This window comes from Hyperolius riggenbachi, chromosome 3, assembly GCF_040937935.1.
Source record: "Hyperolius riggenbachi isolate aHypRig1 chromosome 3, aHypRig1.pri, whole genome shotgun sequence".
Classification (NCBI taxonomy): Eukaryota; Metazoa; Chordata; class Amphibia; order Anura; family Hyperoliidae; genus Hyperolius; species Hyperolius riggenbachi.
The window spans coordinates 75,157,956-75,230,044 of record NC_090648.1 but is presented as its reverse complement, the minus strand read 5'-3'; the positions used below and the strand labels follow the sequence as shown (position 1 = coordinate 75,230,044).

Below are 72,089 nucleotides of genomic sequence, written 5' to 3'. Positions count from 1 at the left end.
TACTTCTGGCCGCCGGAGGCGATCGGAAGAACGCCTCCGGAGCGCCCTCTAGTGGGCTTTCATGCAGCCAACTTTCAGTTGGCTGCATGAAATAGTTTTTTTTTTATTAAAAAAAAAACCCTCCCGCAGCCTCCCTGGCGATCTTAATAGAACGCCAGGCAGGTTAAGCTTTTTGTGAGTGATACTTGTTTTCAGTAATTACTTTATTTTACTTTCTATGCATTATATTGGCAAATACACAAAAAAAGAAAAAATACACTATTTCTCCAATGCCACTCCCTATAGTTGTAAAATAAACAATGCCACTATAAATAAAACCCACCCATTTTATTTGCCCATTAGTCCTGACTATCAAAACATTTAAATTATGTTCCCAGTACAATGTATGGCATCAATACAGTAAATTATGTGGAAATAAAGGTGTATTTTTTCTGTTTTTTTTTCCCCCTAATGTCCTACCATATTATAATTAGGTATTTATATAGCACTGACATCCTCTGCAGAACTTTACAGAGTACACAGTCATGTCACTGTTCTCAGAGGAGCACAAAAATCTTCTGCAGCACAGAGAACACTCTTGTATAGCAGTTATTATGGATTTGTATAGCAGTGACATATTCTGCAGCACTTTACAGAACGCACAGTCATACCTCCCAACTTTCTGATATGAGAAAGAGGGACATTCTAGGACACGCCGCTGCCACACCTCTAACCACGCCCCACTACACTCCTCTCCATGCACACTGTATCACATAAAATTCAGAAATAAAAGATATACGTAGTTTTATCATTCAGACCACATTGGTCCCTTCTATCATCATTTTTTTTTTTTCATTTTAACATTTGAAAATAAGAAATATATACATTTCATTCAGGAAAATAAAGTTTAGAGTCAGTTAAACACATTTTTTCAGTCGAAAAATACTATATTTACATACATGCGTATGCGTCGTGAAAAATGGGCATATAAGGAAGAGGGACAGAGGGACATGACCTCCAAAGAGGGACTGTCCCTGCTTCAAGATGCTGCTTCACAGCAAAACTGCTGCCATTAGCCGACTCTCGATCACGTGACCCTCATGGGGTTCGGGGACCAAGGGGGCCCCATGCTATCATTTTTGCAGGGGGGCCCTATTAAGTCTAGTTATGCCCCTGGTTGGGAGCTTTGCATAGTTATGTCACTGACTGTCCTCAGGAGCACAAAATCATTTGCCAAATGTATAATAATTAGGGCATTCTTTTTTATTTAAGAAGAGGGAGGTTCATTCACAGTTTGTGCTGGGGATGTACACTGAATTACACTACTGCCAAGTTAATGTGCATTTGGCCCTGCTCATGATTCATCATGACTACACACTTTCTGGTGCATGGACACGCCTATGTTCTTGACGCCCCTGTTGCCTGTGCTTCTTTGGTATGTGTAATCCAAACTTCTAAAAGCTATTCACGGGCAGCCAAACTTTAAAGGATAAAATAAAATTACTGTTTCTATATGCATGTAAGGCTTGGTGGTGTATTCTCCACAGTCAGCATGCAACGCATGAGCTGACGTGGAGGAGGTACACACACTAGCACAAGGAAACAGGCTATCCCTAGTATAGTGGAGGGGAGGACTGACTCCAATAGGAGATTGTGGCGCACAGAGCCGGTGCAGATCCGACAGCCACAAACAATACTTTCGCTATAACGTCTCAGCGCAAAGTAGCGCTGAGCGCATCAACTAGAACTGAGGAGATCAGGACAGGTAGACAGAATGAACGCTACTTAGTGCCAGCAAGCGTCCACAACAAGACAGACTGGAATGAGGCAGCCAATGCGTTGCAGCGATGGCGTGCCTCACAAAGACAGGACAGGATAGTCAGGAAATAGCAGGGTCAAGATAGATGAACGTAACACAGACAAATATACAATAAGTATGTTTTCCTAGCGTATTACAATTACAGCTATCAATGAAACTATTTGTAACGTCTGACTAACATATGTATATATCGGCAATGAACCGATATATGACATAAGCAGGAACACTGACTAAAACTGGAGTAATACAGGGAACAGGACTCAGAAGGATTCGCTATCTCTTCGCAGAGATGAACGCAATCCACAAACGGTAACAGAACAGGATTCAGAAGGATTCGTTATCTCTTCGCAGAGATGAACGCAGTCCACAAACAGTAACAGAACAGGATTCAGAAGGATTCGATATCTCTTTGCAGAGATGAACACAATCCACAAACAGAACCAGGAGCAGGGTAACTAACTCAGCACGGGTGATCACGATATGCGCAACCTACCAAAACGTGCTGGAAAGCTGACTAACTGCACACAGGATATAAACAGTTCGTGTACGTATACATCAGCGACACTGATGTATCAACGTAACACGAATACAAGGAAAATAATAAACGTGCTGGTATGCATATATATTGGCAATGAACCAATATATGATGCAAAGACCAGCAAAGTATCTTTAGAACAAGACACACGATCGGGGGCTGAAGCAACAGCAAGACAGGCTTAAACTGAAGCTATGATAACCCGAGCAGTCCTGCAGGAAGCAGATCTTTATACTGAGGTCATCCAATGGGAGCAGACATGCAGATTCCCACACAGGTGAATGATAATCAGTCAAAAGCTGACAGCAGGGAAAGGCAGACAAAGCTATGCAGCTTGCATGGAAAGAGATCAGAACTGCCTGAGCTGCAGCACTACTACTTCCAGCAATACCTGCTGCAGCAGCGATCATGACAATGCATAGTTTATTTACAATCAAGTGTTCTAGCTGATGGGGCCATGTGTGGCACTACACTGGGCTACGTTGGGGCACTGCCCCCCCCCCCCCCACACACACACACACACACACACACACTCTGTAACATAGAGTTAACTATTTCCAGGCTCCAGCAGCAAACAGTGGACAAGATAGGGTCTGTAAAAAACTCTCCACTTCAGCCTGGTAGGCGTTAAGTAAACCAAGGGTCTTATCTATTTGCCATAAAGACCTCACAATTCTTGCACGATCCCTTGTAATTAACCTCCTTGCGACCGCCTAACGCCAATTGGCTCATGCTGGGGGGCGTGTTTTGCTGGGGATCGCGCACATACCCGCTGGTGTGAAGGAGCTCTGCTCTGTCATCAGCCTCCCAGCTGTAAGCGCCACTCGGGGACTGTTAGACAGCGAAACCACCACCTATTTACATTGTACAGTGCTGTGATCTATGACAGCACTGTACTGAGGACAGCCGTGTCTCTCCGCTGTCCCCTAGAGAGGATCAAGAGAGATCATCTCTCAAAGGCTGATGCCTATGACAGCCGATCGCTTACATTAACTGGCAGGGGGAGGGAGGAAAAAAGGAAAAAAAAACAGACACATTTATTTAAAAAACCCCACAAATAAATAAACAAATAAATAAATAAACACTGCAGTAGCGATCAGAGTCCACCAACAGGAAACTCTGTTGGTGGGCAGAAAAAGGGGGGGGGGGGTTCATATGTGTGCTAAGTTGTACGGCCCTGCAGCGAGCTCTTAAAGCTGCAGAGCCCTAAGTTGTAAAAAATAGCCTGGTCACTAAGCCTATAGTCCTGAAGTGGTTAATGTATTGGGATGACACTTAAATTTGCAAAAAACCCTTCTGATTGTATGTTCTAACAGCAGCAATAGAGTCTGTAGAAGGCGTACAAGCTTGCATTTAACAGACAGGAAGTTTTAAATCAGGGTAATAATACAAGCTCTAGTCTCCAGCAATGCTTAGCTAGTAAGATAAGGAATTACACATTGTGTTTCTCTCCCTCCTGCCTCTTCTCCCTCGCCTTGCTTGTACAGTCATGTGACACAGACTGTGGGATGGAATGATTTGTCTGTGATCTGTCCACACAGGAGCAGCTTGCTGCCAAGTAAGGAGTAAAGCATGCCTGCAAGCTAGCCAAGTACATCTGTAAGTACAGTCACTTTTCTTCAATAATAGCACCATCAATTGGACAATCTGTTCTACTCAAAAGCCTCTGAGTTCTGTTTGTGATGTTTATATTATTGCTGAACTAGTTAGCCTTAATTTTATCACCTATGTTAGGCAAAAAAATATCTAAAGCTTGGCATACAAACATCGATTTTGATCATCCAAATGGGTCCCACCAGCCAGCCATTGAGCCCCCCAAAAATATGAAACTAAAGCCGCCACTGCATGGGGCCCCGAGAACTCTATTTATATGGAGCCTCAAAACCTTCCAAGGACAGCTACAGTGCCAGAGAGGTGTTTAAGGATTACTACTATTACTACTATTCATTGCAAATATTGAGATGTTCATTACCAGCAAAGGACCAATGCAAAGCTAATAAAATGGATGAAGGAGGGCCCCTGGTGAGCCACTCTGGTCCAGGGGCCCTGGTGCGGTCACAACCTCTGCAGTACCGTCTTCTGTTCTTTCTCCTCCTCGAGTGACTCGTGTGTGCTCTGAGCTCCTCCCCTGTACACTCAGAACAGGAGATATATCATTTATATAGGGCAAAAAAATGCATTAAAAATTATATAAGAGGCTAGCTGATAGCCCGACCATATGTATTAGGCCTCTTTCACAGTGGGACGTTGCATTTGATGCGACGTTACAGTCGCACAACGTGCCCCTAACGCAGCGCATGTAGATTATAAAATTGGACGTTATTTTGTGCTACGTTATGTGTCTCTTGGTGCGCCATTTTTGTTGCATACTGATGGAACGAAAACTGTGCATGCGTTACATTTAAAAAAAAACAAAAAACATTACTGAGCATGTGCAACACACATAATGCAGCAAATGTATTACTAAACGCACAGCATGCAGCACTTTCTAAATATTGCTACATGTTACACACAACGCAACGTGTGCACTGTGAATGTCGCACAGACTTTGTATTGCTGTGCGTTACTCTGCGTTATAAAATTTTCTAACATGCGACTTTAACGTCCCACTGTGAAAGAGGCCTTTGGCTGGTGTTGGCCCCGCCCATTTTTTATAACCGTAACACACAATTACTCAATGACCAAGTTAGTGAGCTTTGCAGTCTTTGGCATCAATAATTTGCATTGCAATGAAACAAATCTGATTGGCTTTTTGTGGCTCCACCCTTTTTCTGTATTGAACCCCAGTCACCCAATGACCAACTGTACCAGGTTTGAGTTTTGTGCCATTAACCGTGCAAGAATGGCAGCAATCATATATTCCCCTTAAAAATCAATAGGTGAATTTTGATTGGCTTTTGTAGCCTTCACCCACTTTTCTGAATATTAATCCCAGTCACCCAGCGACCAATTGTGCAAAGTTTGAGAACCCTACCATTAACAGTGTAAGAATGGCTGCAGTTTACATTTTCCCAGTGATATTTGTATGTCTCTGCCCACTTTTTGGTTATCCTCATAAAAAAGTATCCTATAGGTTATGCCAGGTTTTGTACTATGTGTGTGCCAAATTTCATTCAAATCTATTCAGCCGTTTTTGCATTACTGAGTAACAAACATTCAAACTTTCACATTTATAATATTAGTGAGATTTATAAAAATTATATATGCATAAGACAAAACAAATAACTAGCAAATTAAAATATAGCACACAGTAAATAAAAGGATGCAAACATGGAAAAAAATGACTTACCGTAAAGAGGAACTTTAACCCAAGAATTTACTTTGCCCCAATCAATAGCCGATATCCTCAATAGCCGATATTTTTTTTTTACAAGAAGGGCTCGATTCACAAAGCGGTGCTAACTCAGTTAGAGACTTTGGGCTCGATTCACAAAGCGGTGCTAACCCAGTTAGAGACTTTGGGCCTGATTCACAAAGCGGTGCTAACAGTTAGCACCCTGGTGAAAAGCCCTTTATCACGCCTAAACTCAGTTTAGGCATGATAAGTTTAGGTGTGATAAGTTTAGGTGTGATAAGTTTAGGCATGATAAGTTTAGGTGTGATAAGTTTAGGCATGATAAGTTTAAGCACCAACTGCGTTAGCATCGCAATGCACAGCTGATCAAAAGTTTTGCGCTAGCAAAGTCTGGTGCACTTCGCATAGAGCTTAATGGCGCTGCTTTGCGTGCAGGACTTTGAACGCTATCTACACTTATCTAAACTTAGCATGCCTAAACTTATCACACCTAAACTTATCACACCTAAACTTATCACGCCTAAACTGGCTTTTCACCAGCATGGTGCAATGGTTATCATGCCTAAAGTCTCTAACTGGGTTAGCACCGCTTTGTGAATCGAGCCCTTTTAGGCGTGATAACCATTGCACCACACTGGTGAAAAGCCAGTTTAGGCGTGATAAGTTTAGGCATGATAAGTTTAGGCATGATAAGTTTAGATAAGTTTAGATCGCGCGCAAAGTCCTGCACGCAAAGCAGCGCCATTAAACTCTATGCGAAATGCACCAGACTTTGCTAGCGCAAAACTTTTGATCAGCTGTGCACTGCGGTGCTAACCCAGTTGGTGCTTAAACTTATCACACCTAAACTTATCACACCTAAACTTATCACACCTAAACTTATCACGCCTAAACTTATCATGCCTAAACTTATCACACCTAAACTTATCACACCTAAACTTATCATGCCTAAACTAAGTTTAGGCGTGATAAAGAGCTTTTCACCAGCGTGCTAACTGTTAGCACCACTTTGTGAATCAGGCCCGAAATGTTTACCTTTCACTAATAGTGCATTAGGGATATCTGTGTGGCAGTTATTGTGGTGAAACCAATCCTCCAGTTTGATGACAGGGCCCCTGACAGTTTGCGGAACCTCCAACTGTCAAGCAAGCAATATCTCTCTTTGTGCACAGAACAATCAGTAAGGTTGTTTTTAATTTTTTAACGGCTGGCGATTTTTGAAATCATTGTAAAAGCGCCTATGCAAGGATTTCCTATGAGAGTGTTCATATCTGAGCGTACCGCTTTCTATTGAATAGCAATATCAATGTTCAATAGAAAGTATAGAGAAATCGCAAAGCGCTTAAAAAAGCTTTTGAATTGCAATTTCCTGAGCGCTTCCTGAACTGACGTCAGGAAGTGTAAAAATGAATCGCTGAGCAAAAGCACTTAGAGAAGCGCTTACAAAAGCACTTTTCTAAGCTAAAAGCGCATGGAAAAGTGCTTTGAAAAGCTCACCAAATCGCCAGGGCATGCGATATCTCCAAACCTGCACACTACTTGTATGTAGTAGGCATACATGGAATCTGTGTGAATTTTGTATCTATATTTTAATGGTGGACTAAACACTTTTTAAAACGATATTACGCTATGGAGAGTTAATTTGTTTTACGTGCAAATGGGAAAATGGTGAGGAGGAGAGTAGCTGAGCCCAGAACAGACCAGACGGGCTGGAAACATAACATATGCGCATACGATCATTTTATATGATCTAAGGAGCTGGTGAGTGTGGTGGTGGTGGTGAACGTTATGTGCTGATCTTACAGAAGTACATCTTGGAATATCTGATTGACAAGTGAAGCAGCAATCCAGATTGGCAGCAGGACTGTGTGGACTGTTTTTTCATTGCGCACAGAACTTTGGTTTTTTGAAGCAAGCAATATCTCCCGTTGTGCACAGAACTCTCAGTGAGGGTCCGTTTCCACTATTGAGAATCTGCATGCGTTTTCTGCACGCAGATTCGCACAACCAATACAACTTAATTAGCCTGTTTCCACTTGTCAGGAAAACTGAGCGTTTTTCTGTGCAGGAAAAATATGCACAGCAGAGCCATCAGAATTCGCATACCGCAAGGCGGTGTGCGATTCGCATACAATGTAATTAATAGGAAATTCACACGCGTTTTCGCTATGCGAATTTTCCATGCAAATTAACGTACGTTCTCGCCTAAAATCAATGTAAAAGCACAAAGGCACTGGCATGGTTAAATTCGCACACTTACAAAAAACGCGAAAACGTACGCGGATTTGCGGTAAAATTTGCAGTTTGCCACAACGAATTCGCACCGCACAAGTGGAAACGGGCCCTCAGTGAGCATTCTGCAGAGATGACCTGGCAGGACTAAAGATGTCACCACCAGTGAAACATTTCAGACTATAAATCAGGGAGAGGAAAGAATTTACAATGAGAAAACGCTGACTACATAATTTAGAAAGTAATATTGTAAAAAAAAAAAAAAAATAGGCAATTTTATTCTTTACGTTATTTTCACTACAGATCCTATTTAAGTTTCTGTCTGCTCCAGTCTTTAGGGTTTCTTACTGAGATACACAGTGGGCCTGATTCACAAAGCGGTGCAAAGTGTTTGCACGCCAGTGAAAAGCCCTTTATCACGCCTAAACTCAGTTTAGGCATGATAAGAAGAAACTCACGTGAATTTTCCGCGCGCAAAGTTTTGCGCGGCGCACGTTGCAGTGCACGCGATGCGCCCATTAAACCCTATGGGCGCTGCGCGAGGAGTTGCGCGATTGCGCGCGCAAAACTTTGTGCGCGGGACTTTGCACGCGATAAAGAGCACAAAGCGGTGCTAACTCATCGGTGCAAAGGTTATCACGCCTAAAGTCTTTTAGGCGTGATAACGGAGTTATCACCGCTTTGTGAATCAGGCCCAGTATGTAAACATTTGCACCATTTCCACTAAGTTGCATACATGAGCTTTATATATGAAGGACCAATCTCTCCTCATGTTCTTGTTCATCCTACATAATAATCCCTAACTGTCTCCAGAGCCGGGACAAGGTCCTCCAGCACCCAAGGCTGAGACACCAAAGTGCGCCCCTCCATCCCTCCCACCTCAGCTGTCACACACTGATTGCTATTAGACTAAGAGGGCCACAAGGCCCACAACCTCCCCAACACCTTAATATCTAGTTATCTGGCTTGCAGTCACTGCCATGTATCCCCTTTTCTTATTTCTTTCTGCTTCAAACACAATTAGGAATGACAGCTGAATGAATTGTGCGCCCCCTCCTACACTGCGCCCTGAGGCTGGAGCCTCTCCAGCCTATGCCTCGGCCCGGCCCTGAGTGTCTCTGCGTCATCATTTGTCCCTGTGAAAACTGAACTGTGCATGTGCACGCAGTTCAGTCGGCTCGCTCTGCACTGTCCCTGTGGTTGCTAGAGCAACAGGGACGCACAGCGCAGATCTGGGAGGATGACGCAGGGAAGGAGGAGGACAACGGGACCAGGGTGGCAGGCGTGTGTGCGCGCACGGTGGTTGCGCCTGTGTGGTGGAGACAGATCTAGAGCCCGTTTTTAAACGGGCTTAGGTCACTAGTGTAGAAATTAAAGACTATAATTTCTTTTTGGGTTCCTTAGAAGTTATTATTTCTTTTTCTTTTATTATTTCTTTTTTTCCTCCATTTGCCAGAATTAAATACTACAATAACCAGTACAGTAGTTTGATTAGACATTTTTTGGTATTTTGTGAAACATTTGCATCAGGCGCCGAGATTACAGGGGCCGGGCAGCATTTTTGTACTGTGCTTACACTAACAGCATGCAATCAGAGTAGGAGGAGAAGTGAGAGGAGAGTGAGGTAAAGAAGTTATCATTGGGGAAAAGCAGCTTGCTGTGCTGTGTGAGGAGTCTGACAGTGAGTGAGGAGAGGGGAAGGCAGGAGAGCAGCAATATTTCATTTGGCTTGCACAGCAGAAGGGAGGAGGTGGCACTGCTGCCTGAGGAATGGAGTGGATGAGGGTGAGCAGTTTGTTTGTCACAGACTCACAGCCAGCCAGTGTGCTATTGTGTTGAGCTTGTCATGTGAGAACATTAACCACTTGAGGACCTAGGGCTTTCTACCCCTTAAGGACCGGCCACTTTTTTTCCATTCAGACCACTGCAGCTTTCACGGTTTATTGCTCGCTCATACAACCTACCACCTAAATGAATTTTGGCTCCTTTTCTTGTCACTAATAAAGCTTTCTTTTAGTGCTATTTGATTGCTCCTGCGATTTTTACTTTTTATTATATTCAGCAAAAAAGACATGAATTTTGGCAAAAAAATGATTTTTTTAACTTTCTGTGCTGACAGTTTTCAAATAAAGTAAAATTTCTGTATACATGCAGCGCGAAAAATGTGGACAAACATGTTTTTGATAAAAAAAAACCCATTCAGTGTATATTTATTGGTTTGGGTAAAAGTTATAGCGTTTACAAACTATGGTGCAAAAAGTGAATTTTCCCATTTTCAAGCATCTCTGACTTTTCTGACCCTCTGTCATGTTTCATGAGGGGCTAGAATTCCAGGATAGTATAAATACCCCCCAAATGACCCCATTTTGGAAAGAAGACATCCCAAAGTATTCACTGAGAGGCATAGTGAGTTCATAGAAGATATTATTTTTTGTCACAAGTAAGCGGAAAATGACACTTTGTGAAAAAAAAAAAAAAAAAAAAAAAGTTTCCATTTCTTCTAACTTGCGACAAAAAAAAATGAAATCTGCCACGGACTCACCATGCTCCTCTCTGAATACCTTGAAGTGTCTACTTTCCAAAATGAGGTCATTTGTGGGGTGTGTTTACTGTCCTGACATTTTGGGGGGTGCTAAATTGTAAGCACCCCTGTAAAGCCTGAAGGTGCTCATTGGACTTTGGACCCCTTAGCGCAGTTAGGGTGCAAAAAAGTGCCACACATGTGGTATTGCCGTACTCAGGAGAAGTAGTATAATGTGTTTTGGGGTGTATTTTTACACATACCCATGCTGGGTGGGAGAAATATCTCTGTAAATGACAATTTGTTAATTTTTTTTACACACAATTGTCCATTTACAGAGATCTTTCTCCCACTCAGCATGGGTATGTGTAAAAATACACCACAAAACACATTATACTACTTCTCCTGAGTACGGCGATACCACATGTGTGGCACTTTTTTGCACCCTAACTGCGCTAAAGGGCCCAAAGTCCAATGAGTACCTTTAGAATTTCACAGGTCATTTTGAGAAATTTCGTTTCAAGACTACTCCTCACGGTTTAGGGCCCCTAAAATGCCAGGGCAGTATAGGAACCCCACAAATGACCCCATTTTAGAAAGAAGACACCCCAAGGTATTCCGTTAGGAGTATAGTGAGTTCATAGAAGATTTTATTTTTTTGTCAAAAGTTAGCGGAAATTGATTTTAATTGTGTTTTTTCACAAAGTGTCATTTTCCGCTAACTTTTGACAAAAAATAAAATCTTCTATGAACTCACCATACTCCTAACGGAATACCTTGGGGTGTCTTCTTTCTAAAATGGGGTCATTTGTGGGGTTCCTATACTGCCCTGGCATTTTAAGGGCCCTAAACCGTGAGGAGTAGTCTTGAAACGAAATTTCTCAAAATGACCTGTGAAATTCTAAAGGTACTCATTGGACTTTGGGCCCTTTAGCGCAGTTAGGGTGCAAAAAAGTGCCACACATGTGGTATCGCCGTACTCGGGAGAAGTAGTACAATGTGTTTTGGGGTGTATTTTTACACATACCCATGCTGGGTGGGAGAAATACCTCTGTAAATGGACAATTGTGTGTAAAAAAATCAAAAGATTGTCATTTACAGAGGTATTTCTCCCACCCAGCATGGGTATGTGTAAAAATACACCCCAAAACACATTATACTACTTCTCCCGAGTACGGCGATACCACATGTGTGGCACTTTTTTGCACCCTAACTGCACTAAGGGGCCCAAAGTGCAATGAGTACCTTTAGGATTTCACAGGTCATTTTCGTTTCAAGACTACTCCTCACGGTTTAGGGCCCCTAAAATGCCAGGGCAGTATAGGAACCCCACAAATGACCCCATTTTAGAAAGAAGACACCCCAAGGTATTCCGTTAGGAGTATAGTGAGTTCATAGAAGATTTTATTTTTTTGTCAAAAGTTAGCGGAAATTGATTTTAATAGTTTTTTTTCACAAAGTGTCATTTTCCGCTAACTTGTGACAAAAAATAAAATCTTCTATGAACTCACCATACTCCGTACGGAATACCTTTGGGTGTCTTCTTTCTAGAATGGGGTCATTTGTGGGGTTCCTATACTGCCGTGGCATTTTAGGGGCCCTAAACCGTGAGGAGTAGTCTTGAAACCAAATGTCGCAAAATGACCTGTGAAATCCTAAAGGTACTCATTGGACTTTGGGCCCCTTAGCGTACTTAGGGTGTAAAAAAGTGTCACACATGTGATACCGCCGTACTCAGGAGAAGTAGTATAATGCGTTTTGGGGTGTATTTTTACACATACCCATGCTAAGTGGGAGAAATATCTCTGTAAATGACAATTGTTTGATTTTTTTACACACAATTGTCCATTTACATAGAAATTTCTCCCATCCAGCATGGGTATGTGTAAAAATACACCCCAAAACACATTATACTACTTTTCCTGAGTACAGCGGTACCACATGTGTGACAATTTTTTGCAGCCTAGGTGCGCTAAGGGGCCCAACGTCCTATTCACAGGTCATTTTGAAGCATTTGTTTTCTAGACTACTCCTCGCGGTTTAGGGCCCCTAAAATGCCAGGGCAGTATAGGAACCCCACAAGTGACCCCATTTTAGAAAGAAGACACCCCAAGGTATTCCGTTAGGTGTATGGCGAGTTCATAGAAGATTTTATTTTTTGTCACAAGTTAGTGAAAAATGACACTTTGTGGAAAAAAACCAATAAAAATTAATTTCCGCTAACTTTTGACAAAAAATAAAATCTTCTATGAACTCGTCATACACCTAACAGAATACCTTGGGGTGTCTTTTTTTCTAAAATGGGGTCACTTGTGGGGTTCCTATACCGCTCTGGCATTTTACAGGCCCAAAACCGTGAGTAGTCTGGAAACCAAATGTCTCAAAATGACTGTTCAGGGGTATAAGCATCTGCAAATTTTGATGACAGGTGGTCTATGAGGGGGCGAATTTTGTGGAACCGGTCATAAGCAGGGTGGCCTTTTAGATGACAGGTTGTATTGGGCCTGATCTGATGGATAGGAGTGCTAGGGGGGTGACAGGAGGTGATTGATGGGTGTCTCAGGGGGTGGTTAGAGGGGAAAATAGATGCAATCAATGCACTGGGGAGGTGATCGGAAGGGGGTCTGAGGGGGATCTGAGGGATTGGCCGAGTGATCAGGAGCCCACACGGGGCAAATTGGGGCCTGATCTGATGGGTAGGTGTGCTAGGGGGTGACAGGAGGTGATTGATGGGTGTCTCAAGGTGTGATTAGAGGGGGGGAATAGATGCAAGCAATGCACTGGCGAGGTGATCAGGGCTGGGGTCTGAGGGCATTCTGAGGGTGTGGGCGGGTGATTGAGTGCCCTAGGGGCAGATAGGGGTCTAATCTGATAGGTAGCAGTGACAGGGGGTGATTGATGGGTAATTAGTGGGTGTTTAGGGTAGAGAATAGATGGAAACACTGCGCTTGGGTGGTGATCTGATGTCGGATCTGCGGGCGATCTATTGGTGTGGGTGGGTGATCAGTTTGCCCGCAAGGGGCAGGTTAGGGGCTGATTGATGGGTGGCAGTGACAGCGGGTGATTGATGGGTGGAAGTGACAGGGGGTGATTGATGGGTGGCAGTGACAGGGGGTGATTGATGGGTGATTGATAGGTGATTGACAGGTAATCAGTGGGTTATTACAGGGGAGAACAGATGTAAATATTGCACTGGCGAATTGATAAGGGGGGGTCTGAGGGCAATCTGAGCGTGTAGGCGGGCGATTGGGTGCCCGCAAGGGGCAGATTAGGGTCTGATCTGATGGGTAACAGTGACAGGTGGTGATAGGGGGTGATTGATGGGTGATTGATGGGTAATTAGTGGGTGTTTAGAGAAGATAACAGATGTAAACAATACATTTGGGAGGTAATCTGACGGCGGGTTTGCGGGCGATCTAATGGTGTGGGTGGGTGATCAGATTGCCCGCAAGGGGCAGGTTAGGGGCTGATTGATGGGTGGCAGTGACAGGGGGTGATTGATGGGTGATTGGCAGGTGATTGACAGGTGATCAGTGGGTTATTACAGGGAAGAACAGATGTAATTAATGCACTGGTGAATTGATAAGGGGGGGTCAGAGGGCAATCTGAGCGTGTGGGCGGGTGATTGGGTGCCCGCAAGGGGCAGATTAGGGTCTGATCTGATAGGTAAAAGTGACAGGTGGTGATAGGGGGTGATTGATGGGTGATTGATGGGTAATTAGTGTGTGTTTAGAGGAGAGAATAGATGTAAACAATGGATTTGGGAGGTGATCTGATGTCGGATCTGCGGGCGATCTATTGGTGTGGGGGGGTGATCAGATTGCCCGCAAGGGGCAGGTTAGGGGCTGGCTGATGGGTGGCAGTGACAGGGGGTGATTGACGGGTGATTGACAGGTGATTGACAGGTGATCAGGGGGATAGATGCATACAGTAAACAGGGGGGGTGGTCTGGGGGGGGGGGGTCTGGGGAGAATCTGAGGGGTGGGGGGTGATCAGGAGGGGGCAGGGAGCAGGGTGGGGGATAAAATAAAAAATAGCGTTGACAGATAGTGACAGGGAGTGATTGATGGGTGATTAGGGGGGTGATTGGGTGCAAACAGGGGTCTGGGGGGTGGGCAGGGGGGGGTCTGATGGGTGCTGTGGGCGATCTGGGGCAGGGGGGGGGAAAAATCAGTGTGCTTGGTGCAGACTAGGGTGGCTGCAGCCTGCCCTGGTGGTCCCTCGGACACTGGGACCACCAGGGCAGGAGGCAGCCTGTATAATACACTTTGTAAACATTACAAAGTGTATTATACACTTTGTATGCGGCGATCGCGGGGTTAACATCCCGCCGGCGCTTCCGTATGGCCGGCGGGATGTTGCGGCGGGTGAGCGGCGCCAGGCGGAGGCGGAGGATCGCGTCACTGATGACGCGATCGCTCCGCCCATGCCCCTACAAGGACCGCCGCCAATTGTCAATACGGCGGTCCTTGCGGGGTGCACTTCCCGGCCGCCAATTGTACATACGGCGGTCGGGAAGTGGTTAAATGAAGCAGAGTAAATTGTCTGGTGCTGTGTGAACATTCCAAATTGGTGAGGGAAGGGGGGGGGGGGGGGGGTTGTGCGCTTCCTCGCAACAAGTTTGCCTCATGCAGCAAAAAGTCTAGAACCGGCCCTGGCAAGGTAGTATATTTGGGCCCCCCCCTTGTGGTCTTTTTTGGTAAGCTGAAGTGGAGAGAGGTAAACAAAGGTGGTAGATGGGCCCCTTGACACCCACAGGGCCCCGAGCATCTGCCTAGGTTGCCTGGCGTATAATCCTGCTCTGCTCTGATTTGTGTATGTTGAAGTGCAACTCGGTGCTGATGCATGCACATCAGTCATGAGTGACACAAAGGTCAGTGACAAATTACATCTTTTTGACCATCTAGTAATGAAGAGCAGGTTGGGCCAGTGGCGTAACTATAGACTGCAGTGGTGGGGGATCCCGGCAGCTGGGTGGGCTCTTGGGCGGTGCGAAGGATGGTCTTGTACCTAATATAAGTATGCAGAATGCTCAGCGGAAGCCTTATTATACATTGCCTGCTCCTAGCGATCGCTTCTCCTCCACTCCCTGGTTAGTTAGCAAGCGCTGTGCAGTCAGCCAGTCACCATGTGGGGACTGATTGATTGGCTGCACAGCACTTGGTAACTAACCAGGAAGTGGAGGAGAAGTGATCGCCAGGAACACGTAATGTATAAGGCTTCTGCTGCACTTTCTACATTCAGGGGCAAACCCAAGATTTTCAAGGGGGGGGGGGGGGGAGGATCCTGAAAGGTCTCCCTCAGCCACGCAAAATACAGTATAATAATATGGTAGGACATCATGATGGGTACACATAATGCAATTTCCTGTCCGACCTGACAGGATCTGACAATTATTTCCTAAATGTCCAATCTGTTTCGGATCAACAACAGGATCGATCAAGAGCAGTTTGGATACAAATAATAATGAGGACAGCCGACATTGGTAATGAAGGGGAAAGTGAAGCATTAAACCAGCAGGAGCACAGGGCTGTGCTCATACCTGACTCTGTTAAGTCTCCCAGAGCTGCTCCATGCTCTGTACACACGCTGCTGCTCCATGCTCTGTACACACACTGCTGCTCCAAGCTCTGTACACACACTGCTTCTCCAAGCTCTGTACACACACTGCTGATCCATGCTCTGTACACATGCTGCAGCTCCATGCTCTGTACACACGCTGCTGTTCCATGCTCTATATACACACTGCAGCTCCATGCTCTGTACACACGCTGCTGTTCCATGCTCTACATACACACTGTTGCTCCATGCTCTGTACACACACTGCTGCTCCATGCTCTGTACACACGCTGCAGCTCCATGCTCTGTACACACGCTGCTGTTCCATGCTCTATATACACACTGCAGCTCCATGCTCTACATACACACTGCAGCTCCATGCTCTGTACACATGCTGCAGCTCCATGCTCTGTACACACACTGCTGTTCCATGCTCTGTATACACACTGCTGCTCCATGCTCTGTACACATGCTGCTGCTTCATCCAAAGTCAACTGTAGCAAGGAAAGAAAGGGGCAGTGCTGTGAGCTGCAGGATGCCTGTCGATATTCTGGAGTCTCAAGTTGTGCCTGTCCCCAGACACTGCACCGGCCCTGGTCTGAAGGGGAATTCTGGGCAGCTGTAATACCGCCCCCCCCCCCCCCCCCGTTTTTGCCTATGACATTATTACATTGGGCACAACACTGGGCCCCCTAGCTCCCGGCCCGCGCCCCCTCTGGGCACAGCGAACTATAGTTACGTCCAGGGCCAGATTTACCATAAGGCACTGTAGGCACTTGCCTACAGGTGCCTGCTGATGGAAAGGCGGCTCATTCCTCTCATTCCTATACAGAGTGTAATGAGATTTTACTCACATGGCTCTCAGCATTCCACTGCTGAGATCTGCCTTCAGTAAGGGTCACCGCTAGCTACCTAATACTTGGGAGCACCTCTAGCTACATAATGTTGAGGGTGCCTCTGGCTACCCAATGCTAAGGGGCACCTGTAGCTACATATGACAGGTCAGGGAAGTAAGGAAGGAGTGGTAGCTGGGCCAGAGGGCCCACTTGCAGTGCGGTTCGGCGGGGGTTTGTAGGTTTATGGAGAGCAAAGTCTAGGGAGCCGAGACATCTGTGCCTATAGGCTCCTGTGAGGTAAATCCAGGCCTGGTTACAGCGCTGGTTGAGGGGTTAGACGGGCAGGAGGCAGGTAGAAGGAGATCTCTCATAATTCTCTATTTCATTTCCTCTGATTTCCTGTTTTCTTCTCCTCAGGTAGCTCCTGTACAGTGCAGATTGACAGAGAAATGCTGTTTATACCATTTCGAGAGTATGGTTCTCTAAACTGCACCAGCAATGACTGTACCGACAAACCTACGTGGGAATCCAGATTTAGAAAAGAAAATATAATAGAAGGAGCCGGTTTTACATCAGTTGATGTCAATGCTATGGACTGGAATGGAGCGACCATAGCCTGCCAGGTGGATCCAGATGTTGGAGACTTAGGGCCTGATTTACAAAGCGGTGCTAACAGTTAGCACGCTGGTGAAAAGCTCTTTATCATGCCTAAACTCAGTTTAGGCATGATAAGTTTAGGTGTGATAAGTTTAGGTGTGATAAGTTTAGGCATGATAAGTTTAGGTGTGATAAGTTTAGGCATGATAAGTTTAAGCGGCAACTACGTTAGCACCGCAGTGCACAGCTGATAAAAAGTTTTACGCTAGCAAAGTCTGGTGCACTTCGTATAAAGTTTAATAGCGCTGCTTTGCGTGCGGGACTTTGCAAGCGATCTAAACTTATCTAAACTTATCATGCCTAAACTTATCACACCTAAACTTATCATGCCTAAACTTATCACACCTAAACTGGCTTTTCACCAGCGTGGTGCAATGGTTATCATGCCTAAAGTCTCTAACTGGGTTAGCACCGCTTTGTGAATCGAGCCCATAGTCAGATCCCAGGTCACAGTCATGGCTTATGGTAAGTTGGTCCTTCACATACTGGAGTGAGGTTCTCTCTCTCTATAATGGTATACAGGGGAGGGGCATCTTTGGGAAAGGGAGAGTCTGGATTGCAGACTCATAGGGAGGTGGGGACAGGATGCGACATCTGCTCCCCCTGCACAGCCTCTGGGGGGCACTTCAGCAGTGAAGCAATGTTATAATTTTTTTTTTAATTTGCCGTCTCTGCTATGTAGTAGCTGCAGAGCACGGTACTTGGCTGCTCAGCCCCGCCCCCTGTCTCTCCTGTCTCTCACACACAGATCAATTCAAAGAGTGGAAGGTTGCCGGCACCACAAAGTCTGTGGCCGTATCACTGGGTGTGAGGATGGAAGGATATTCTAAAGGCCACCTTTTAGTTGCATTAAATACTGCGTGCTCATGACTGATGAATAGAATATACACATAGGATCAGCATCGATAAAGAAAACAGTTGAGTCAGGCACTGCAGTGATTGCTGTTTTAATGGTGTTTCAAATTAAAGTGAATCACCATAGTTGTATCAAAAATTGTGACATTCAATAGGTAGGTACAAAACATCATCATCAATGAAAAAATTCGTCATGTGCAAACATCTTGTGCATTCAAACAGTTGCAAGAGGAGGATGTCCTACCATGTCAAAAGGTGGCGGTGGTGGGTGCAGGGCAAAAACGGTAGCCTAACGGCCGTTTCGCATGGCGGTGCTTCTTCCGAGGCTGATCCACGTTTATACACATGAAAACACAGGCTTTTATTTCCTGTGTCATGAACTGGGGGCGGGTGCGCTATGACGTGCTGTATTATGATTATTTTCTGGTGAAACGCTGGCCATATTACAATTATTTTATGGTGAAACACTGGCCACATTACGATTGTCTTATGGTGAAACGCTGGCCACATTACAATTATTTTCTAGTGAAACATTGCTGTATTATGATTATTTTATGGTGAAACGCTGCCCACATTATGATTACCGTATATACTCGCATACAAGCCGAATTTTTGACCCCCAAAAAGGGGGTCAAAAGTTGGGGGGTCGGCTTGTATGCGAGTCTTCCCTGGTGGTCCGTGGTCCGCGGCCCCCGCTACCCCCTGCCCGCTCCCCCCGCCGCCGCTGCTATTACTTGTTTCGGCAGCGGCTTCCTCGTCCCCGGCGGCTCTTCCTCTTCCCCGCTCTCATGCCTCTATGAAGAAATCACAGCAGCGCGCCCGGCGCTGCTGCTCTGATGATGCAGGGGGCAGGAAAGAGCGGTTCCCATGGTAACGGCGATGCAGATCGCCGCTACAGGGAGCCGCGCTCTTTCCTGCCCCCTGCATCATCAGAGCAGCAGCGCCGGGCGCGCTGCTGTGATTTCTTCATAGAGGCATGAGAGCGGGGAAGAGGAAGCGCCGCCGGGGACGAGGAAGCCGCTGCAGGTAATAGCAGCGGGGGGAGCAGGGCACTATACCGGCCACTACCTACCTACACTGGGTACTATACTAGCTATACTGGGGCACTACCTACCTAAACTGGGCACTATACTAGCTAAACTGGGCGCTATACTAGCTATACTGGGGCACTATACTAGGTACTATACTAGCTATACTGGGGCACTACCTACCTATACTGGGTACTATACTAGCTAAACTGGGCACTATATTAGCTAACCTGGGCACTTTACTAGCTATACTGGGGCACTCTACTAGCTATACTGGGGCACTCTACTAGCTATACTGGGGCACTCTACTAGCTATACTGGGCACTATACTAGCTATACTGGGCACTATACTAGCTATACTGGGGCACTACCTACCTAAACTGGGCACTATACTGGCTAAACTGGGCACTATACTAGCTAAACTGGGCACTATACTAGCCATACTGGGGCACTACCTACCTATACTGGGCACTATACTGGCTAAACTGGGCACTATACCAGCTAAACTGGGCACTATACTAGCCATACTGGGGCACTACCTACCTATACTGGGCACTATACTGGCTAAACTGGGCACTATACTAGCTAAACTGGGCACTATACTAGCTATACTGGGGCACTACATACCCATACTGGGCACTATACTAGCTATACTGGGACACACTGGGGGGATTACGTGGCCTGCACCAATCCAGCATTTCCTACCCCCGGCTTATATGGGGGTCAATCATTTTTCCCTGTTTTTCCATGTAAAAGTTGGGGGGTCGGCTTATATGCGGGTCGGCTTATATGCGAGTATATACGGTATTTTCTAGTGAAATATTGCCACATTATGATTATTTTATGGTGAATTATTGCTGCATTATGATTATTTTCTGGTGAAAGATTGCCACATTACGATTATTTTATGGTGAAACACTGCTGCACTGCTTGTGCACTTTCATGTGTCAGAGGTAATGGTTCTTGCATTTCATGTGTCAGCGGTAATGGTTCTTGCATTTCATGTGTTGGAGATAACGGTTGTTGCCAGGGCTGGCCTTAGGTTTCACAGCGCCCTGAGCGTAACCAGATTTTGGTGCCCCCCCTCCCCAGTCAGATACCTTTTAGGGCTCGTTCACACTGGAGGCGCTTTTGGACTTTTTAAGCGCTGGCGATTTTTTAAAATCGCCCTGAAAGCACTTGTGTAATGATTCCCTATGAGACAGTTTGTTTCCGATTTGCTCAGAGAAATGCTGCATGGACCAAGGTATAAGAAAAACGCAAAACGCTCACAAAATCACTTTATGCGGCAATTGCGTTTTTAAGAATAAATACATAGTATTTATTCTTTTCCGGGTCAAAGAGAAATCGCCGGGAAAGGGGAAAAAAAGCGTCAAAAAAACACCAAACGCAATTGTAATCACAAGTTGTAATTTGATCTCACAGATGAGATAATCTCATTTGAAAACACAGGATATTACCAGTATTACTGCTTCCATGAAAGCAGGAAGTACACAGACTGCAGATTTATTGCAGGATTTGTGCATCAGCTGTAACAAAGAAATGTTTTTCTGTAAAAGCGGTTATGCTTTTAGAGCAGAGAGGACGTTCTGAGCTCAGGTCCGCTTTTAGGCAGATCTGAAGGCAAAAGCTAAAGAGGGGAGCAGGGAGGAGGAGAGAGCAAGAAAGGAGAGAGGCTGCTAACGAGAGGAATAAAGGAGAGAGTGCAAGAGAAGGAAGGGAAGGAGAGAAAGAGAGGGAGGTTGAGGGAGGATGGAAAGGAGATGGTAGGCAAATAGAGATGGGAGGAAAGCAGAGAATGTAAAGGGAAGAGTGACTGTGTGGCAGAAAGGCAGAATAGAGAGTGAGGGAGGGAAAGAGAGGAGAAAGTAAACCATGAGGTGAAAGAAGATAGGACACACAGAGCTACGGAAAGGAGAGGACAGGGAAATAGGAAAGAGAAGGGAGGACAAAAAGAGAGAGAGGATTGTGGTGGGGAGGCAGGTGAGAGAAAGTTAGCAACAGCAACATGAATTTAGTTGTAGTCAGCTGTACTGTGCAGGCACTGCAGGGGCAGCAGGGTCATATCAGACACACAGCAGGCAGACAGCCTGCACTAGGGAAATAAAACAAGAGAGAGGAGAGAGTTACAGCAATCACATGGGGTGTCCGCGGGACAAGGAGCATTTAGCTGGCTGCAACTCTGGCAAATCAACTTATCTAAATAGGCATCAGGACTCCTGCTGTCACCATGTATGGGCAGTCATCATCATTATCCGTGACAGGCTACAGATAGTATGGCTGCAGCAGTCACTGGAGATGATGAAATCTGATACTCTCTGCAGTGTCGGGAGAAGACACACTCTGTGGCAGGTCCTGATGCCTATATAGATAAGAACACTTGCCAAGCTGTACACTGACTCACCTTCTAGCAGCCTGGCCTGGGAAGTTGCAGAATGCTGCTACTTTCAAAAGCAGCCGGGAAGAAAGGGGGCGTGGTGGTGTATCCAATGAGTTTCACCAATTCTCTTCCTGGTCTTTGCCCCCATCACCCCCAGCGGCACCAGGGGGCGGAGCTACCATGCGAGAAGGACCTAGCCGGAGCATGGAGGCTGCAGCCAGCTCCATAACACATACGCGACCAGGGCGGCAGGAGCGCCCCCTGGAAGCCGGCGCCCTGAGCGATCGCTCCGGTCGCTCAGGTCAAAGGCCGGCCCTGGTTGTTGCATTTTATGTGTTGGAGGTAATGGTTCTTGCATTTCATGTGAATCAGAATCAGAATAATTTATTTCGCCAAGCATGACAGGATCACACCTGGAATTGGGTTTGGCACATTACAGAGCTCAACATCTACAAGGACATGAATAATAGTGAACTAAAACAAGAGACATACATGATAAGCATTTAAGAAGATACAACAGATAGTGGAGGCAGGCTATGAGGGCTCGGCCCATAAGTTCCAAGCGCGTCTGTGAGTCTAAGAAGGATGGGGTGGAGGTGAGACGTGGGTGGAGTTCAGGAGATTTACTGCTGAAGGGAAAAAAGAGTTCCCGTGCCTCGTGGTCCTGGTGGGGATGACCCGGAATCTTCGCCCTGACCGCAGGCGACTGAAGTAGCAGTGGCCAGGATGTGAGGGGTCCATGGCTATCTTCAGCGCCCTCGTGTGTAGTCTCGAGTTGTAGAGTAGATCAAGTGGAGGGAGGGGTTTCCCGATGATTCTCTCTGCTGATCTAATGACCCTCTGGAGTTTTTGTCTGTCGCTGGCGGAGGAACCAGCGTGCCAGACCAGGATGGAAGAGCAGAGGATAGATTCTGTGGTGGCAGAGTAGAATCTTGTGAGGGCATGCTGGGGCATGCCAAACTTTTTCAGCTGACGGGGAAAGAAGAGTCTTTTCTGGGCCTTTGCCACGGTGGAGCTGGTGTTAGCCTTCCACCTGAGGTCGTTTGAGATGGTGGTGCCCAGGAGGCGGACGCAGGGAACTATCGCCACTTCAGTTCCGTCAATGTGGATTGGTGGTGGAGAAGGGGCATGCTTCCTGAAGTCGATAATCATCTCCACAGTTTTAGCTGCGTTAAGGACCAACCTGTTCTCCCTGCACCAGTGGCAGATACTGTCTGCCTACTGACGATAGGCACTCTCATCTTCCTTGGTGATAAGGCCAACGATAGTGGTGTCATCTGCAAATTTGACAACCTTGACAGAATCTGCTGTGGATCTGTAGTTGTTGGTGTAGAGGGAGAACAGCATTGGAGACAGGACGCAGCCTTGTGGAGCCCCCATGTTCGTGGTCCGTGGTTGGGAGGAAATGTCGCCCAGCTTGACAGATTGTGACCTGTGGGATAGGAAGTCCGTGATCCAATGGTGTAGGCTGGAATGGACACCGAGTGTAGCTAGACCCTCCTGAAGTCTGCGTGGACAGATGGTGTTAAATGCCGAACTGAAGTCCAGGAGGAGGACTGTGGCATACGAGTCTGGCCTGTCCAGGTGGTTGCTGATGAGCTCCAGGCAGATATTGATGGCGTCATCGGTGGACCTGTTTTCCCTGTACGCAAATTGGAATGGGTCTAGGAGGGGCGTGGTGGAGGACTTCAGAAAGGACAGGACAATCATTTGTGTCGGAGATAACAGTTGTTGCATTTTATGTGTCGGAAGTAATGAATCTTGCATTGCCTCCTCACTGTTACATTACAGTTAGCCCCGCCTACATGACTTCATGACCACACCCATTTTTCACCCTAGCATTACTGAAAAAAAAATGTGCTCGAACATGATGCCCCCTTCACATTTCTGACTGCCCCCTCATACGTGCCTTTCTAGAACCGGCCCTGTAGTTAATCATTAAAGGTATCAGCTAAACAACTCTTGTTGTTATGTCTTCAGATATGTCATTGGATCTTTTTTTTCTATCTACAAACACATGACCATTGACCAAATATTATGATTTTCATTTTGTTTTACTAGATTGTGTCATCTACTTTTTGGACTTGTTTGAAAATCATATGATGTTTTATGTCGCATAAATATAAAAATCTAGAACGTTTTAAAGGGTTCACAAACTTTAAAGTGAACTCAGGAGTGATATGGAGGCTGCCATATTTATTTCCTTTTAAATAATACCAGTTGGCTGGCAGCCCTGCGGATCTGTCCATCTGCGGCAGTGTCTGACCAGAAATGAGCATGTCCCTAATCTTGTCAGATTTGACCAAAAACTCATAAACACCTGATCTGCTGCATGCTTGTTCAGGGGCTATGGCTGAAATTATTAAAGGCAGATGATCAGAGGGCTACCAGGAAACTGGCATTGCTTAAAAGGAAATAAATATGGCAGCCTCTCTATCACTCTTGAGTTCTCTTTAAAGCACAACTGTACATTTGTCTGAAGTTAAACTTGATGGGCAGATGTCCTTTTTTTCTACCAAATCTCTATATATAAAATCGGATGTGTGTGTGTGTGTGTGTGTGTGTGTGTGTGTGTGTGTGTGCGTGCGTGCGTGCGTGCGTGCGTGCGTGCGTGCGTGCGTGCGTGCGTGCGTGCGTGCGTGTGTGTGTGTGTGTGTGTGTGTGTGTGTGTGTGTGTATGTGCCGCGATCACTCGAAAACGGCTTGACCGATTTGAACGAAACTTGGTACACAGATCCCTTACTACCTGGGATGATATGTTCTGGGGGTCTCGCGGCCCCCCTGCATACCTGGGCGGAGCTACAAACAGCATGTCAGATTTCACCCATTCAAGTCAATGGAAAAAATGTAAAAGGCTGCCATTCTCACAGTAATCAAGCTAGAGTCCCCACACTTGGCACAGTTGGTCACTTGGTGACTGAGGCTACAAATCCAGGAAAAGTGGGCGGAGCATAAATCAGCCAATCAAATTTCAGCCGTTCATTTTAAATGGGAAAATGTAAACTGCAGCCATTCTTACACTGTTAATCGCAGGGTTCTCAAACTTGGCACATTTGGTCACTGGGTGAATGCGATTAAGATTCAAGAAAATGGGTGGAGCCTACAACAGCCAATCAAAATTCACCTATTGATTTTCAAGGGGAATATTTAAATTGCTGCTCTTCTTACACTTTTAATGGCAGAGGCTTCAAACTTGCTACAGTCGGTCATTGGGTGACTGGGGTCCAAATTCACTAAAGGGGCGGGGCCACATACAGCCAATCAGATTTCCTTGGTGGATAAACTGCTTCCATTCACACATTTTTGATGCCAGGAACCTGAAAGCTCACACACTTGGCCATTGAGTGACTGTGTGTCAATGTTACAAAAAGTGGGCGGAGCCAAAACAACTTTTACTGGGAAAATATAAACTGCAGCCATTCTTACACCGTTAATGGCAGGGTTCTCAAACTTTGCACAGTTGGTCATTGGGTGACTGAGATTAAGATTTTGGAAGGTGGGTGGAGCCTACAACAGCCAATAAAAATTCACCTTTTGATTTTCAAAGGGAATATTTCATCTGCTACCATTCTCTTATACTGTTAAAAGCAGACTCCTCAAACCTGGTACAGTTGGTCACTGGGTGATTAGGGTCCAAATTCAGAAAGGGGGCGGAGCCACAAACAGCCAGATTTGTTTATTTTTCAATGGGAATATACAAAGTATTGATACCAAGGACCCCAAAGCTGATAAACTTGATAATTGACTGACTGTATGTCAAGGTTTGAAAAAGTGGGCGGTGCCAACAACTACATTTTTAACATGGCAGGGTTCCCAAACTTTACACAATTGGCCACTGGGTGACTGGGATGAATATTCAGAAATGTGGGTTGAGCCTACAACAGCCAATCAAAATGTACCTATTGATTTTCAAGGGGAATATTCACACTGCTACCATTTTTACACTGTTAGTGTCAGAGGCCTCAAACCTGATACAGTCAGTCACTGGGTAACTGGGGTCCAAATTCACTAAAGGGGTGGAGCCACAAACAGCCAATCAGATTTGTTAGATTGATTTCAGCCATTCTGTTATTGGCAGGGTTCTCAAACGTGACACAGTTGGCCACTGGGTGACTGGGACTAATATTCAGAAAAGTGGGTGGAGCCTACAGCAGCCAATCAAAATTCAACTTTTGATTTTCAAGGGGAATATTTACATTGCTGCCATTCATGCACTCTTAATGGCAGAGGCCTAAAATCTGCTACAGTCAGTCACTGGGAGACTGGGGTTTAAATTCTGAAGGAAGCGGGCCAAAAACAGCCAATCAGATTTGTTTAATTTCAGTGGTAAAATGCAACTTATTGATGCCAAGGACACCAAAGCTCATAAAGTTGGTCATTAAGTGACTGTATGTCAAGATTAGAAATAGTGGGCGGAGCCAAAAACAACTAACTTTTTACATGGGAAAATGTAAACTGCAGCTTTTTTTACACTGTTAATGGCAGGGTTCTCAAACTTCACACAGTTGGTCACTAGGTGACTAGGATTAATATTCGGAAAAGTAGGTGGAGCCTACAAGAGCCAATCAAAATTCACATATTGATTTTCAAGGGGAATATTGAAACTGCAGCCATTCTCACACTGTTAATAGCAGAGGCCTCAAACCTGCTGCAGTCGGTCGTTAAGTGTCTGGGGTTCAAATTCAGAAAAGGGGTGGAGCCAAAAACAGCCAGATTTATTTGCTGTATAAACTGCTTCCATTAGCACAATTTTGATGCCAGGAACCCAAAAGCTCACAAACTTTGAGTAGTGACTGTGTGTCCAGGTTACAAAAAGTGGGTGGAGTTAAAAACAGATTTTTCTGGGAAATTGTAAACTGCAGCCCTTCTTCACTGTTAATGGCAGGGTTCTCAAACTTAGCTGGTTACTGGGTGACTGGGATTAATATTCAGAAAAGTGTGTGGAGCCTAAAAATGCCAATCAAAAATCACATGTCACTTTTCAAGGAGAATATTAAAATTGCTGCCATTCTTGCACTGTTAATGGCACAAGCCTTAAACCTGGTACAGTTGGTCATTGGGTCACTGGCGTTCAAATTCAGAAAAGGGGACAGAGCCACAAACAGTGAATCAGATTTGTTTCATTTCATGGGAAAATACAAATTATTGTTGCCAAGGACCCCAAAGCTCACAAACTTGGGCATTGAGTAGTGACTTTGTGTCCAGGTTGCAAAAAGTGGGCGGAGCCAAAAACAAATTTCACTGGGAAAGTGTAAACTGCAGCCCTTCTTACACTGTTTATGGCAGGGTTCTCAAACTTTGCCCAGATGGTCACTGAGTGACTGAGATTAATATTCAGGGAAGTGGGTGGAGCCTATAATAGCCAATCAAAATTCACCTGTTGATTTTCAAGTGGAATATTTAAATTGCTGCCATTTTTACACTGTTAATAGCAGATGCCTCAAACCCGCTACAGTTGGTCATTGGGTGACTGGGGTTCAAATGCTGGAGAGGGGTGGAGCTACAAACAGCGTATCTGATTTAATTTCTATGGGAATATACAAATTATTGATGCCAAGGACCCCAAAGCTCACAAACTTGGTCATTGAGTGTGCGTTAGTGTTAGAAAGTGGGCGGAGCCAACACCAGTCAAATACATATCCGGGCAACGCCGGGTCATCAGTGGGTGGAGACAAATACAAATTTCACTGGGAAAATGTAAACTGCAGCCATTCTTACACTGTTAATGGCAGGGTTACGTATGTATATCCCTTAATACTTTGGGATCCATGATCCCTTTATGCACTGTCCATATATATTTATGGTTATCAATTCTCATGGCTCATGAGCATATTGTCATGCACTTAGCACTTTTTTGATCTTATTCTCACGGTGGTTTATAGGAGATCCTTCCCTGGTGAAATCCACCCTTATTATTCAATTTCAGACTATTAGCTCAGACCCGGGTCTCATATACCCAATGGTGGGCTCAATCTCATGAACCCACTTTGAGTACCTTGTTGGCAGCCGTTAGGGTCTATTTGAGATATAGGAGGTGAGGCATTTGTGTATCTGTTTTCCCACATTATACCGCATTGTGGTGATTTGCTGGTTACAGTAACTGTTTTAATGTTTTTATGATGTTTTTGTAAAATGTCCAATAAAGTTTTGTTACATTCATAATTGGTGGTGCAGCAATTTGTACAGGATCGCTTTTGCCCTTCCTTTCCAGAAACTCCTCTTTTGGTCCTGTAGCTAGCACACCATGTAATTATACAGCTCATACTCGGAGTGCGGATGCAACCATCTCTTTTTGTATTGAATTGTTGCATGGAGGGTGTCTTTACTCTCTCCTTTCTCTGTGTCCTGCACCCAAACAAGGATTCTTGATTGTATATATCTTTTCTTTTCCTTTTTCTATCATGGCCTTTTCACTGCAAAATTTAGAAACTGCATGGAGTACTAGACTGGAGGCACTTTTTGGTGAGGTGACGGATGCTGTCAAAACTGAGCCTACTCCCAAGCCTTTCCGCGATTTATGTAACAGATATAAGGAACTATATAAAACCTACACCAGTCTCTGGTGGAATATTCACAGTTTGCGCATTTATTAAAAGAGGGTATTTATCCTCGTGGCTTACGAGTTCAGATTTTCCCTTCATGGGAAGCTGATTTTCAATTCAAAGAAAAATGGGAGAGTGGCTTGGGAAGATGCTCAGTCATTATCTTAAATATGCTCATTGAACATGATCAAAAACTATTGGAAAAAATTAAAGCTGAAATTTCAGTGGTCCAAACAGAACTAAAAAGTTTTGACGAATCCAAGCTTGTCCAACCCTTCTTGAACAAATTCAACGGGGAATTGGAGGATTTCGAAAAACGTATAAGTAATGGTAAGAAAAACAAATATAGCAGAGATCGTAAAGACTTTGATGATGGACAGGCATATAGATGGAAACACCGTGGCAATGGACGAGGACGTCCTAAAAAACCACGTGGTGGAGGATCAGGTAACCCAAATGGGGGTAATATACCTAGACCAAAACCTGATGGGCCCACCAGGCCTAATCCTGGTAGTGGCCCATTGGGAGACAATGCTAGACAATTTGATGAAAGTCACTCAGAGATAGATACACACAGCGATTTTTTATCCGAAACAAGCGGGGCCGAAAGCGAAACAGAAGGGGCGGTAGGAGGTCAGGAAGACGCAGATCCACGAATACAAATAGTCCAGGGGGGCTCAGTGGCACAGAATCTTCGAAACAAAACCAACCAGACCAAGAAATTGAATCGAATAAATTAAGGATCATCAATCTATCTGATTACCAAAGTAGTGATACTGAAAGATCAGTTTTGGAACGGGGGCTCACTTTTTCACCCACAGCCTCTCTGGATAAATTCACAGTTCTCAAAGACCTTTTCCTCTTTTGTAGGAAGTTGGTATTACATAAAATGTTTGCACGTTCACCAACGGACTATATTGATCTAGGTTTGGACATTAATGATCGTGAGATTTTTGAAATTTTGGTTGATCTCTTGCAGGAAAACGAGCCTCCAAATAAACCCCAGTTTAAGAGGCCCTCTAGCTTCATCCCCCCCTTTGATAATTTCCCGGCGGTAAAGATATTTTTTGATCTAATGTGTGAGGAAATTAGAACTTTGAGGATCACCCCCTTAAAAGAGGGGAATATCACCAAAAAAGAACGTCATGCTTTAACAAATTTGTCCAAAAATAAAACCCTTATAATTAAAGAAGCAGATAAAGGGGGCAATATTGTTATCTGGCCAGAGGAGATGTATTGTTCAGAGGCTCTTAGACAACTCAACAATAGGTCATACTATTGTCGGCTGCCCTCTGACCCAACTGAAGTATATAAGAAAAACATATGGAGAGACAGAAGAAGATCTGGCACTATAGCTTTAATATGTAGCAAAAATTGACATGTGCTAAAGTGCTGTTGTGCAAAAAATTTATTGAACAATGCAGGATCGTATTTGATCAAAAGACATATATGGGTGACAGTAGCACAAAGAGGTTTGCTAACCTGGGTGTCAGGGAGGTAGCAGGTGTGGGTGCCAATAGGTGCACGGCCTTACGCCGTTTCGCAGGGCAAACGCCAAGCTTCTTCCGAGGAGTGCACAAGGTGACTGAGTGAAAATCGGGGATAAGAGCGCGTCTATTCATGACGCACTTCCGGTCCGCTGAGCTAATCCCGCCCTCGCTGTCTAATTGGCTTACAGTCTCGCTGAAGGCTAAGGGCAAAATACTGCACTGCTACAGATGAGTCGCGTATGCGCGTCATATGACGTCGCATTGACGCGGCCAATAGCAGTGCAGATATGCTGAGAAGGGCGTAATAGGGGTACGCTGTAAACAACAGCGTTTACAAAGTTGCTACTATGGCAACGTGAGATGTCCCAGCTTGACTAAGCAAATGCTGGGGCGATCTCCGTGCGCAAAGGCAACAAATGAGAGTATTCTCTCATTTAGGAGCTTATTAGCTAATTGAACCCTATGCTTGAAGCAGAGCAAGAAAAACAACAAAAGTGGGCAGGATATGGCAATAGTGCAAGTGTGTGTAAGTAAGAGAAAAGGGAAAAGGGGAGTGGTGTGTGAAGAGAAAGAAAGTGAAAAAGCACTAAGTGTAGAGGACCCCCGCAAAAGAGAGGGGATAAGTCAGTGGATAAAAGACCGAAACCCAGAGAGACATAAATATAAAAGTAGGTTCCATCATGGCGAGAAAAGGCAGCAGTATCTCATTGATATAAATTTATTAATTTGTAAGCTATACTAATAATGAAGGTTAAGATCGTCCTATTGGTTGAAACCCCTAGAAACCTAGGTTTTAATTGAAGCCTAAAAAGGAAAATATATAAATTAAATATTTTTAAGAAGGACAAATTGCCATGATGAAAGCTACCGGGCAACAATCAATGGTTTGATAGGCATAAAGGAAAGGAGAAGACCCCTATATATAACTATGGATCCAAGAAGCAAGCAAGGTCAACGTAATCGTTGAGACCTAAGGCTCCCATGGCATGGGTGCGCAAAATCCAATGTGCTTCTTGTCTAAGCAAAAGTTTCTTTCTGTCTCCACCTCTACGTGGAGTATTACAAACATCAATGCACGCGAAGGAAAGTAAACTGGGATCACTTTGGTGAGCTGCGGACATATGCTCGACTATCCTTGGGCAGCCTTTACCCTTGGGTAGCAATCGAGCATGTTCTAAAATTCGTTCTTTGACCATTCTGGTGGTTTTGCCAATGTAAAATCGCTGGCATGGGCACCATAATGCATATACCACAAATTTGGTTCTACAGGTACAAAAGAATGGAACTTTGCATTGTATGGGGCCGAGTTGAAAAAACGTGCCAGTTTTCATAAGAGGACATGCTTTGCAAAAACTGCATCTATAGTTGCCATTTGGTGCTAATTCGCTCAGCCAAGTGCGATGCGGATTTTGACGGAAATCGCTGTGCACCAAGATGTCACCAATAGTGGGTGCTCTTTTAAAGGCTATCATAGGTTTAGCAGGTAATCTATCTTTTAGGATGGGGTCTTCTAACAGGAGTGACCAATTTTTGCTAAAGGCCCACTGAATCTGTTTGGCCATGGGGGAAAATTCAAAAGAGAAGACACTCGTTTCTCTAGAGGGTTCCCTACGCTTTTTTCTCGTGACTAAATCCATCCTGTCTCTGTCGGTGGCCCTCTTAATGGCAAGATCTAGACTACGCTCGTTATAGCCTCTAGCCAAGAGTCTCTGTTTCAATTCACCAGACTGGTGGAGAAAATCCTCCAGTCTGGTGTTGTTCCTACGAAGACGCAGGAATTGGCCATAGGGGAGGGATTCCGTGACATGTTTAGGGTGATAACTGTTAGAATGTAAAATGGTATTAGACGCTGTTGGCTTCCGATAGCCTTTCGTCATGATTCCTTGTGGGGTAATACATAACTCTAGATCCAGGAAACACACGTTTTCTGTGGACCATTCCATGGTGAACTGCATGTTAACTTCGTTTTGGTTCAAGTATACCAAAAGGTCTTCAAGGAGTGACACTCCTCCTGACCAAAAGGCCAGGACATCGTCCACGTACCTGGACCACATCCTCAAAGCCGATCGGTATGGATTCCTGGGGGAGTGAATATATACTTCCTCCCAGGCACCCAAGAACAGATTAGCATATGTACAGGCTACTGGGGTCCCCATCGCGGTGCCCGAGACCTGCTGGTACCATGCATCGCCAAAGAGAAAGGCATTATGTGTAAGGACAAACTCCAAACATTCACATATAAAGGTATTATAAGAAGTATCTGTTTTGCCTCTATCCAGGTACATTCTCACGGCACAAATACCGTCAGTGTGTGGTATTCTACTGTAGAGGCTGGCGACGTCTATGGTCACCAACAGGTCCCCTTTACACCACGGCGGGGACCCCAGGCCCCCCAACACATCAATTGTGTCGTTCAAATGGGAAGGTATAAGTGACAGAAGCGGTCGAAGGACGTGGTCCAGGTACCTGGACAATCTTTCCGTGACCGATCCCAGGCCAGGTAGCTTTCATCATGGCAATTTGTCCTTCTTAAAAATATTTAATTTATATATTTTCCTTTTTAGGCTTCAATTAAAACCTAGGTTTCTAGGGGTTTCAACCAATAGGACGATCTTAACCTTCATTATTAGTATAGCTTACAAATTAATAAATTTATATCAATGAGATACTGCTGCCTTTTCTCGCCATGATGGAACCTACTTTTATATTTATGTCTCTCTGGGTTTCGGTCTTTTATCCACTGACTTATCCCCTCTCTTTTGCGGGGGTCCTCTACACTTAGTGCTTTTTCACTTTCTTTCTCTTCACACACCACTCCCCTTTTCCCTTTTCTCTTACTTACACACACTTGCACTATTGCCATATCCTGCCCACTTTTGTTGTTTTTCTTGCTCTGCTTCAAGCATAGGGTTCAATTAGCTAATAAGCTCCTAAATGAGAGAATACTCTCATTTGTTGCCTTTGCGCACGGAGATCGCCCCAGCATTTGCTTAGTCAAGCTGGGACATCTCACGTTGCCATAGTAGCAACTTTGTAAACGCTGTTGTTTACAGCGTACCCCTATTACGCCCTTCTCAGCATATCTGCACTGCTATTGGCCGCGTCAATGCGACGTCATATGACGCGCATACGCGACTCATCTGTAGCAGTGCAGTATCTTGCCCTTAGCCTTCAGCGAGACTGTAAGCCAATTAGACAGCGAGGGCGGGATTAGCTCAGCGGACCGGAAGTGCGTCATGAATAGACGCGCTCTTATCCCCGATTTTCACTCAGTCACCTTGTGCACTCCTCGGAAGAAGCTTGGCGTTTGCCCTGCGAAACGGCGTAAGGCCGTGCACCTATTGGCACCCACACCTGCTACCTCCCTGACACCCAGGTTAGCAAACCTCTTTGTGCTACTGTCACCCATATATGTCTTTTGATCAAATACGATCCTGCATTGTTCAATAAATTTTTTGCACAACAGCACTTTAGCACATGTCAATTTTTGCTACATATTAAAGCTATAGTGCCAGATCTTCTTCTGTCTCTCCATATGTTTTGCATATACTATCCTTTTGATCTTGAGCACATAGCTTGCCTGAGTGTATGTTGCCTGGTTCTTCTACAGCAAACCCTGAGTGCCTGCCAAACTCCCTGTACATTTTGAAGTATATAAGAAAAAGTTGGATAGGATTTTGCTAAACGGGGTCAGAAATAGTATAATCTCTCCGAAAGAACTCATGTTTTTGACAGTGGACAAACCTGTGGTACCTACGCTATACCTACTACCAAAGATACACAAAAACATTTCTTGTCCACCTGGAAGACCCATTGTGTCGGGAATTGGAGGCCTAACTGAAAAATGTTGCACATATGTGGATGTCCATCTGCAACCACATTTGGTGAGTCTAAGTTCTTACATAAGGGACTCCACACACTTAATTAATCAACTTGAAGGTGTTTCCTTTCCCCCAGGCACTCTAATGATAACATGTGATGTAGAATCCCTGTATAGCAACATCCCCCATGAACTCGGCCTGCGAGCCGTTAAATACTTTTTGGATACTGAGAGTCATGAAGTAGAAATGAAAAATATCTTTATACTACAACTTTTGGAATTTATTCTAAAATTTAATTATTTTACTTTTGACCGTCAATTTTATTTACAGGTTGCGGGTACAGCGATGGGGGCGCGGTGCGCCCCATCATATGCTGGCCTATTTTTGGGGTGGTGGGAGAGAGAGGTGGTTTTCGGCCCCGCCTTGCAGCGATGCCAGTCCCATATTTTGGGCTGGCATCGCTTCATTGATGACATCATATTTTTTTGGGATGGTTCTTTTGAATCCTGCCAGGCATTTATTGATCTACTTAATGACAATAATTTGAATATTCATTTAACGTCTTACATTTCAGACCGACAGGTAGACTTCCTGGATCTTCGACTAACAATGGGGGAGGACAACCATATTCATTTTAATCTATTTCGCAAACCAACAGCAAACAATAGCTTACTACATTTCCAAAGCTGCCATAAACCAGACCAAAAGATGAACCTTCCAACAGGTCAATTTCTCAGATTGAGAAGGAACTGCTCAGAGCAAGAAGATTTTCGGCAACAAGCTCATGATTTAACACAACGCCTACGAGACAGAGGATACCCTAGGAAGGTAATAGCTCGTGGATATAGGAGAGCCAGTGAGGCCAATAGAACTGACTTGTTATGTCCCAAAAATAAAACAGAGAACAAGACTATTCGCTTTATCACTAATTATAACAACCAGTGGTCTGACATTAGACAAAAACTTCAGAGGCATTGGTCCATTCTATTATCCGATAGTCACTTAACCACGGCCCTCAAACCATTCCCTTCAATGAGCTGTAGGAGAGCCAAAAACATTAAGGACATAGTGTGTAACAGCTTTTACCAGAGATCCACTCGATCTCTGGGAAGTGGTTTTAGACTTAGAGGTAGCCATCCATGTGGCAATTGTTCTGTTTGCCAATACATGTCCCCCACCCACTCAGTAACTAATTCCCTTGGAACAGAAACTTTTCAGCTCCAGCAATATAACAACTGTAGATCAAGCAATGTAATTTATCTTTTGAGTTGCCCCTGCAATAAGCTCTATATAGGACAGACCAGTAATCAGCTTAGGGCCCTTTTCCACCTGCAATCGCTAGTGTTCACGCTGAACGCTAGCGATTGCTGAATCGCAAAACCGGCGATTCCCCCGACGTTTGCGGCCGCGATTTTGCTATGCTATGCACTGCATAGCAAAATCGCGGCAATTATCGCTCCGCCGCGCGTTCGCGTTCCCGACAAAAGCGAATCGCGGTAGTGGAAATGACCTACCGCGATTCCTATGTTAAAAAGCAAACCGTAGCGATTGTAAAATCGCTAGCGGTTTGCGGTTTTGCGATTCAGCCAGCGCAAACGCGCTGGTGGAAAAGGGTCCTTAGAAAGAGGGTGCAACAGCATCTATCAAATATCTCATTAGCAAGTAGGGACCATCGAAATCAGAAAAAACTTACAAGTGTTGCCTCACACTTCCTATTCTACCATCAGGGGAGAACGACAGGCCTACATGTGGTCGCTTTGGAATGTATAAAAATCGGCTCTAGAGGTGGTGACGTGACCAGGCTGTTACTACAAAGAGAATTGAGATGGATTTACCAAATGGGGAGTAGAGCCCCTAGAGGTCTAAATGAGGAATTTTCCTTTAAACCATTTCTTGGGTAAGTATGTACACTAATAATTATCATTACTTTTGGTAATAGTGGGTACGCATACATGGGGATGTGTTCTCACTTTCTTTACTTTTTCACCCCTTTTTTATTGACATGTTATTTTTAGTGCACAACATGGGGCATGGTTCTGCGGAGGTAGTGCAGATTACCATGGTACATGTATGTGTACTTGTGCGCACTACATAAATTTCTGCGGAGGTAAGCGCAGACCACTTTGATTTATCCTTCACTTTGTGGGGGTGTGGTGGTAGTGGTCCTTGGTGAGTGGACCGCAGCCACCTTTTTCACTGACATATGTAACTTTGTGTATATATGTGTGTATATGAAATGCTTTGCTCCTTTTTGGAGCTAAATAAATCATATAAGTAAATATACTTTCTCATCTAGATCCTCTGGGACCTGGGAAGTCTGCTCACGGCCCTCTCAACGTATAATCCACTATTGCCTCCATTGGTTCAATCATGGAAGAACACACTTGCGAATGATTGCCTGAGTTACGACACCTTCTCCCTCTTTATCCTCCCCACCCCAAGGGAATCTGTGATATTCTTCTTCCCCTATTTCCAACTCCATGGATATGTTATTCCAGGATATATGGATACTATATATGGTGCTTTTTATACATGCAGTGAATGGACGCTGAAATTCTTGTGCCCACTGCATATGATTGTTAGGCAATTTTCCTCTCATTAGTGTAACATTACTGATATCTTTCTTCTCTCGCCATGTTGTGCCATCAGCGATATACTCTGTGTAAATTTATAACATTTTTTATATATACAACAGTAACATGCAATGTTTCGTTTCTATATATACATAATCCTTGTTTAAGATTTAATACTATAATATATTATACTAAGCTTTTTGCATGTTTTGCTTAAATGTTTTTCTTTTTAATTGTTGTTTGGGCGTTTTAGACATATTAGGCATTGATTAAAACTCATCCCACATAGCGAGGACTTGGTTGAATTAGATGAGTGTGCGCACTTGGGAACGTACAGTTTCGAATTGCGTTTCAGCGGTGGGAGGGCTTGGATTTTCAAGACTCCCATCCATGTCCCTGACGATCACACGTTTGTTGAACTTCCGTTATTGACGTGCGCTCCATTTCCATTAGACGCGCATGCGTAAGCGGCTTCACAGCCGCGTCCGTCACATTACCCTTCTTTGACGTATATTATACGCACGCAATCCCGTTCCCATGCACCGCCCATTGATACATTGTGCGCACGCCACCCAGCCTTGATGCACGCCACGCAATCTCCACGCCCATTCAAGCCAGCCGCCCAATCAGCGGGCTGGTTTCTCCGAGATTTTAGCCCTTAAGCAGATCTTTGCCCACAATGCACCGCTCCTGAGGAAGTGGTCCTTTGAACCACGCCACGCGTGGAGCATCCTGTGTGCCTCCCTCCACCCTCACTCCATGGCCGCCTGCACTCATCATTCTGGGCTACGTATGTATATCCATTAATACTTTGGGATCCATGATCCCTATATGCACTGTCCATATATGTTTATGGTTATCAATTCTCATGGCTCATGAGCATATTGTCATGCACTTAGCACTTTTTTGATCTTATTCTCACGGTGGTTTATAGGAGATCCTTCCCTGGTGAAATCCACCCTTATTATTCAATTTCAGACTATTAGCTCAGACCCGGGTCTCATATACCCAATGGTGGGCTCAATCTCATGAACCCACTTTGAGTACCTTGTTGGCAGCCGTTAGGGTCTATTTGAGATATAGGAGGTGAGGCATTTGTGTATCTGTTTTCCCACATTATACCGCATTGTGGTGATTTGCTGGTTACAGTAACTGTTTTAATGTTTTTATGATGTTTTTGTAGAATGTCCAATAAAGTTTTGTTACATTCATAATTGGTGGTGCAGCAATTTGTACAGGATCGCTTTTGCCCTTCCTTTCCAGAAACTCCTCTTTTGGTCCTGTAGCTAGCACACTATGTAATTATACAGCTCATACTCGGAGTGCGGATGCATTCATCTCTTTTTGTATAGGGTTTTTAAACTTTGCGCAGTTGGTCACTGGGTGACTGGGATTAATATTCAGAAAAGTGAGTGGAGCCTACAAAAGTGAATCAAACCTCACCTATTGCTTTTCAAGGGCACGGGCTTCAAACCTGGTACAGTTGGTTATTGGGTCACTGGGGTTCAAATTCAGAAATGGGGTGGAGCCACAAACAGCCAATCAGATTTGTTTCATTTCAATGCAAATTACTGATGCCAAAGACCCCAAAAGCTCACAAACTTGGTCATTGAGTAATTGTATGTTAGGGTTAGAAAAAGTGGGCGGAGCCAACACCAGCCAAATACATTCCCAGGCAATCAGCTAGTTATCTATATAACTAGGTAAATGCACTATCCTTTTTGTTCTTCTTTTTAACTTCCTATGTAGCTGTCACTTACAGTTTGTATTGTGATAACAGTTCTGAACTTCTTACCAACAGGTTCTACACTAGTTCACCTCCCGATGGGGGGTCAAGATTTTATCTATTATTTTTAATAGCTCAACCTGGCAATGACTTATGCAAAGATGCTGGCTGGCTTTCCCTTTCACGGGCCACTATTCTAGCAGTCCGGCTGGCATACATAATAAAAGAGGGCCTGGAAAGCCGATAGCAGAATATTGGTAAATTTGCCTATATTCTAATATTAACCACTTGAACACTGAGGGGTTTTCACCCATTTAGGACCAGAGCAATTTACACCTTTCAGCGCTCCTCCCTTTCTTTCATCAATAAGTTAATCACTACTAATCACACCGATCTTTTTTAAAACCAACTAGGGCCCGTTTTCACTATACCTAGGCGAATCTGCATAGGTTATTTTGCTTTTACATATCTTTTAGAGCAGAGAGGAAGTTCTGACTTCAGGTCTGGTTTCAGCAGGCACGTCCTCTCTGCTAGTGTTGTCCGGATCATGAACGATTCGGATCTTTGATCCGAATCTATTTTGTGAGTCGAATGATCCGAATCATCAAAATGAGTGATTCGGATCGCAACAGGGGCGGGGCCAGGAGCGACACGCCCCCTCTCAGCGGTCAGCGGGGTCCTGGAAGCAGAGCAGAGATGGATCGCTCAGTTGGAGGGGAGGCAGCCTTGCACAGCCACAAGTAGATGAGAGAGAGGGGACATCGGTAGGGTTGCCAGGTGTCCGGTTTTAGACCGGACAGTCCGGTTTTTGGCCGCTGTGTCCTGTCCAAAAAGGCATGTTAAACCAGACAATTAAGATGTCCGGTTTTATGCCTTTTGCCACTTGCCGCCACCCGTCCGCCAGCGCTGCGCGACCGCTGATTCGCTGCCTGGCTGTCAGTCAAAGGCACAGCCAGCCAGCTTACGCGGCGTAAGTTACGCCAGCTTAAGTACCGCCCCCGAGCCCGCGCTTCCCGACGTTGCTACGGCAACGCCAACGCTGCGTTGCCAACGCACGCATGACGTGCGTCACTCACGTCATTTGCAATGCGATTCTGCATCTGCGAAGGAAGCAAGGTAAGGTCAGGAGTCTGGAGATATGGTGAGTGAGTGACCCATAATTCTCTGGTTGTATTTCCGCTCTTTGTGTGCATTGGCTCCGCTCTATCTCCCCTCCGTATAGTCCAGGCGTGACTTTCAATCTCATTCAATCTCGCCTGAGCCCGCTGCTTACTATACTTTACACTTGAATTCATACTATTGTACAACGCAATTTATACTGTTATACTGTTATATTTGTTATATTTGCTCAAAATGTGTACATACATGTATGCGCAGATTTATATTTTAACTTTATGCCTATGTATGTCCACTTTATTGTTCTCAATAAAAAATTTTGGTGGAAAAAAATAAATAAATTTTAAAACTTCCCGCAAGAAATCGACCACTTCACTGTGCAAAAACGCCATAAATGCATTGCATTATATGCATAGTTTTCCAGTTTTGTAATAGTTTTCTTCTCTGTCTCTTATTATGTGCATTTACTGGTGAAAAGCGGTCTCTTATTATGTGCATTTACTGGTGAAAAGTGGTCTCTTATGTGCATGTACTGGTGAGGACAGTTAGTGACATGGCTATGTACTCTGTAATGTGCTGCAGAAGATGTCAGTGCGATATAAATACTGTAAAAAACATTTTTTAAAAAGCCCATTGCTTAGCCCCACTCTACATAAAAGTGCGCTTCTGACTCCGCCCCTAACTCCACCCCCTGTCCATCAGCCGACCTGGCAACCCTAGACATCGGTGCCACTGCCAGATATGTGTAGAGCACACATACTGGCTGAAACGTGCTTCTCATTATAGGCTGTGTGTTCCGTAGTTGTGCACAGTGAACACATTGGAAGCTTTTGGCTCAACTCAGCACAACTCAGTAACTTTGCAGGCACTGTGATTGCAGTGCAATATGATCCTCCTGCACTCGCTCTAAACAGCTGCACTTATCTTCTGGGAATGCTTTGGGGAATGGGAATATACAGATGACCATATAGGTGAAATATGTAAAGCATATGATTGCAGCATGTGGGTATTGTGTGCAAACATTTCTGCTCTCTGCTCGTCCCTCCTCTGTCCACTCCCTGCCCTCTGTCTATCTTCTCCCCTTCTCTGTGTGTCCACCCCCCTCCCCTTCTCCTGTCCACAGACCTGTCCTGCTGTTCAATTCACCCCTGAATGCTTCAGTAGTAAAATGATCAAAGATCCGGATCTTTTCAATGATCCGATTCGAATCATCCGGATCATTGAAAAGATCCGAGTTTCACATCTCTACTCTCTGCACTTCCTGTACCTCAACTTATGTGTAGCACATACTTCTAGAGTTTGTGTGTTCCACTTCCTGTTCTTTGTGAGTTCAGCATTCCTTCCTGCATGTGCAATCCAGCTCATAGAGGTGAGGGGGGCTCCATCTTGTGGTACGGGAGGTAACTACAGCTTCCTATAATATGGATAAAGAGCAGAAACCTCAGCTCCTCTTCCACATCAACACACACACACACACCCTCACAAAGAAGGGACAGAAACAGGACATGGAAAGTTCTACTAATTCTGTAGCAATTTATTTGTGTGCTATTTTATTGCAGTTCTGCCATCTAGAGTGACTATGCAGTTGGAGAAGGAACTAAAGGAGGGTAAAGAATATGAAGTTACATGTTCAGCTGAAGGAGTGGCTCCTGTCAACTATCTCACTATATCACTGACCAGAGGAGGAGAACCATTTCTACATAAGTCCTATAGTGAGGACTTAGATAAAGGTCTACAAAACCGGAAGACTTCATTTAGGTTCACAGCTCATCGTACAGACAACCTGCAGCACTTTGCCTGCCTGGCTACACTGAATCTTGCCAACGTTACCCACACCACTGTGTGGTCACCCCCTGTCACTGTTAGGACATATGGTAAGACTACGGTATATAGTGTATAGATTACCGTATTTCGCGTCGTATAAGACGCTCCGGAATATAAGACGCACCTAGGTTTAGAGGGCAAAAACCAGGGGAAAAAAAAAATACTAAACCTGGTGCGTCCGTATTCCAGGAGCGTCTTGTACATAACCTTGTGTGTCCTCATGTGTCCTCCTGTGCCCCCCACATCCTCATGTGTCCTTCTGTGTGTCCTCCTGTGCCCCCCATGTGTCCTTCTGTACCTCCCATGTGTCTTCCTGTGTGTCCTAATGTGCCCCCCATGTGTCCTCATGTGCCCTGTGTCCTCATGTGCCCCCCATGTGTCCTTCTGTGCCTCCCATGTGTCCTCCTGTGTATCCTAATGTGCCCCCCATGTGTCCTCATGTGCCCCCATGTGTCCTTCTGTGCCTCCCATGTGTCCTCCTGTGTATCCTAATGTGCCCCCGATTTGTCCTCATGTGCCCCCATGTGTCCTTCTGTGCCCCCCATGTGTCCTGTGTCCTCATGTGTCCTCCCACGTGTCCTTCTGTGCCCCTCCTGTGTGTCCTCATGTGTGCTCCTGTGCCCCCATATGTCCTCCAGTGCCCCCCATATGTCCTCCAGTGCCCCCCCATATGTCCTCCAGTGCCCCCCATATGTCCTCCAGTGCCCCCCATATGTCCTCCAGTGCCCCCCATATGTCCTCCAGTGCCCCCCCATATGTCCTCCAGTGCCCCCCATATGTCCTCCAGTGCCCCCCCATATGTCCTACAGTGCCCCCCATATGTCCTCCAGTGCCCCCATATGTCCTCCAGTGCCCCCCCATATGTCCTCCAGTGCCCCCCATATGTCCTCCACTGCCCCCCATATGTCCTCCAGTGCCCCCCCATATGTCCTCCAGTGCCCCCCTTATGTCCTCCAGTGCCCCCCCATATGTCATCCAGTGCCCCCCAGCCTTCCTCCCTCCCACCTGCGTCTCCTGGCCCCCCGGATGGAGTGTTACTAGCAGCGGCAACTTACCTTTGGCAGGCTCCCGCGCTGATCCTATAGCATCGCGCTGCCCCCCGCTAGCCTCCTCTGCCTCCCCCCTCTGTATCTGGCCCCCCCGGGTGAAGGAATAAGTATCGGCAGCTTACCTCCGCAGGGCGCCCGCGATGACTGCAGACGTCCGTCTTCAGGGCACTTCTCGCTCTAGTGGCCGGCTTGAACTGATGACGCGCAGTTCAAAGCCGGCCACTAGAGCGAGAAGTGCCCTGAAGACGGACGTCTGCAGTCATCACGGGCGCCCTGCGGAGGTAAGCTGCCGATACTTATTCCTTCACCCGGGGGGGCCAGATACAGAGGGGGGAGGCAGAGGAGGCTAGCGGGGGGCAGCGCGATGCTATAGGATCAGCGCGGGAGCCTGCCAAAGGTAAGTTGCCGCTGCTATTAACACTCCATCCGGGGGGCCAGGAGACTCGGGCAGGCATGGGGAAAGCAGGCAGGGAATCCCCAACATGGCGGCGGGTCGGCGGTTCGGAACGGCGGGCGTTATTAAGTTGGGGATTCCCTGCCTTTGCCGTATAAGACGCAGGGACTTTTTCTCCCCATTTTTGGGCGAGAAAAAGTGCGTCTTATACGGCGAAAAATACGGTATGCTGTGATCACTGTGTACTTTCTCCAATATTTTCTCTCCTCTCCTGATTTCCTGACTCTCAGAATTTAAAACAACTTCTTATTTTGAGATTCAAGTCTAAAGAAGATAAAGGGGCACTGTGGTGAAAAATTGTAAAATTTAAAATGTGTGCAGACATATACAAATAAGAAGTACGGTTTTTTACAGAGTAAAATAAGCCATAAATTACTTTTCTCCTATGTTGCTGTCACAGTAGGTAGCAGAAATCTGACAGAAGCAGGGCCGGGCCGAGGCGAGAGAGGCTCCAGCCTCAGGGCGCAGTGTATGAAGGGGCACACAACTCAGCTATCATTCTCCTATTGTGTTTGAAGCAGAGAGAAATAAGAAAAGGGGGTAAATGGCAGTGACTGCAAGCCGGACAACAAGAGATTAAGGTGTTAGAGGGGTTGGGGGCCCTGGGGCGCCTTTTAGTTTAATAGCAATCAGGGTGTGATGGCTGGGGTGGGATGAAGTGGGATGGAGGGGCGCACGTTGGTGTCTCAGCCTTGGGTGCTGGAGGACCTTGTCTCTGCTCTGGACAAAAAGCGACAGGTTTTGGACTAGTCCATCTCTTCATGGGGCATTCTCAGAGATTTATTTATTTTCAAAAGCACTTAGTGAATGGCAGGTGCTCTGTCCAACTGCCAAAAAACTGTGTAGCGAGCAGGGAAGCTGGCCAGCATCATTGTTTAAATCCTTTTTAGGGAATATATTTATCCTACTAATATAATAAATGGGAAAGTTAGGATGTTTGGATGTTTGTTACTCGATCACGCAAAAACGGCTGAACGGATTTGAATGAAATTTGGCACACACATAGTACATTACCTGGAATAAAGTATAGGATACTTTTTATTCCCATAACCAAAAAGAGACAAATACAAATTTCACTGGAAAATGTAAACTGCAGCCATTCTTACACTGTTACACTGGAGGTGTGTTTAGCTTCTAAGGGTACAATGGTTAATTTGCATATATTCAGCAGTGTTGCTCTGGGAGACATCTCAAGCTCACTCCAACCTGAATTATCGCAAATTCTTTCTGTTTTAAGAAAGCAAACTTTTGTTTTTCTTAACCTCCCTGGCAGTTTATTAAAATCCGCCAGGGGGGCAGCAAATATGTTTTTTTTTTTGTTTTTTTTCATGTAGCGAGACAACGTCTCGCTACATGATAGCCGCTGCTCAGCGGCATCCCCCCAGCCCCAAAGAACGGGATCTCTTGGAGGGCTTCCCCCGTCGCCATGGCGGGATGACGTCATCGACGTCGTGACGTCAAAGGGGAATTCGATCCACCCCACAGCGCTGCCTGGCACTGATTGGCCAGGCAGCGCACGGGGTCTGGGGGGGGGCGGCTGCGGCGCGACGGATAGCGGCGGATCGGCGGGTAGCGGCGGCGATCGGAGGTTACACGCAGCTAGCAAAGTGCTAACTGCGTGTAACAAAAAAAAAATTATGCAAATCGGCCCAGCGGGGCCTGAGCGGTGCCTCCCGGCGGCATAGCCCGACCTCAGCTCGGGCTTACCGCCAGGGAGGTTAACATCTTAGTAAGGGGGCTTTTAGGACCATTGTAGTCCCTTACACACTCCAATGAGTTCTGGGTCACCATGAGCTTGCTGGTTAGTCTGTACCTCTCGGTGTTACAAGCCCTACTCCATAGAGCCAAATTAATCTATGCCATGCATTGATGAGGATCAAACAATCCAAAACAGTCTGTATGCATGTTGGATTATTATGGCTCTGTACAAATTAACAAGATGACACATCATTGCATTCCAGTGTTTCTGGAGGTGTGTTTAGCTTCTAAGGGTAACAATGGTTAATTTGCATATATTCAGCAGTGATGCCCTGGGAGACATCTCAAGCTCACTCCAACCTGAATTATTGCAAATTCTTTCTGTTTTAAGAAAGCAAACTTTTGCTTTTCTTACACTGTTCATGGTAGGGTTCTCAAACTTTGCACAGTTGGTCGTTGGGTGACTAGGATTATAATTATTCAGAAAAGTGGTTGGAGCCTATAAAAGCCAATCAAAATTCACCTATTGATTTTCAAGTGGAATATTTACATTTCTGCCATTCTTGCACTGTTAATGGCACAAGCCTCAAACCTGGTATAGTTGATCATTGGGTGACTGGGGTTCAATTTTAGAAAGGGGGTGGGGCCACAAATAGCCAATCAGATTTGTTTCATTCCAATGCAAATTATTGTTGCCAAACACCGCAAAGCTCACAAACTTGGTAATTGAGTAATTGATTAATTGTGTTAGGGTTAGGAAAGTGGGCACAGCCAACACCAGCCAAATACATAAGCGGGCAACGCAGGGTCATAAGTGGGCGGAGACAAATACAAATTTTACTGGGAAAATGTAAACAGCAGCCATTCTTACACTGTTAATGGTAGGGTTCTTAAACGTTGCACAGTTGGTTACTGGGTGACTGGGGTTAATATTCAGAAAAGTGGGTGGGGCCTACAAAAAACAATCAAAAATTACCTATTGATTTTTCAGGGGAATATTTCATTGCTGCCATTCTTGCACTGTTAATGGCACAAGCCTCAAACCTGGTACATACAGTTGATCATTGCGTGACTGGGGTTATAAATTTATATAAGGGGGTGGAGCCCCAAACAGCCAATCTGATTTGTTTCATTTTAATGCAGGTTATTGATGCCAAAGACCGCAAAGCTCACAAACTTGGTCATTGAGTAATTGAGTAATTGTGTGTTATAGTTAGGAAAAGTGGGCGCAGCCAACACCAGCCAAATACATAATCGGGAAATGCTGGGTCATCAGTAGGCGGAGACAAATACAAATTTCACTGAGAAAATGTAAACTGCAGCAATTTTTACACTATAAATGGTAGGGTTCTCAAACTTTGCACAGTTGGTCACTGGGTGACTGAGATTAATATTCAGAAAAGTGGGTGGAGCCTACAAAAGCCAATCAAAATCCACCTATTAATCTTTAAGGGGAATATTTAATTGATGCCATTCTTGCACTGTTAATCACCTGTACCTGGTACAGTTGGCCATTGGGTGATTGGGGTTCAAATTCAGAATAGGGGTGGAGCCACAGCCAATCAGACTTATTTTATTTCAATGCAAATTATTGATGCCAAAGACCGCAAAGCTCACAAACTTGGTCATTAAGTAATTTTGTGTTAGGGTTAGAAAAAGTGGGCGGAGCCAGCACCAGCCAAATACATACCTGGGCAATGCCGAGACTTTAGTGGGCGGAGACAAACACAAATTTCACTGGGAAAATGTAAACTACAGCCATTCTTACACTATTAATTGTAGGGTTCTAAAACTTTGCACAGTTGGTCACTGGGTGACTGGGATTAATATTCAGAAAAGTGGGTGGAGCCTACAAAAACCAATCACAATTCACCTATTGATTTTTAAGGCAAATATTTAATTGCTGCTATTTTTCACTGTTAATGGCACAAGCCTCAAACCTGGTACAGTTGATCATTGGGTGACTGGGGTTAAATATTTAGAAAAGGGGTGGGGCCACAAACAGCGAATCAGATGTGTTTCATTTCAATGAAAATGATTCATGCCAAAGACCACAAATCTCACAAACTTGGTCATTGACTATTGACAATTGTGTGTTAGGGTTAGAAAAAGTGGCAACCGCCAACAGCAGCCAAATACATACCCGGGAAATATTAGGACATCAGTGGGTGGAGAAAAATACAAATTTCACTGCCAGAATGTAAACTGCAGCCATTCTTACACTGTCTGTAAATGTCAGGGTTCTTAAACTTTGCACAGTTGGTCACTGGGTGACTGGGATTATTATTCAGAAAAGTGGGTGGAGCCTACAAAAGCTAATCAAAATTCACCTATTGATTTTCAAAGGAGTGGAGCCACAGCCAATTAGATTTATTTCATTTCAATGCCAGTTATTGATGCCAAAGACCGCAAAGCTCACAAACTAGGTCATCATTGAGTAATTGTGTGTTAGGATTAGAAAAAGTGGACAGAGCTAACACTAGCCAATTACATACCCGGGCAACGCCGAGCGACCAGCTAGTAAAGAATAAAAGCCTTGCCAAGAATCCCCTATGAAGAGATGGACTAGTCCAAAACCTGTCGCTTCTGTCAGATTTCTACTACCTACTGTAAGTGACAGCAACATAGGAGAAAAGTAATTTATGGCTCATTTTACTCAGGAAAACACGTACTTCTTATTTGTATATGTTTGCACATATTTTAAATTTTACAATTTTGGCCATAGTGCCCCTTCAATTGCAAAAACAATTAATAGGAGGGACAGAAAATGAAGGTGTACTACCTTCTTACTGTGTTTTTTAGTTATGTACAAAGAGTTAGTTGTGTGTGTTCTGCTATAAGTCATGGAGAGAATCCGAAGACATAACAACAAAAGTTGTTTAGGTGGTACCTTTAACATAATATCACACATACTGCGTGAACAATTACTAACACCTTTCTTTCATTTTTATACAGAATCTATAGGTAGCAGAGGACAGAGAGAAGAGCCTGTAACATTCACCATCCTCACTATGCTATTTTCCTCGTTTTTTTATTACTTCTGTAAGTAAGGTGGTTGTAACATCCAGAAATAAACAATTTCCAAAAAAGCCTCAAGTATATATGTAAATTTACTCCTCCAAATTTACGGTTTTGTTTTCTAAAATAGGTCCCTATGTGTCTACTGTACAGTGCCAGTGGGACTGTGGGAAGTAGCATGCTAATCTCAGTATACAAATTCCAGAAAGCTTCCTATTTCAGATAAGATAAGAACACTATGACCAGAAGGTAATCAAATCCCCCCGCCCTTTGAAGAGTTGACACAGTGATGTAAGTCTGTTGTCTAGGTGATGTTTGCTTTGCTGTGAAAGGGTTGCTGTGGCAGTAGGGTATGGAAAATTAAAGGACAACTGAAGTGAGAGAGATATATTGAGGCTGCCTTTCTTATTTCCTTTTAAAGGACAACTGAAGTGAGAGGGATATGGGGGCTGCCATATTTATTTCCTTTTAGGCAATACCAGTTGCCTGGCTGTCCTGCTGATCCTCTGCCTCTAATACTTTCAGCCATAGCCCCTGAACAGGCATGCAGCAGATCAGGTGTTTCTGACATTATTGTCAGATCTGACAAGATTATCTACAAGCTTGTTTCTGGTGTTATTCAGACACTTCTGCAGCCAAATAGATCAGCAGGGCTGCCAGGCAACTAGTATTGTTTAAGGGCCCATTTCCACTTGTGCGGTGCGAATTGCCGCGGTAAAAATTCGCATGCGGATGCGGATTTCGCGTGTGGTTGTATGCGAATTTTCGTGCGAATTTGCAGGAAAATTCGCATGGATGATGCTGTATGTGAATTTAACCATGGCAGTGCCGGTTCGTTTTCCATTGATTTCCATGCGAATTCGCATGAAAATTCGCATACCATAGCCGCAGGCGATTTCCCTATTAAATACATTAGCGGCGATTCGCATGCATTCCACACGCAGGCGAATTCTGAGGGCTCTGCTGTGCAGAAAAATCCTGCACAGAAAAACGCTCAGGAAAACTGACAAGTGGAAACAGGCCCATCCACTTGTATTGGCTGTGCGAATCTGCATGCAGGAAACGCATGCAGATTCGCGATAGTGGAAACGGGCCCTAAAAAAAAAAAAAAGAAAAAGGGCAGCTTCCATATTCTTCTCACTTCAGTTGTCCTTTAAAGGGAATCTGAAGTGAAGATAAACATATGAAATAATGCAGTGTATGTGTAGTAGAGCTTAGAAATAGAGCATTAGTAGCAAATAAGTCTCATATTGTTTCCAGTACAGGAAGAGTTAAGAGACTTCAGTTGCTGTCTATGCAAAAAAGCTTCCACCCAACTTGGGTCGGAGACTGTCCTATCTTCTGGAGCACTTATACATCAAAGAAACAGTGAGAGGCAGCTTCTGATAAGGCTTTACTGCAGGGAAGTTCAAGGGATCATTAGCTCTGCTATGATTCATAGTTTAAAATACAGAGTGTGGTTTGTAACTGTTAATATAACAGAATGATGCAAAGTTATAAACATATATATATACAGTATATACAATTATATAACTGAAAATAAAAATATAAGACTCTCTTCTTTGCTACTAATGTTCTATTAATTATCCTTACTACACATACAATTCATTTTATCATAAGTTTTTTGTTTTTCGATTCAGTGTCACTTTAAGCAATACCAGTTGCCTAGCTCTCCTGCTGATCCTCTGCCTCTAATACCTTTAGCCATGGACCCTGAAGAAGCATGCAGCAGATCAGGTGTTTCTGATATTACTGTCAGATCTGACAAGATTGGCTGCATGCTTGTTTCTGGTGTTGTTCAGACACTACTGCAGCCAAATAGATCAGCAGGACTGCCAGTCAACTGGCATCCAGCCAAAGCAGGAAGTGACGCTCACTTCCTGTTTGGCAATCGATGACGTGCGCGGAAGCGTATTTCTAAAATACGCTTCCGCACATGCACGGCGCAGATAATTGCAGCGGGTTATTTAAAATTGCGTGCATTACCATAGACTTACATGACTTCCTGCCCGACGCAGATGCCGCAGGAGCCACAGGAGCCGAGTGGTAGTGTAGATATGGAACCGCGTTCGATAGGGCACTTCCGGCACTTCCGGCACAGCGTACCGCAACGTGGGGAGTGTAAATTCCTCCATAGATTTTCATTAGGCTGCAGTAGCAGTGTAGCAATGTGCCACTCCGCCGCAGTGTGAAAGGCCCTAAAGAAAATAGATGGAAATCAGCAGAAATATTCATTCTTTTTTTCATATCACATTTTTCCTAAATCTGACAGTAAACATTAAAAACAACAGGACATGTAAGCTAAATAAGTTATTTCTTATTGGAGGATTTTTTTTCTATTTTTTCAGTTAATATGGAGTTTCATAACACTTTAAAAGATCTTCACTTCAACCAAACTTTTCCAGTAGATCAGTGAGATGGTCAAGGATGCTAATAATTACAGCTTGCATGCAGCTTGAATTTGGACCAATTGAGGCTACTTGCACACTAAGACGTTGCGTTAGGTGCCACGTTAAGGTCGCATAACGTACACCTAACGCGACGCCTGGTGCTCTTCTATGTGGACGTCAGAGTGAGCCGCGTTGTGCAGCTCACTCTGGTGTCCGTGATGCGTACTCTTGGACGCATGTGGCATCACGTGGTCCCGCCGGCCAATCACCGCACAGAGCGGCCGCTCCAGGAAGTAAACACTGCACGTCACAACGTGCAGTGAATATTAATTAGCCATGTGCCTGGCCGCTCTCCGCTCCTCCCCAACATGACTGCGCATGTGCAGACAGTCTAACGCGGCTTAAGCCGCTCTAACGCCGTAGCATGCTGCACTTTCTTAAGAACGTGCAGCGTTACATGTAACGCAACGTGGGCTGTGTGAACAGCCCACTTGTGTTACATTGCTGTGCGTTGGGGGAGCGTCCCTGTGTGTAAGCAGCCTCAATGTACTTCCAGATGATTTTCATTGGGCCAGTTCTAAACTACATACAACTTGCATCAAATCTGAAAAACATCTGTTAACCAATAATGCTCTTACCTTGAATTAAACTGTCCAGTGAAAATATTTTTTTTACCAGCTATAGAGATGATGACGTTGCCAATTTTGTTTTAAAGTGTACCTGAGATGGACATTTAAGAAAAGAATGTACATACCTGGGGCTTCCTCCAGCCCCCATTCAGGCTGATCAGTCCCTCGCCATCCTTCTTTGCTGTCTGGTTTGTCCACAAGTGGCCCCGGAAAATCCTCCAGTCAGGGCGAGTCGGCACAGGCGCAGTATGGCCACCAGGAGGCTTTGGACAGTGGAGAGGGATCAATCAGCCTGGAGGACGCCCCAGGTATGTAATTTTTGTTTTCTTTAGTGTCAGAAGGGGCAGCAGCACACTGAAACAGAACCTCAGTGTGGGACCTGATAGACTATGGAAAGCTTGAAGAAGCTCCTGGTAAGTTAAGTTGAACTTGCCCTCACCTCGGGTAGCCTTTAAGCCTTTTTGTTATATTATTGTTATATTATTGCGTGTCCTGTATGTAATGTTCTATGGCTTAAAATTATTCTTCAAGTTTATTAATTAGCAGTTTAATAAACATAGGTGCCACTAGAGGTCGCCACAGACTTGGTTAAAATTCATGTTCAATGTTTTTGACTTTTCACCTGCACCTACATTGTATTGGATTAAACAAAACACTGTAACGATTGGTGTCAGCAAGAACAGATTTTCTGATTATTGGTGATCTGCAGTATCACCAATAATACAGATGCTATACCTGATTATGTAGTGATCTGCAGAATCACCAATAATGCGAGTATAGCGAGACACAGGACAACCAGATATAAAGATAGGTGTTTGGTGTAACAGTAATACAGATAGAGATACCAACTCCCCCAGAGGAGCTAGTAGAGAGAGATATCTCTATAGAACACAGGGATCAGCACTCCAGCAAGCCGGAGATGCAGATGAACTAGTAATCAGTTCACGCGAGGAGCGGGTGGTGCACAGTAAGGCAACGTATACTGATCACCCGTGGAGCGGGTGATTCAGACTGCACTGCGGCAGATGATCACCTGAGGGGCAGGAGATCAAGACTGTACTGTAGCTCCTAATCACCTGAGGAGCAGGTGATGAGGACAGTACCGTGGTTACTAGTCACCTGAGGAGCAGGTGATTAAGACTGTACTGCAGCTACTGGTCACCTGAGGAGCAGGTGATTAAGACTGTACTGCAGCTACTGGTCACCTGAGGAGCAGGTGATTAAGACTGTACTGCAGCTACTGGTCACCTGAGAAGCAGGTGATTAAGCTGTACAGAGAATCCCTCACCAGGGACTAGGCTCACTGGTGAGGGCAGGAGAGTCAGACAAGCAGATTCGGCAACAAACGGACAGATACGGTACAAAGACAGAAGGCTAAATCAGAGTAGTGTTCAGGCTGAGTCGGCAACAGGATCTGATAGGCAGAAGCACAGAATCAGAAGGCAGAAGAGTAGTCAAGGCTAGCAGAAGGTCAAAACAAATAATACAATTCAATTAGTACTTTAGCTATCAACAGAATCTGACTATGTGTGGATCCCCAGCTCCTGCTGGTTCTAGCACACTTTGGGATCTGACTAAGGTCTGAGTGCTAACACGTGGCATTTGCAACAGCAGACGAGGAGCTACTGACAGGCAGGTCCTATATATACTGAGAGCGCCCCACAGCGCCGCCCCAGTCACTCAGCCAATCAGGAGCACTGCTGGAGTCAGCTGACCGGCCGATTAGCTGACTCCCCTTCCATTCGCATAAAGGTCCTGTCGCCTGGCGCGCGCGTAGCCCTCAGTCTATGTGCAACTGAAGGACCAGGCAAAACTCCACCATGTAATTGCGCGGCGGAGGCCGCCGGCTGAGACGCGGAGACAGCCGCCACGCCACTCACCGCTACGGCGGCATCTTCGCTATCTATTACAAACACATACACAGTTTTCTTAAAGTCGAAGCCCACGCTATAATTAACATCGGAAGTGACATGTTGCATAACAAATTAAACATGTATATACAGCATCTCACAAAAGTGAGTACACCTCTCGTATTTTGTAGATATTTTATAATATCTTTTCATGGGACAACGCTGAAGATGTGAAACTCTGATACAATGTAAAATCTTCAGTGTACAGCTTGTATAGCAGTTTAAATTTGCTGCCATCAATTTTGACACTCTTCACATGGGATGTACTCACTTTCATTGCCAGCTGTTTAGAGCATGGTGGTGTAGTGGTTAGCACTCTTGCCTTGCAGCGCTGGGTCCCTGGTTTGAATCCCAGCCAGAGCACTATCTGCAAGAAGTTTGTATGTTCTCCCTGTGTCTACGCGGGTTTCCTCTGGACACTCCGGTTTCCTCCTACACCCCAAAACACACAGATAAGTTAATTGGTTCCTCCTAAATTGGCCCTAGACTACGATATAGACATATGACAATGGTAGGGAGTAGATTGTGAGCTCCTTTGAGGGACAGTTAGTGACATATATATGTACTGTACAGCGCTGCGTAAGATGTTGGTGCTATATAAATAATAATAACCGTGCTACAACATGTTTATAGACAACGGGAGAAATGGCAGTGCATCCTAAGGCCATGCCGCATCTGAATGACTACCAACAGAGGCGTGAAGAGCCCCCTAGAGGCAACATACACACCTCGGGCCTGATTCACAAAGCGGTGATAACTCAGTTATCACGCCTAAAAGACTTTAGGCATGATAACCTTTGCACCACACTGGTGAAAAGCCAGTTTAGGCGTGATAAGTTTAGGTGTGATAAGTTTAGGCATGCTAAGTTTAGATAAGTGTAGATAGCGTGCAAAGTCCCGCACGCAAAGCAGCGCCATTAAACTCTATGCGAAGTGCACCAGACTTTGCTAGCGCAAAACTTTTGATCAGCTGTGCACTGCGGTGCTAACGCAGTTGGTGCTTAAACATATCATGCCTAAACTTATCACACCTAAACTTATCATGCCTAAACTTATCACACCTAAACTTATCACACCTAAACTTATCATGCCTAAACTGAGTTTAGGCGTGATAAAGGGCTTTTCACCAGGGTGCTAACTGTTAGCACCGCTTTGTGAATCAGGCCCCTTGTATTCAAAACAGATGCAACAACAATGCACTAGAGTTCTAACCTCTGAAAAAAATGGGATGCAAACATAAAGTACCAAATGGGAGCAGCTAGCCTTAAAGCGGAACTGTAAATACAATTTAAGCACACTGTTTCACTTACCTGGGGCTTCCCCAAGCCCCCAGCAGCCCTCCTGTCCCGCGCCGGTCCTGCCCGAGCCTCTGTTCTCCCGCCGCCAGCTAGTTTCGGTTTCGCCGCCGGACCACTGCTATTGCAGAGGGGAACGCGAAGAAAGGATACGCTTGGCAATGCTGCGCTGGCGTCGACTTTGAAGTCTAGGAACGGAACGGAGCTGGCGGCGGGAGAACGGAGACTCGGGCAGGACCGGCGCGGGACAGTGCGGCTGCTGGGGGCTTGCAGAAGCCCCAGGTAAGTGGAACACTGTGCTTAAATTGTATTTACAGTTCCGCTTTAAGGTAAACTTACATTTTTTAGACAGCTGTCTAATTAATGTCTGTGTGTTAAGCTATTTTGGTAGGACAGCAAATTAACCCTGTTATACAAGCTGTGTACACTGTTTATTACTTTACACTGTATCAGAGTGTCATATCTTCAGTTTTGTCCCATGAAAAGATATAATAAAATATTTACAAAAATGTGAGCGGTAGAGTCACTTTTGTTAAACACTGTGTACATATTTATATGTGGTACCATTCTTACTTATGTCTTGTTAGCGACATCTTTTTCCTTTTTTTCCTTCACTGACAACAAGAATTAAAGAGGAACTGCAGTGAAAATAATAATGTAATGAAAAAAGTGCCTTATTTTTGCAACAATTATTTATAAATTATTTAGTCAGTGTTTGCCCATTGTAAAATCTTTCCTCTCCCTGATTTACATTCTAATATTTATCACATGGCGACACCTTTACTGCTGGTAGGTCATGTCTGTGGAAGGAGATGCTGTTTTTTTGGCAGTTGGAAACAGCTGTTATTTCCTACAATGCAACAAGGCTCCCACAGTGTGATGTCAGGACCTAGGTGCTGAGATCACACTGTGGGAGGGGTTTCACCACAATATCAGCCAGACAGAGCCCTCTAGTGATCCATTTGAGAAAAGGTAAAGATTTCTTGTGGGAAAGGGGGTATCGGTTACTGATTGGGATGACGTTCAATCCTTGGTTACAGTTCCTCTTTAAGTGGGGAAGTGAGCATTGTAAAAGTGAGCAATGGTTAGGAAGGGGTTACCCTACAGGGGATACGGGACACTGCAAAAGCTGGAATGTACTGTGCTGTGTCCAAGATTGACTGAAACAGAATTCATTTAACAGAAACGAAGCAGCATGACCTTTGCCTGGATGACCTATGCCCAGAAACAGCCCTGGGAGGGGAATATGGGATTGCAAGAAAAATTTATATGATATACTACATTTTTTGGGGGGAGCTAAGATGGCTTGAAGGAGTAGAGCAAATATGTAGTCATGCAGAGCATAACAAACCAAAAAGAGGGTGGCCTTTGCAACATTTGTTGGCACCATGTTTTCATTTTGTGTTTCTACTCTCTTTGTGCTGTTTTTTTGTTTTGTTTTTTAATCACTCCTCCCTATGTCACCTGTATTGTATATGCCACACCTCTTTATGTCTGCCATATTTACAGCCAAAGCATGGCTCCTGCATTGCTTAAAGCGGATCTGAGATGAAAAACTAACTATAACAAGTAACTTGTCTATATATCTTATCTAAAGTTTAGATAGTTTACACAGGACAGCAGATCTAGCTGCAACAGCTTCAACAGTTAATGATTATTTATTCCTGTGATACAATGAGGCCATCCGTGTTCTGTTTGTCACAGGCTGAGGGTTGGCGATGCTATCAGTTTACACAGCAAATCTAGCTGGAAGCAGCTTCAATAGAATATGAGTATCAGCCTGTGAAAAAACCTAACCCCCCCCCTCCTCCTCCCTCCTCCCCTCTGCCTCTGAAATGGCTAGTAATACCTCCCCCTCCTCCTGCCCAGACTGAGCTCCTATGAGCCCTTGCTACTGTCTGAAAATGCCAAGGCTCTCTGAAAAGCTGTGGGCGAGGCATATTTAGTTTATAGGGAATTAGAGTATTAAAACAAAAACAAATAAGTATTTGGCTTGAGGAATGCCCTATAAACAATAGGAAAGGAACACAATTATGCAATGGGTAAAAGTTCATCTCGGATCCACTTTAAATATCTTTCTCTGAACTTTAAGCTAAGGCACAGGGAAACCTTTAAGACACCCCCTTCCCCACCTCCAGCCACACCCACAGCACCCTTTTTGCCATACAATCCACTAGCATTGACGTGTTCAAGTAGTTAAAATTTTGAACGTTGTTCCAAATTCTTCTGATAAGAACCTGAATGTTCATCCATGTGCACCAAGCAGGGGATGTTAATGCACCCTTGCTGCTTCCTCCGGCCGCCGCGTTCCTTGTCGTGTTCCAGCTCTCCGCTTCCTCTTACCGATTAAAAAATGTTTTTTAGGTAGGATTATAACCTAAGAGATTTAGCAGGGGATCAGATAATTATTTCCCCCGCTCCATTATCCATTTATTTTAACAATAAACATCATTTTCACAATTTATCTGGTGTCTGGTCTTCATCTTGCTACAAAGAGAGCGGTTATCTGCCTATTGCCTCTGAGGCTCATAGCAACCACCCATGAGAATTGTCCCCCAATGACCCTTAAGGGATGCTCTTGTGAAGGTCAGTGAATACTTATTCTCCACCCCTGGAAGAGCCCACAGCGCTAACATCAGCAGGGTCCTAACACAGATTGGCATATTGAGGGAGATGGCGTTGTAAAAGCATTTTCAAACTAGAGAATACGCATATAGATAGATAGATAGATAGATAGATAGATAGATAGATAGATAGATAGAGTTGTCTCGAACCTCCGATTTTAGGTTCACGAACCTCAAACGCGAACATGCGAAAAAAGTTCGCAAACTTCGCGAACCGATATAGACTTCAATTGGCAGGTGAACTTTCAAAACTACAAACACTGATTGTAGACACAAAAGTGATGGAAAAGATGTTTCAAGGGGTCTAACACCTGTAGGGGAGCATGGTGGAGTGGGATACACGCCAAAAGTCCCGGGGAAAAATCCAGATTTGACGCACAGCAGGGTTTAAAGAGAATCTGTATTGTTAAAATCGCACAAAAGTAAACATACCAGTGCGTTAGAGGACATCTCCTATTACCCTCTGACACAATTTCGCCGCTCCTCGCCGCATTAAAAGTGGTTAAAAACAGTTTTTAAAAGTTTGTTTATAAACAAACAAAATGGCCACCAAAACAGGAAGTAGGTTGATGTACAGTATGTCCACACATAGAAAATACATCCATACACAAGCAGGCTGTATACAGCCTTCCTTTTGAATCTCAAGAGATCATTTGTGTGTTTCTTTCCCCCTGTTCTCATGCACTGAAGTTTCAGGCTGCTTGTTTCTTCCTGCAAACAGCTTTGCCCTTGTCTGTAATTCTTCAGTATGTGAAAGCCCAGCCAGCTCAGAGGACGATTTATCCAGCTTGTAAAAGATAAGAGAGAAGAGAGAAGCTGCTCTAATCCTAAATAACACACAGGCATTGTGCATAGAGGGGCCTGGAAGGGGGAGTTCATAGCAGAACTACAACACTGAAGAACTTGGCAGCCTTCCAGACACAGGCCGACAAGTCTGACAGGGGAAAGATACATTGATTTATTACAGTGACAGTGATAGTATAAAGTGCTGCAGTAAGCCAGAACACATTAGAATAGCTTTTTGAACTTGTAGGATGATAAAAAACAGGATGCAATTTTTTTTTACGGAGTCTCTTTAAGGGCAGAAATCACATTGCATTGCTAAATTGGAGGCCTAAAGTGCTTTAAAACATCTTGCATGTGTATACATCAATCAGGGAGTGTAATTAGTGTACTGCTTCACACTGACAGAGTAAACTCACTGTGTAATGCACTGCAAACAGCTGTTTGTGTAGTGACGGCTGTGCTGGACTGGTGCGCACCATGGCGAGAGTGCAGGCGATGGCGGTTTTCAAACCCATATGGTCAGGCTGAGGTAGCTCAATGACAGAACAACAGTGATTGAGTGTCCAGCTGATCGAATTTGGTCTGTCCACAATGAACAACGACCTTGAAACAAAGACCCCAACACACTCATTTAGCCGGTCATTGCTTCATTGTGATATGCAAGCCCCTTCACCGCGGCAAGGTAACGATCACGAAGGGGAATTGACACATGTATTATTATTATTATTATTATTTAGTATTTATATAGCGCCGACATATTACGCAGCGCTGTACAGTGTATATATATATCTTGTCACTAACTGTCCCTCAAAGGAGCTCACAATCTAATCCCTACCATTGCCATATGTCTATATTATGTAGTGTCAGTACTGTAGTCTAGGGCCTTTTGTACATGCCTTTTGTTTTGCGGTTGCACCCGAAGTGCAGCCAGAAAAATTAGGCAGGCATGTACACGCACCAGAAAAATTATTATAGCGGCCTCTGCTAGCAGCGGCCTTAAAAATTCAGGAATCCACCTGGAGTCCTGGACCCTGTTGGTGGTGGAGGAGAAGGTAGTCAAGTGGCCTGCAGGTAGAAAGTTGGATGCTGACGTACTAGCCATCTCATTTTGCTCTTCCTCAGTGAAGTCTCCTCCTCCTCCAAGCCACGAACAATACCACGGGAAAGGTGAGCAGCACAAGCCCCTTGCAATGCCTGCTGCGGTTGTTCTTCCGCCTCCTCCTCAAAAAAAAAAAACACCTTCCTTATCCGACTCCTCTTCCCCACATGACTCTTCCTCCTCCTCCTCCCCCCTCCTCTGTGATGCCGCAGGTGTTGATGATGCCGCAGGTGATGTTTCCAAAAACTCTTCCTCCTCCTGTTCCTGGTCACGCTCCTCTACAGCTTGATCCGCCACTCTACGTACGGCATGCTCCAGGAAGAAAGTATATGTGATCAAGTCACAGATAGCGCCTTCACTGCTACTCACCAGGTTTGTCACCTCCTCAAATGGGCTCATGAGCCTGCAGGCATTATGCATGAGTGTCCAGTACTTCGGCCATAACATCCCCAGCTCCCCAGAACATGTTCTTTAACTGTAGTTGTACAGATACTTTTTGACGGCTTTCTCCTGTTGTAGCAGGCGGTCACACATGAGGAGCATTGAATTCCAGCGAGTCGGGCTATCGCAAATCAAGCACCTCACCAGCAAGTTGTTTCTCCGCTAAATTTCGGCCAAGCACGCCATGACCGTGTAGGACCACCTGAAATGCCCACACATCTTCCTGGACTGCTTCAGGACCTCCTGTAAGCCTGGGTACTTAGACACAAATCTTTGGAGTATAAGATTGAGTTGTCTCACTACCGAATTAGGAGTACTGGTAATAAATAATCTGTTACACAATGCCCATAGGGCTAGACCAATATGTACAAAATTTGATCACCAAATGGGACCCGTGTCATGTGCGTGACGTGGTCTCACTTAAACACACAAACGATTTACTATTTATAAAGATGAGGACATAGGGATCTTAATGATGTGGTCTATATAGTGTTAACAGTAGCCAGGAGATGAGGGTCTTTGCTGATCCCCCCCACTGGAAGGTACAGGCAGTGGGGTGTAGCTATCTCATCCCTGGTCTGCTCACTGAAGACCTGTGAATTGATCCTATTTGCCTCAAATGATAATTACACACTTAATATGTAGCGGCAAGACTGAGTGTGCGTCGCCCTGATTTCAGGGCATAAATGTCTCGCACACACCTCTATGTAGAGTAGACCGCATGAAAGAGGACCCCATAGGGGTCATGAAGAAGATAATACCCCTTCACGGAAGGGAACTGGGATCTATGGTACACAGTGAGTGATATGGTGCCTATATATACAGTGCTCTCAACAATTGTTTCACCCTTAAAGCAGGGCGTCGTCAGGAGAAATTAGTGCACAACATAAATACAGTAAAGGCAATCCCCACACCAAGTGTCAAAATGTCCCCCAGCAACAGCTCTGACTTAGGCTGTTGCTGGGGGACATTTTGACACTTGGTGTGGGGATTGCCTTTACTGTATTTATGTTGTGCACTAATTTCTCCTGACGACGCCCTGCTTTAAGGGTGAAACAATTGTTGAGAGCACTGTATATATAGGCACCATATCACTCACTGTGTACCATAGATCCCAGTTCCCTTCCGTGAAGGGGTATTATCTTCTTCATGACCCCTATGGGGTCCTCTTTCATGCGGTCTACTCTACATAGAGGTGTGTGCGAGACATTTATGCCCTGAAATCAGGGCGACGCACACTCAGTCTTGCCGCTACATATTAAGTGTGTAATTATCATTTGAGGCAAATAGGATCAATTCACAGGTCTTCAGTGAGCAGACCAGGGATGAGATAGCTACACCCCACTGCCTGTACCTTCCAGTGGGGGGGATCAGCAAAGACCCTCATCTCCTGGCTACTGTTAACACTATATAGACCACATCATTAAGATCCCTATGTCCTCATCTTTATAAATAGTAAATCGTTTGTGTGTTTAAGTGAGACCACGTCACGCACATGACACGGGTCCCATTTGGTGATCAAATTTTGTACATATTGGTCTAGCCCTATGGGCATTGTGTAACAGTATAAGATTGAGCACATGTGCCATGCAGGGTACATGTGTCAACTTTCCCAAACTCAAAGCCGAAATGAGATTGCTGCCGTTGTCACACACACCACGTTGCCGATCTCCAGTTGGTACGGGGTCAGCCACTGATCCACCTGTTTGTTCAGAGCAGCCAGGAGAGCTGCTCCAGTGTGACTCTCGGCTTTAAGGCAAGACATGTCCAAGATGGAGTGACACCGTCGTACCTGGCATGCAGCATAGGTCCTGGGGAGCTGGGGGGGTGTAGTTGGCGAGGATGTAGCAGTTGAGGAGAAGGAGAGGAGGTGGCAGCAGGCCTGCCTGAAAGCCGTGGAGGTGTCACAACTAGGTCTGCTACACAGCCACGCACTCCATGCTTGCCAGCGGTTGCCAAGTTGACCCAATGTGCCATATAAGTAATGTACCTGCCCTGACTGTGCTTGGCAGACCAGGCATCCGTGGTCAAATGGACCCTTGACCCAACGCTGTGTGCCAGAGATGACACCACTTGCCTTTCTACATCACGGTACAGTTTGGGTATCGCCTTTTGAGAAAAGTAATTGCGACCTGGTATCTTCCACTGCGGTGTCCCAATCGCCACAAATTTTAGGATGGACTCAGAGTCCACCAGCCGGTATGGTAACAGCTGGCGAGATAACAGTTCCGCCAAGCCAGCTGTCAGATGCCGGGCAAGGGGGTGACTGGCAGATATTGGCTTCTTCCGCTCAAAGATTTCCTTCACGGACACCTGGCTGCTGATGTGGGCAGAGGAACAGGAAGTGCTCAAGGTGAGAGGCGGAGTGGAGGAGGGTGGCTGTGAAGGTGCAAGGGAGAAAGCGGCTGAAGAAGATGCTGCACTTGAAGGAGGAAGAGGAGGCGGAGGGTGGCTTTGCGTTTGTTTGCTGCTTATCCTCAGGTGGTCTTCCCATTGCCGTTTGTGCTTTTTCACCATGTGCTGTCGTAAGGCACTTGTCCCTGCCCGGGTCTTGGTCTTTCCACGGCTCAATCTTTGATTGCAGATAGTATAGATGGCATTGCTCTCATCTGAGGCAGACACACACAAAAAACTCCACACCGCTGAGCCCTGGAATGATGGCACTTTGTTGGTGGTGTTAGCAGCTGACCTTGAAGAGCATGTTGGCTGGCTGTCATTCCGCCGGACACTGCCATGAGCTGTTTCTGATGATGAGCTGTCCCTGCTTCTTTCAGCAACTCATCTCATCCTACTCTTCTCTGACTCCCCCTCTGAACTGTCCCCCTGGTCATCATATCTATTAGGATCCCACGTGACATCCATGGCAGTATCATCATCATAATCATCACAATCATCCTCCACAGCTTCGCTTGTATCAGACACCTCCAAAACTGCACCAACAACAGGTACTTCATCATCCTCACACCTTACGTCCATACTGGCGCCTAACTCAGACATATGAGGTGGTGGTGTAACTTGCTTAGCACCGTCATCTTGTAACAAGAATGGCTGTGAATCAGTTAATTCCCCACTAAATAACTCATGCGAAGTGTCAAATGGGGCGGATGTGATGCTAGTAGTAGCAGTGGTGGCTGTGGAGGAAGATATGTCACGGTTCAGTGCGGAAGCTGAGGAAGATGAGGTGTTCTGTGTTAAATAGTCAAGTATGCCCTGTCAATCTTGGGAGTTGATGGCACATGCCTTCTGAACACTGTACTTTGGTCCAGGGCTGCATGAAATCATGCCACCTCGACCTCGAACAGACCTGCCGGGTAGTCTGCCTCTGGTTCTGCCTCTTGTTTTGTCCATATTGGGGAGGATGAAGTGAAAGGTATGCACTGACTTGACTAATACGATGTACGGTTACAGAGGTACAGTGAAAAGGTTGTAGTGACTGCTGGTACAACAATGTGCGGTCACACTGGTGAAGTGAAAAGGTGACTGCTGGTACAACAATGTGTGGTTACACAGGTGCAGTGAAAGGTATGCACGTAAGTATATAAAACAGCGTGCGGTCACACAGATGCAGTGAAAGCTATACAGTGACTGCTATATAAAACAGCGTGCGGTCACACAGGTGCAGTGAAAGGTATGCAGTGACTGGTATTACAAATGTGCAGCTGTCACACACACAGGTACAGTGAACAGGAGGTATGCAGTGACTGGTATATAAAACTGCATGCTGTTACACAGGTGCAGTGAAAGGTATGCATGGACTGTTATTACAAATGTGCAGCTGTCACACACACAGGTGCAGTGAAAAGGTAGGCACTGAATGTGCTGGGCCTGGTACAGTATAGCAATTAGCAAGGGCCAACTGCGAAAGACAGGGCTGTATATGCAAGTGTCAGTGGGCCACACAAAAAAAAATCACAAAAACATTAGCTCCCAAAAGAGCTGTTTTGGGGTGCTTTTTAGCAATAAGTATTAGCAAGGAGCAAGCTAACAAGCCTAACAATAGCCTAATTAAGCTTTCCATATGTCTCTGTAGCAACCTCTCCCTTCTCTCACCATTACAGCAGCAGACAGAGTGAGATTATGGCCAACGCTGCTGCCTTATATAAGGGGGGGGGGGGGTCCAGGAGGGAGTGCAGTCTGATTGGCTGCCATGTGTCTGCTAACTGTGATGTAGTGGTTCAAAGTTTAGCCCAATGATGTAGTATAGGGGCGGGTTGAATTCACCATAAAGTTCGCGTTTCAACGCCAACCAGCGACGTTCGCGCAAATAAGTTTGCAGTCGAACTATTCGGGACAACGCGATAGATAGATAGATAGATAGATAGATAGATAGATAGATAGATAGATAGATAGATTTAGTGACCAGATCTTACAGTTTTTCATGGGACAGCCTGAGAATTTGGGTCCCCCATCCCAGGATCCCCAAAAATTACAAAATTGTCCCAGCCTGTTGGTAAATGTCCCAGCCCATGTCTAGGCCTGTCAGGAAATGGCCTGGCTCCTGTGTCCCCTTCATCGGCCCACCAGCAGCAGCACACAAATCCGCACCCCCAGCGTGCTGTTTGTAATAGCCATGTGATGTAGCTCCACCCCCCGTGTTGCCTCAGGAGTTGATAAGGGGAATCCAGCGTGCGTGACATCAGTGACACTTGTCAAAGAACACAACAGCAGTAGAGATGGGCTGAACCTCCGATTTTCGGTTCACGAACCCTGTTTGCGAACTTCCGCGGAAGGTTCGGTTCGCGGAAAAGTTCGCGAACCGCAATAGACTTGAATGGGGAGGCGAACTTGTAAAACTAGAAACACTTATGCTGGCTACAAAAGTGATGGAAAACATGTTTCAAGGGGTCTAACACCTGGACCCCCAGGTGGCGGAGTGGGATACATGCCAAAAGTCCCGGGGAAAAATCTGGATTTGATGCAAAGCAGCGTTTTAAGGGCAGAAATCACATTGAATGCTAAATTGCAGGCCTAAAGTGCTTTCAAACATCTTGCACGTGTATACATTAATCAGGGAGTGTAATTAGTGCACTGCTTCACACTGACACACCAAACTCACTGTGTAATGCACCGCAAACAGCTGTCTGTGTTGTGACGGCCGTGATGGACGCAGTGCGCACCATGGCGAGATTGCTCTTCCTCACTCAGTGATGTCTGGTTAGGTAATGTCTGTCTGCCTTATCAATTTTCGATGGTTCTTTCTCTACCATTGTTAAAGCTTACATCTATTTTTTTTACATTACATTTTCTACTTGGTGTTCAGTACCTGCAACGAGAATCTATTATGGAGGGCAAGTCTGCCATTGTGACCAAGGGTAATGGCGGGGGAACCCTTCCTGGTGTGATTCCGGTCTGGAGTTGTAGCCTAACAAACGGCTACCACCACACATCCAGGCAAGGAGGGCAGCAGGCATGCCCGCCCCGAGGTAGTGACCAAAAATAACAATACGGGAGGACTTTCGAGGCCCTGCTGTTTTTGAAATGAATTCACTTTAAATCCTTTAACGAGAATCTGTTATGGCCGACAAAGATGACAACACTTGCCTTTCACAAGAATTAGTTATGGAGGGCAAGTCTGCCATTGTCACCACAAGTAATGGCCGGAAAATCAAGGTTCGATTCTGGTCCGAAGTGGGAGCCTGCTGAGACCCATGCTGTACCTGCCCTGACTGTGCTTTGTAGACCAGGCATCTGTGGTCAGATGGACCCTTGACCCAGCGGAAGACAAACCAGCTCGAAAGCATTTGCCAAGAATGTTTTATGGAGGGCAAGTCTGCCATTCCTTCAAGTGTGTGAAACTTTCGATGGTACTAGCTTCTCAGTACCATGGTGACTGACCACGGGTAATGGCGGGGGAATCCGGTTTCTATTCCGTTCCGGAGTTGGAGCCTAAGAAACGGCTACCACCACACATCCAGGTAAGGAAGGCAGCAGGCAGGGCATGCCCGCCCCGAGGTAGTGACCAAAAATAACAATACGGGACTCGGGAGGACCTGCTGTTTTTGAAATGAATTCACTTTAAATCCTTTAACGAGAATCTGTTATGGCGGACAAAGATGACACCACTTGCCTTTCACGAGAATCAGTTATGGAGGGCAAGTCTGCCATCCATTCAAGTGCAAGGTATGCACTGACAGTCACAGATGCAGTGAAAGGTATGCAGTGACTGCAAACAGCCGTTTGTGTAGTGACGGCCGTGCTGGACTGGTGCGCACCATGACGAGAGTGCAGGTCATGGTGGCTTTACAGCCCATATGGTCGCCCGGCTGATGTAGCTGAATGACAGAACAGTGACTGTCCAGCTGATCAAATTTGGTCTGACCACAATGAAACAACGACCTTATTATCTTTGGTGTGCCACCCCCACTTATATAGCTGGCGGTCATTGCTTCATTGTGATATGCAAGCCCCTTCACCGCGGCTAGGTAATGATCATGAAGGGGGATGGGCACACGTACATGTCTTTTGTTTTTGTGTTGCAGCCACCCGCAGTACAGCCAGAAAACTTAGGCAGGTATGTACATGCACCAGAAAAATTAGTAAAGCGGCCGCTGCTAGCAGTGGCCTTAAAAATTCAGGAATCCGCCTAGAGTCCTAGACCCTGTTGGTGGTGGCGGACAAGGCAGTCAAGCAGCCTGCAGGCAGAGATGCTGTGTGTGGGGACTGACTTAGTCTTCGGTCGGGCAGTAGCCCTCCGGGATCCATGCCTCATTCATTTTGATAAAGGTGAGGTTCTGAACACTGTTGTGACTTAAGCAACTTCTCTTCTCTGTGACAATGCCTCCAGCTGCACTGAAGGTCCTTTCTGACAGGACGCTTGCGGCAGGGCAAGAGAGAAGTTGGATGGCAAATTTGGACAGCTCTGTCCACAGGTCAAGCCTGCGCACCCAGTACACTAAGGGTTCATCGTCGCTGCTCGCAGTGTCTACATCCACAGTTAAGGCCAGGTAGTCGGCTACCTGCCGGTCCAGGCGTTGGTAAAGGGTGGATCCGGGAGGGCTACGGCGAGGCGTTGGACTAAAAAATGTCCGCATGTCCGACATAACCCCGAGATCGCTGGAGCGTCCTGTCCTTGCCTGCGTGGATTTGGGAGGAGGAGGATTACTGCCAGTGGTACCTTTATCGCGTTGTACTGTCACATCACCCTTAAACGCATTGTAAAGCATAATTGCCAGCTTTTTCTGCAAGTGCTGCATCCTTTCCGCCTTCTGTTGAGTTGGTAACAGGTCTGTATGGTAATAGCTGGCGAGCTAATAGTTCCGCCACGCCAGCTGTCAGATGCCTGGCAAGAGGGAGACTGGCAGAAATTGGCTTCTTGCGCTCAAAAACTTCCTTCACGGATACCAGGCTACTGCTGTGGGCAGAGGAGCAGGAACCGCTCAAGGGCAGAGGCGGTGTGGAGGAGGGTGGCTGTGAAGGTGCAAGGGAGAAAGCGGCTGAAGATGCTGCACCTGAAGGAGGAAGAGGAGAAGGAGGGTGGCTTGTCTTTTGGGTGCTGCTTTTCCTCAGGTGTTCTTCCCATTGCTGTTTGTGCCTTTACTCCAGGTGCCTTCGTAAGGCACTTGTCCCTACGTGAGTGTTGGCCTTTCCACGGCTCAATTTTTGGAGGCAGAGAGAACAGATGGCTTTGCTCCGATCTGAGGTACACATGTTAAAAAATTTCCAAACCGCTGAGCCCCCCTGGGGTGATGGCACTATGGTGGCATCAGCAGCTGACCTTGAAGGGCATGTTGGCTGGCAGTCCATAGCTGGCGATACATGGCGCCGGACACTGCCCCCAGCTGTTTCTGAGGACGAGCTCCCTCTGCTTCTTTCATGGACTCGTCTCCTCCTACTCCTCTCTGGCTCCCCCTGTGAACTGTCCCCCTGGTCACCTTCTCTATTGGGAACATATGTGGCATCCGTATAATCGTCATCATAATCCTCCTGCCCAGCTTAGCTTTCCTCAGACACCTCCACAACTGCACCAACATCAGGTGCTTCATCATCCCCCTCCTCACACGTTACGTCCATACTATCACCACCTAACTCAGACGTATGAGGTGTTGTAACTTGCTTAGCGCCTTCATCTTGTTGTAGCATTATTGGCTGTGAATCAGTGATTTCCACACCAAATAACTCCTGCGAAGTATCAAATGCAGCGGATGGGGTGATTGTTGTAGCGCTGGTGGCTGCGGGAGATAAGGTGTTCTGTGTTAAATACTCAACCACGTCCTCACAATTTTGGGACGTGATGGCACATGCCTTCTTCTGAGCACTGTACTTTGGGCCAGGTCCGCACGAAATCACATCAACACCACCTCGCACAGACCTGCCGGTGCTAGGTAGCCTTCCTCTGGGTCTGCCTCTACCTCTTCCTCTACCTGGTTTGTCCATTTTGTCCATCTTGGGGGGATGCTAGGTATATGCAGTGAGGTTGGGTTCACTGAACACAAAGGTAGTTAGATGCAGTGAGGTGAGTTCACTCAACCCAAAGGTAGTTATATGCAGTGAGGTGAGTTCACTCAACACAAAGGTAGTTTGATGCAGTGAGGTGGGTTCACTGAACACAAAAGGTAGTTAGATGCAGTGAGGTGAGTCCACTCAACACAGAGGTAGTTATATGCAGTGAGGTGGGTTCACTGAACACAAAAGGTAGTTAGATGCAGTGAGGTGAGTTCACTCAACACAAAGGTAGTTATATGCAGTGAGGTGGGTTCACTGAACACAAAAGGTAGTTAGATGCAGTCAGGTGAGTTCACTCAACACAAAGGTAGTTATATGCAGTGAGGTGAGTTCACTCAACACAAAAGTAGTTATATGCAGTGAGGTGGGTTCACTGAACACAAAAGGTAGTTAGATGCAGTCAGGTGAGTTCACTCAACACAAAGGTAGTTATATGCAGTGAGGTGAGTTCACTCAACACAAAGGTAGTTATATGCAGTGAGGTGGGTTCACTGAACACAAAAGGTAGTTAGATGCAATCAGGTGAGTTCACTGAACACAAAAGGTAGTTAGATGCAGTGAGTTCACTCAACCCAAAGATAGTTCAATCTGAGGTGAGTTCACTCAACCCAAAGGTAGTTATGTGCAGTGAGGTGGGTTCACTGAACACAAAAGGTAGTTAGATGCAGTCAGGTGAGTTCACTCAACACAAAGGTAGTTATATGCAGTGAGGTGAGTTCACTCAACACAAAGGTAGTTATATGCAGTGAGGTGGGTTCACTGAACACAAAAGGTAGTTAGATGCAGTGAGGTGAGTTCACTCAACACAAAGGTAGTTATATGCAGTGAGGTGGGTTCACTGAACACAAAAGGTAGTTAGATGCAGTCAGGTGAGTTCACTCAACACAAAGGTAGTTATATGCAGTGAGGTAAGTTCACTCAACACAAAGGTAGTTATATGCAGTGAGGTGGGTTCACTGAACACAAAAGGTAGTTAGATGCAATCAGGTGAGTTCACTGAACACAAAAGGTAGTTAGATGCAGTGAGTTCACTCAACCCAAAGGTAGTTCAATCTGAGGTGAGTTCACTCAACCCAAAGGTAGTTATGTGCAGTGAGGTGGGTTCACTGAACACAAAAGGTAGTTAGATGCAGTCAGGTGAGTTCACTCAACACAAAGGTAGTTATATGCAGTGAGGTGAGTTCACTCAACACAAAGGTAGTTATATGCAGTGAGGTGGGTTCACTGAACACAAAAGGTAGTTAGATGCAGTGAGGTGAGTTCACTCAACACAAAGGAGGCTGTAGCTAGTACAGTAAAGAAAAAAGAAAAAAACCGCAGGGGTACCAGGAGCCCTTATGGTGTATTATCTTCACGTAAGGCGGATAAAAAATAAGAGTAAATTATACTCACAAGTGTAGGTTGCTATAAAGGCAACCACTTGTACAGGCCTGTGGGGAAATCCCGTCCCCACTCGGTCTTTGGGATGGTCGGTCGCTGCTCCTTAGGAAGAAAAGGCTTCACTTCTAATAAGTCGTGAAGGACCCCACAGGTGGGGTGGTAAGACGTCGCTTTACGAGGAGGATAGGAGGCGCCCTTTGTAGTATTTCAGTGATTGCTTCTTGTACAGAAACTCCACTTGTTAAAGAGTTGAAAACTTTTTTATTTATTTAGCACTATAGACAACGCGTTTCGCGGCTTAAACCGCTTCTTCAGGTCAAGTACAGGTGCTTTCAAAATAAACAAATAAACAAATAAATAAAATACATTGGACGCTCATTAAAGGATAATTTAAAAATAAAAATTAAAAATAAAAATTAAAAAAGGTTATTCAAGGAAACATAAATATGGTTATACTTAAAATAGTTCCGATAAGATCTATACAATAAGAAATATCATAATGTAACGCTATTATATAATAATAATTGGTATATATAAAAAATGAGTTATCATCCACCAGATAAACATCATTGTACCATGTCACATAAAAATACCATAAGTAAGAAAAAAAGGGCATATATGTCTCCCTGGTAGTAATATGCAACCTAGCTATAAACCACCTATATATGTACTGAGTTAAAGGAAAGGTGCCTAGTATAGAGGACCTAGGTTATAATGAGGATAGACAGAGTAAGTGGCTGTATGGGTATAAAGGGCAGGGGTAATATGGATCAGTGGACCCAAACCACAGGATAAGAATGTGGGCAGTTAAAACTAAGCAGGTGGGAGGGCATAGGCGGACCAAAAGTATGTACAATAGGTGGGCAGAGGCTACATGTGATGAGACTCCTTTGTGGAGAGTGGGTATGCTTGTGATATAGCAAGGAGGCGGTCCCCATCGAGGACATCTGCATATGTACAATAGGCTAGCAGGGGCTGCAGGTAATGAAACACCATAATGGAGAATGGGTAAGGTGGTGATATATCAGGAGGTGGTCCCCATCGGGGGACCTCTGTGTGTGGGTATACAGAGCTAGGGTGGATCCGAGATTATTTGTATGCAGCATAGGTTTAAGCTGCTATCAGTCAGTGGCCGGAAAAAAGGTGGAGGGTGTATATGGGTCACAGGCCGAGAAGTGGCTCCTGGGATGAAAAAATATATATGTCAGGCTTACCTTAGGAGAGCATACAGAATGCCAGAGCGCCAAATAGTGGGTAGTTCAGGCTGGAGAGAAGTAGGTATATATATATAACCCGGAAGAGAGAGCCGCCGGGTAGAGAAGACACGTGGAAGTGGGAGGGGGGACTGTCAGAGGATGAGGGGCGTGGTTGAGGTCTGAGTTCAGACCAATGGAAGCTGTGCGGGAGCGAGACGCGGGAGCGAGATGTGATGCGCTCCATGCCTCGCTGCAGAGTGGAGAGTGGGCGGGGAAACCTGAGGAGAGGACTCCCTGGTCTACGTCAGGGATGGGGGAATGCGCACGTGTGTGCGTCCACTGGCGCCATCTTGGTTAGGGGCATGGCCACGGGCACAGACAGGGGGAAGAATACGGGGATACAGACATAAATGTAAAATGAAAAAATGAGCTCAGATTATGTGAAGAGATCCTAGGTGTATTAAAATGTATAATGGAAGGAACTCAGTATATGCGTAATTAAACTGAAGTGTATTGCTGCCATCTTGTGGTCAACCCAGATAAAAACAGGTCATTTAGTTGTTTATATATCAGAAACAGGTAAATGTGTATGAATTCAGGTAGATCCTAGCCAACAGAGGACCTATATACTTATGTGGCTACATACATATATATGTACACATATGCATAAACACATGCACACATGTGGAAACATTTCAATAGACAGAATAATATATATATCATCATGAGTAAGAAGAATAAAAATTATGGTATATCCAGGTTATGACGGATAATTCCAAGGACACATATATACAGTTGGTGCTTCTTAGTGGTGAAAACCACATTAACTATCGAGAGCAGATTGCAAATGTCCTGATGCCTAGTTGGTAAATTCTGTGTGGGTAGTGTTAGTGGATCCGGGAGGGAATGTGTGGGGTTGTAGAATTGTGTGGCCAGGTGTATCCTGAGTAGGGAAAAACCACCATATGGTATAGAGGTGGGAGGGCATGGGGGAGGAGGGGAAGAGGGGGGATAGAGAATGGGGATGGTGGGGGTGGGGTGGTCTGGGGCCTGGGGATGGGGGGGGGGGGGGAAGGGGTTGGGGGTTGGGGGAAAGGGCAGGGGAAGAGGGTACAAGTTATGAGTAGGAGCTACTATGTAAGGGAGATGTGCAGGTTAGAAGAAGACATTATAGATTGTGTTCCAGGCAGATGTTTAGACCCTCTGGATGTAAAGTTCTGAGTTTGAAGACCCAGTACATTTCACGTGCTTTCAGTCTTTCTTTTCTATTATGTATCTCTGGAGGTATATGTTCAATTGGACAGACTTTCATTTTGTTATGATCCTGATTATGTAATTCTTTGCAGTGTCTAGACAATCCATGTTTCATGAATCCTCTATTGATATTTCGCCGGTGTTGTCCCCACCTCACTTTGAGCTGTTGTGTAGTACGTCCTATATATTGTAGGCCGCAATCACATGTTAGGAGATAAATGATATAATTTGACGAGCAATCCATCTTATGAGTGATGTTGAAAGTTTCACCTGTGACAGTAGATTCAAAAGTTTTTTGATGGTTTAGTATTTTTTGACAGCAGAGGCAACCCTTCCGTTTGCATTTCTGGACCCCTGGGTATTCTTGTTGCTGGATGATCGCTTTTGGGCCGATGTTTTTCAGTTTGCTTGGGGCTAGTACATTTTTCAGAGTTTTTGCCCTCCTAAAGATGCAGTGTGGTTCCTCATCTATCTCATTTTTCAGATACGAATCGTCTTTCAGTAATGGCCAATATTTCTTTAGTATTTTTCTCACTGATGTATGGTTATTGGCGTACCTTGTAATGAAATTAGTTTGGTTCCGAAACTTGTCAGAATTTGTGGATTTGTCTTTCTCTGCCAGAAGTGTCGGTCTTTCAGTGTTCCTCGCTTTTTTCCTAGCTGCTGTAATGAGTCTGGTTGGAAAGTTTTTTTCTTTGAATTTGTTTGTGAGTATTTTTGCCTGTGTGTCAAATGATTTTAGGCTGGAACAGTTTTTTCGGATCCTCAAAAATTGTCCATACGGAATATTGTTTTTCCATGGTTTATGATGATTGCTCTTGTAATTGATGTAAGCATTTGAATCTACAGACTTAAAGAAATTCTCCGATTTTATCTTCCCATTTTCTACATATAGGGTTACATCTAGATACTCGGTTTTCCTTTCATCCTGATTTGAAGTGAAAGATATTCCCCAATCATTATCGTTTATGTAATTGACAAATTTGCATATTGATGTTGTGTCGCCATCCCAAATAAAGATCAAGTCATCTATGTATCTTTTGTAATAAATGATGTTTGCTGTAAAAGGATTTTCTTGTTCTATGAGTAGATGTTCTAGAAGGCCCATAGTCAAATTTGCATAGCTAGGAGCCATGCCCGATCCCATAGCTGTTCCCCGTTTCTGTAAATAGATGACGTCCATGAATGTAAAATAATTATGTGTTAGTATGAAGTTGATGGATTCGATAAGGAAGACTTTTTGTTTCCAGGGAATCTTTTGATTCTTCACTAGGAAGTACCATACTGCTTTTAATCCGATTTTGTGGTGTATGTTGGAGTATAAGGCGGATACATCTAGGGTTAGCCATTTATAGTTGTTTGCCCAGGGTATATCTGTGAGTTCTCTGAGTAGTTGTGTGGAATCCTTTAGAAATGACGGCAATTCTCTTACCATTTGTTGTAGATGATGATCTATAAGTTCTGACAAATGTGAGGATAATGAGTTTATGCCGGCTATGATTGGCCTGCCTGGTGGATTGGTAATAGATTTATGAATTTTCGGTAGATGATAGAAGTGAGCTACAGATGGATCTTGAATGAGTATAAATTCTTTCTCAGATTTGTTGAGAATGCCTTCTTCAAGGGCGTCAGTTAC

The 72,089-nt window shown here is 45.2% G+C and overlaps 1 protein-coding gene across 1 annotated transcript; it reads left to right on the top strand.

Annotated features, from left to right (window-relative positions):
- Positions 1-17,870: 17,870 nt before the first annotated feature.
- ICAM4 (intercellular adhesion molecule 4 (Landsteiner-Wiener blood group)) lies at positions 17,871-47,080 on the top strand. The gene is made up of 3 exons (XM_068272213.1): positions 17,871-17,898; positions 40,524-40,838; positions 46,945-47,080. Exons 1-3 carry the CDS (start codon positions 17,889-17,891, stop codon positions 47,037-47,039), a joined length of 420 nt encoding a protein of 139 aa, XP_068128314.1. The 5' UTR covers positions 17,871-17,888; the 3' UTR covers positions 47,040-47,080.
- Positions 47,081-72,089: the final 25,009 nt, after the last annotated feature.

Coding starts and splice junctions, on each gene's coding strand:
- ICAM4 (XM_068272213.1), top strand. Junction 40,839..46,944: donor TGTCACTGTTAGGACATATG/GTAAGACTACGG, acceptor ATTTTTATACAG/AATCTATAGGTAGCAGAGGA.